This window comes from Musa acuminata, unplaced genomic scaffold (assembly GCF_036884655.1).
Source record: "Musa acuminata AAA Group cultivar baxijiao unplaced genomic scaffold, Cavendish_Baxijiao_AAA HiC_scaffold_1144, whole genome shotgun sequence".
Taxonomy (NCBI): domain Eukaryota; kingdom Viridiplantae; phylum Streptophyta; class Magnoliopsida; order Zingiberales; family Musaceae; genus Musa; species Musa acuminata.
In genome coordinates, this window is record NW_027021356.1 from 251,900 (window position 1) to 320,455 (window position 68,556).

At 36.9% G+C, this 68,556-nt stretch overlaps 7 protein-coding genes across 26 annotated transcripts; 4 read left to right on the plus strand and 3 right to left on the minus strand.

Moving 5' to 3' along the window:
• The first annotated feature begins 1,930 nt into the window (after positions 1-1,930).
• Positions 1,931-3,468, plus strand: LOC135671613 (protein G1-like7). The gene has a single exon (XM_065179816.1). The coding sequence runs from the start codon at positions 2,147-2,149 to the stop codon at positions 2,732-2,734; it is 588 nt and encodes a 195-aa protein (XP_065035888.1). The 5' UTR covers positions 1,931-2,146; the 3' UTR covers positions 2,735-3,468.
• Positions 3,469-20,938: 17,470 nt separating this feature from the next.
• On the plus strand, positions 20,939-29,959 carry LOC135671636 (transcription initiation factor TFIID subunit 15b-like). 10 transcript variants are annotated; one of them, XR_010512777.1, is made up of 9 exons: positions 20,940-21,160; positions 21,256-21,391; positions 21,492-22,245; positions 24,791-24,841; positions 26,300-26,450; positions 26,534-26,611; positions 28,358-28,552; positions 28,659-28,707; positions 29,853-29,959. XR_010512777.1 is itself a non-coding variant. In XM_065179860.1 (8 exons), exons 1-7 carry the CDS (start codon positions 21,052-21,054, stop codon positions 28,525-28,527), a joined length of 1,449 nt encoding a protein of 482 aa, XP_065035932.1. In that variant the 5' UTR covers positions 20,940-21,051; the 3' UTR covers positions 28,528-28,552; positions 28,659-29,266. The 10 variants fall into 10 exon arrangements, 6 of the variants coding, with proteins under 6 accessions (XP_065035938.1, XP_065035937.1, XP_065035932.1 ...); XR_010512776.1 differs by lacking the exon at positions 29,853-29,959 and adding an exon at positions 28,805-29,266; XR_010512778.1 differs by lacking the exon at positions 29,853-29,959 and having other exon boundaries at positions 26,534-26,615; positions 28,659-29,266.
• LOC135671635 (protein DETOXIFICATION 44, chloroplastic-like) lies at positions 29,877-41,350 on the plus strand. Of its 7 annotated transcripts, none has more exons than XM_065179858.1 (18): positions 29,966-30,931; positions 31,093-31,202; positions 31,447-31,605; positions 31,672-31,856; positions 32,431-32,566; positions 34,793-34,889; positions 35,006-35,103; positions 35,876-36,039; positions 36,156-36,227; positions 36,385-36,501; positions 36,580-36,675; positions 36,751-36,872; positions 36,937-37,196; positions 37,272-37,329; positions 37,693-37,765; positions 38,946-39,922; positions 40,022-40,465; positions 40,553-41,350. In XM_065179858.1, the coding sequence occupies exons 1-13, from the start codon at positions 30,714-30,716 to the stop codon at positions 37,007-37,009; spliced, it is 1,647 nt and encodes a 548-aa protein (XP_065035930.1). In that variant the 5' UTR covers positions 29,966-30,713; the 3' UTR covers positions 37,010-37,196; positions 37,272-37,329; positions 37,693-37,765; positions 38,946-39,922; positions 40,022-40,465; positions 40,553-41,350. The 7 variants fall into 7 exon arrangements, with proteins under 7 accessions (XP_065035927.1, XP_065035930.1, XP_065035926.1 ...); XM_065179854.1 differs by having other exon boundaries at positions 40,556-41,350; XM_065179856.1 differs by having other exon boundaries at positions 37,706-37,765; positions 40,556-41,350.
• On the minus strand, positions 38,792-40,941 carry LOC135671634 (probable WRKY transcription factor 26). 2 transcript variants are annotated; one of them, XM_065179852.1, is made up of 5 exons: positions 40,582-40,941; positions 40,277-40,411; positions 39,651-40,162; positions 39,404-39,556; positions 38,792-39,317 (listed from the first exon to the last, which is right to left on the minus strand). In XM_065179852.1, exons 1-5 carry the CDS (start codon positions 40,939-40,941, stop codon positions 38,900-38,902), a joined length of 1,578 nt encoding a protein of 525 aa, XP_065035924.1. In that variant the 3' UTR covers positions 38,792-38,899. The 2 variants fall into 2 exon arrangements, with proteins under 2 accessions (XP_065035924.1, XP_065035923.1); XM_065179851.1 differs by having other exon boundaries at positions 39,651-40,411.
• A 3,439-nt stretch (positions 41,351-44,789) lies between the features above and the next one.
• Positions 44,790-47,116, minus strand: LOC135671615 (uncharacterized). Its single transcript, XM_065179818.1, has 2 exons — positions 47,036-47,116; positions 44,790-46,736 (listed from the first exon to the last, which is right to left on the minus strand). The coding sequence occupies exon 2, from the start codon at positions 46,702-46,704 to the stop codon at positions 45,055-45,057; it is 1,650 nt and encodes a 549-aa protein (XP_065035890.1). The 5' UTR covers positions 46,705-46,736; positions 47,036-47,116; the 3' UTR covers positions 44,790-45,054.
• Positions 47,117-47,915: 799 nt separating this feature from the next.
• Positions 47,916-50,182, minus strand: LOC135671614 (uncharacterized). The gene is made up of 2 exons (XM_065179817.1): positions 50,062-50,182; positions 47,916-49,943 (listed from the first exon to the last, which is right to left on the minus strand). The coding sequence occupies exon 2, from the start codon at positions 49,797-49,799 to the stop codon at positions 48,210-48,212; it is 1,590 nt and encodes a 529-aa protein (XP_065035889.1). The 5' UTR covers positions 49,800-49,943; positions 50,062-50,182; the 3' UTR covers positions 47,916-48,209.
• A 957-nt stretch (positions 50,183-51,139) lies between these two features.
• LOC135671640 (uncharacterized) lies at positions 51,140-57,052 on the plus strand. Of its 4 annotated transcripts, none has more exons than XM_065179871.1 (6): positions 51,140-51,311; positions 53,661-53,756; positions 55,339-55,535; positions 55,674-55,871; positions 56,456-56,515; positions 56,731-57,052. In XM_065179871.1, the coding sequence occupies exons 2-6, from the start codon at positions 53,666-53,668 to the stop codon at positions 56,875-56,877; spliced, it is 693 nt and encodes a 230-aa protein (XP_065035943.1). In that variant the 5' UTR covers positions 51,140-51,311; positions 53,661-53,665; the 3' UTR covers positions 56,878-57,052. The 4 variants fall into 4 exon arrangements, with proteins under 4 accessions (XP_065035943.1, XP_065035944.1, XP_065035941.1 ...); XM_065179872.1 differs by having other exon boundaries at positions 51,150-51,311; positions 55,345-55,535; XM_065179869.1 differs by lacking the exon at positions 51,140-51,311 and adding an exon at positions 52,188-52,212.
• The last annotated feature ends 11,504 nt before the right edge of the window (positions 57,053-68,556 follow it).

Here is a 68,556-nt window from a genome sequence, read left to right on the forward strand (position 1 = left end):
AATTAAACTTCAGTTTTGTTAATTAGTTGTCTTAGTTTTACATCACATTTTAATCATGTCATAACATTAGTTTCTATCGATAAGCATAGAATGTGATGAAGTTGATGATACGACTCGATTAAAATATTAATTGGAATTTAGAAAGTCAATAAGCAAAACCAAAGATCAAAATTTGGAACATAATTGAGCTTTGCTTTTTGTTCATTACGTTCAACCCATTTCTTCTCCCTCACAATGGAATACATTGAAAGATAATTAGAGAATAATATCATACTGTGAGCATGGGATGAGTCGGATGATATAGCTCGTTCATCCAGTGTTATATCATATGTTGTATACCATTTAAGTTTGTCGTGCATAATCGACACAAACATTCACTTATCCTACCTACGTAAATTATTGTGTCATTGCTAATCTTCTTGAATGTTGATGTATTCTCGTGGAAAGAAGGAACAAAACATCACTGTTGATCGGTCCTTTTTCACGTACCATAGATTTGTACTACTATGAGTAAACAGTAACCTCATTTTACTACGCCACAAAAGCATGGTAGGAGTGGTAGAGAGAGATGGAAGGAAAGAGCTTCTTTGGTGGGCACAATTATGCTTATGTTTCTTCGTGACAAAACTTAATTTGAGAGATATTTTGTTCCTTAAATTAATGTAATGTTATCATTTTATATCATTAAAATTGAAGATAATTGTCACTGGCATATAGGTAAAACATATTTAGTATCTCGGTCTTTATACTTAAAAAATTTATATTGAAATCTCTATGATCATGAAAGCGAAGCATTTAATCTCATTTATTCTAATGTCATCGGCCTTATTGACGAAAGATATAGTACGTGACAATACATAGATGAATGACATAAAAATAATAGGTAAAACAATAATTTTAACGATAGTGACGGGTGATAACACCGTACTATTATGATGGTGGTCGACGAGAATAACGTGATGGTCGACCTTATCAATATCAAGAACTCGATCTATATCTTCCGTCGTTAAAACCGATGATGTTATGGTAAATTGGGTTAAATATTTTAATTTCATAACTATAGAAAGTTTAATATAAATTTTTTAAGCCTATAGAATGTGATGTTAAAAAAGTTTGACTATAAAAATTTTAATATAAATTTGTTAAGCGTAAGGATCCATATGCTAAAGAGATCTAATTATAAGAAATAATTTATAATTAATCCGCATGAAATAAAAATTTTAACTCGTTATAATTACCACATCTCATCGTAAAAATGCAAAGAATTGCACACCAACACAACACAACAGAACATGTAAAAGGAAGATTTTTACAATCATATTCAAGAATATATATTTTGTCTGAGAAATAAATGGAGGAAAAAACCCTATCCCTCGTACAAAGTTTATGAGACATCATATTCATTCACGACGTACATACAGGACCGGCAATTGATAAGTCCGAAGCACTGCATCACGAGGCTACGGATTTGCCACATGATTGATTGTACATCTTCGAGTCATTGGACAGCAACATATCAGTCACACTTCCCTCTGCAACTATTGTGGATGCCACACCTGATGACCTCATGAACAGTTCTTGCATCAACTTTAGCTTTGCACTGTGAAAGATAAAAGACTACTTCTTACCCAAGTCAAAAGCATACTTATCCTGATTCCAGTTGCTCACAACAAATAGATCCAATTCAAGGTAAGTTTGGGAACATATTTATGAATATGTAATATCCTTTTCATATTTTTAGTATTTATTTAAGAATAAATACATATTTTTTTTATTTAAATTAATAGATAATTAAATAAAATAAAGAAATAAATGAAGGTATGCAATTTTATATATATATAAAAATTTATATGATTCAGATATATAATAAATAAAAACTATAAAAAACTATAATTAGCGTGAGGCACATATATATTTTGGCCTGAAAGATTTGCCACGGCCAACTTTCCAGTGTGACCGGACTCCACCAACATCTCCTCCTTTCTTCCCACAGTAGGCTACCGACTCCAGCCGCAGGGCCACCGTGTGTCGGTTCTCTTTCTAATGCCTTCTTTTCTTAACCGTGATTAGAGAGAGAAGAGAAGAAGCGACGTGAAAGGGGTAGAACAGTGCGAGTGGGCGAAGAGAAGGCAGGGGGAGGCGGTGCATGGAGTCGGCGGAGCCGTGGAGGGGTGAGGCAAGACCGCCTCAGGCGGAACCGAGTAGGTACGAGTCGCAGAAGCGGCGAGACTGGAATACCTTCGTGCAATACCTGCGGAACCATAAGCCGCCGCTGGTGCTGTCGCGGTGCAGCGGTGCCCACGTGATCGAGTTCCTGCGGTACCTGGACCAGTTCGGGAAGACCAAGGTGCACGTCCCCAGGTGCGCCTTCTACGGTCACCCGAGCCCGCCGGGGCCCTGCGCCTGCCCCCTGCGCCAGGCCTGGGGCTCCCTCGACGCCCTCGTCGGCCGTCTCCGCGCCGCCTACGAGGAGTCCGGCGGCTCCCCCGACACCAACCCCTTCGCCGCCCGCGCCATCCGCATCTTCCTCCACGACGTCCGCGAGAGCCAGGCCAAGTCCCGCGGCATCCCTTACGATAAGAAGAAGCGGAAGCGCGCCGCCGCCGCGGCCGGCCAAGGCCACGCTGGAGGTAAGCCTTCCTCCTCCTCCTCCACTGCCCTCAGTGGCGACAGTTCTGATTCCGGCACAGGCGAGGGTCCCGGTGCCTCCCTATTAGGCTCCTTTACTTCCTGATCACTTCTCCAGACTCTCTCTCTCCTCTTCTCCGTTGTTTGTGGCTAAGGAACGATAAAGGAAAGAAGGCCCGAGAGATTGCAAATCGTTTCCTCTCTCAAAGTTCTTTGAATTGAACGCGATGACTGTGTTTGTCTACTTCAATTTATCTTTCAATGACATTCCATTTGATCCGACAAAAAGAATGTTCTCAGTACATTCAATGTGCTTCTATTCCTCTACACCCTATTCTTCCAACATCTTCGTACCACGTGTTGTAGCGATGAAGAGAAAATTACCGGTCTTCCAAAGAATCTACAAAGCAATGCAGACCTTTTGACACCCCAGTCGTCTTCCTGTGTTGGGCAAAAAGAGGTCTTGCTGCAACTAGGTCGAACTCGAGAGGTCTTCAATGGTCCTCTTCTGGTTCAAGCCCCAGGCCTCCCCACACCTGCGTCTCCTATTTCTCTCTTCAGTTTGCCGGTGATAACAGTTTGGTCTTCTCTAGCAGTAGTCTTCGCGCTCTCTCTCTCTCTCTCTAGATTTCAGCAACAACTATTTCTCTTTTGGAGTTCTCACTGTATCTTCTTTGACCTTTTCTACGTTTCTAACATATTATATTTGCAAGTTACTATGGCATTATTAGTGGTATCTGTTATGATTAAGGTTTTGGTACGTTTGGTGTGTTGATAATACATGGAATGTAATATGGTATTTTATAAAATAATTATATTGGTTGAGTTGTTATGAGATAATGGATGAAAATAAAGGATTATTCTGTAAGAATAAATCTCCATGCAAGCATTATTTTCTTCCTTTTCTCCCTCTATAATTCAATATACATAAAATCCATAAAACAAAACTTTCATCATAAGCCATCTCTCTCTTGATTATTTTTGGTAATTCAAGTTGCAAGAAAAAGATGTTTTTGAAGTAAACATTGCAATAAATAATTCAAATATAAATTACCATATGAAAACTATAGTTTTGAATTTATGAAGATTAAAATTGTTTGAAAATGATAATGAAAAATATGAGAATCAAACATGATAGCATATCAAAAACAATAGATGTGATGAATCTTGGGGTTAATTACAGACTATCACTTAATTATTTATATTTAATATTATAATTTTTATATTTTTAAAAATTGTATTATGATTTCTATATTTATGAAAGTGAAACATCGAGCGGTATAAAAAGATAATTTTATAAGTTTAAAAATTAAGAGAGAAAGGGTTTTGTCGGCGCAACGGTTCAAATATTTTACCTTCGTAAATATAGAGATCTCAATATAATTTTTGAAAGTAAAAGAACCGAAATACTAAAAGTAATTAATTACAAAAAATACTTAATTAGTTTTAAATCTTGAAAAATATTAAATAAAGAGTCTCAATATAATATTTTCAAAATGATGAGCAGCATAAAAATATGAAATTAGAGGAGAGTGAATAATTTCCATACAACACTTGTGCTTCCAAAGTTGGTCAACCAAACTATGGATGATGATCAAGTTGTATATAAAGTTGATTCTAATGTGATGATCATTGAAGAAGACCGAAAACTTCTCTTATTTTGAAAAATTATGATGAAGATCGATCGATCTTCAAATTAAAATATGGAAATGCTTTTCAACCTGATCTTATTATTAGCTTCAAGAACATTAAATAATAGAAATTAAACCAGAAATCATAAAGAACGGAGGAACCATACACTACCGCATTTGCATTATTCAGCCCCTTATGACTTCGTCCACTGCTCACCACCGTGTACACGAGTCTCTCTTTTCGGTGCTGATTTTGATGTAACAGCGATGCTTCTCGCTCCTTCCGGTGATGGGTCGTCGGTGGAGCAGACCTTGTCGAAAGGGCAACAGCTCTCTCTCTCTCTCTCTAGTGGGACAAATCTTTCAGAATAGTATGTCGTGCATGCAAGCCACTGCTCTCTCTCTCTCTCTCTGCAGTGGAACATATCTTTTAGAATAGTATTGTCTTGCAAATGGTGTCTTCTAAAGCTGAATAAACCTCTCCTTCTACTACCTATTCTTATTCTTCAATGATAAAGTGGAGTGAGAAAGCAAAGCAACTTCTCGTCCAGTCATTGTCCGGACTCAGAGCATGGGCTCGAAAGGAATATATAGCTTAAATATTACTGATCCATTTGCTTCTACGTTTGTGACATCACTCTTGCTAAAGATATTTGAGTAAAAATATTACAGATGGAATTAATAACTAAAAAAATAGTATTAGGGTTTACTTCCATGGATTTCTTTCTTTCTTTTAGCACACTGCAATGAATGCTCTTTACAGTTAGGGTTTACTTCCATGGTGATTGTTATCAGGATGGTTCAGAAAGCTGATAGTTAGTATATATGGCAGATATCTTGGAGTAGAATGTACCATTAACTTTGTGGGACATGATCTATGAGTAAGCTACTTGGAAGAACTGTTGCAGGAGCAGCTGATATGTTTGCTAGCCCTGCAATACCATGTTCTGATGCTTCTGAAATAAATATTAATAGATCAAAGATGTCTGTTGTTGCTGAGACAAGAAGATTTATGACTACATTTTGTATTAGCAAATTAATTTCCTTTGGATAAATAACAGGTTTTAGTTTCTTTTCTAATTTCCAAGGTATACCATATGCTTCATTCTCTTCTTTCCAAGGTTTATAATATTGATATGGCTCTTATATATATATATATATATATATATATATATAAGAAAATGTTGCTGTCCTTTTTCTCCTCTTTTATGTGAACTTCCATGAAATCAAAAGCATAGATTAAAAAAATCATAGTAATCATGTAAAATAATTTGAACGTGATTGAACACAATACACAGTTTAAAAGTCAGTATTTTATACGAGCAACTTGTTTTTGATACCACTGTTGAGAAATCTGAGGTGATATCGCATGTATAGTAGAAGAATAGAAAACACAATTCCAGAATTCCCGCAGAAAAATGTTTCTTATCGTCATGCAAAAGTCGGCGCGTAAAAACCCGCGAAACCGAAAAACTATGCATAAGAGAATTACCTACATAGATCGTATATTATTAAATTCCTACAGATCTATGAGATTAGATAAAGAAGTTCAAATGCCCTCATCTCTGATGGTGATCCACATGATAGGGGCTGCGAAGATGCTTCTCAAATCACTGCCCAAAACTCTTTCTTGTGCGCACCACATAATCAAGAGGGGCTACCCCTTCTTGCTGTCTACACGCCCCAAATAGGGGCTGCAATATAAGGAGGAGAGGGAGAGAGGAAAATAGGAGGTGGTAGTAAAAAAGAACTTAGATCATGACCCTTTAGTTCCTTCCTATTTATAGAGGACCCTTATTAACTTAACTCGAATGAATGTTGCCATACTGGGTACTAGATCTCCATTCAACTACTAAGCCTATTAGATTAGTGGGTCTTTACCCGATAATCTCTGATTGACTCTTATTGGATCTCATTTATAGGATCCAATAATTCAGAGGGTTATTGAATATCCAATAAGATAGGGGTTCCAACGGATATCTCACATCCGAACCTTTACTCGTCGTAGCACATACCATATATGTGTGACCCTCTAGGCCCAATATCAAGCTGGCTATGAGTTATACCTATCAGAACTCTTTCTAACTTAGTGAATTATTATCTTTATAATAATTCACTCGATTCATCGACTACGGACGTCTAGGCCACTACACCGCAATCCTCATACGATACAGGGGAATCCAGTCCATTGGACTTATCTATTCTCAATTACTGTATATCTATAGTCTCTCATCAATATAATATCTTAGAGACCATGTACTGAACATGGTGCTATTGGGCTCATTCTACTCGAGTCTCGCTCTAATCGGATTCTCCCGGAGAACTCTTTCTCTCTCAATCTAAATGATCCTGGCTAGAGAGTTGTTTGAGCAAGAACACATGTGATATTTCTCTCATTACTCCTGATGACTGACTATGCTGGATCTAAGACTTTCAGGCCTATAAGTCTAGTATTAAAGAGTGGAATACTCATACAAGACATTCTTGGTGTCTCAAGTCTAAGGACTAGATACACCACTGGGACTATGGAATCGTTGTCTGATAATAAGGTATCATCAACCATCCAATATTCTATGAGTGAATCAATCAGTGAACTCATTCTCTAATGAGCACTTGCACTATATCCCTATTGTCCCCACACGAGCAGTTATGAGACAAGTTGCCTCTATCATATGGACGGGTATATAGTACATCAATTTGTCCAGTTATCTCGATGTCTCTCTCGAGTAACCTATGATCATGATTATTTAGGGTCTGTGTTTAAAGACGAATCAGGTTAATTATCGTGATCTTATCACGATCTGATTCTCATTGCACATATCCATGGACATCATAATATATATTCATACAATAAGAAATATAAAGTGATAAAACATCAAATAATATAATAAATAAAAAGAGTGTATGTCATATCATATATATATATATATATATTATCACTCATATGATTGATTTGTAGGACACGTATAATTAGAAAAAAAAAGTGATGACATATCAGTAACACTTCTTCTGACATTATTGTTTATCACTAATAAGGCACTAGAAGTTATATTGCACTACAGCAACATCCAGTAGAGTGGCAAATCCAGTTATAACCAAGACCTCTCTATGTGCATGGTAGGTAACAATCACTATTATTTGTGCACGGAGTCCCAATATCTACACATCTTGTAGCTTATTCTTTTACTGAATTCTCTGTAAGTGAATAAATTCACATAGTAATAGAAGCTAGAGAATCATCATCAGTTAAATAATGATGTGACACAAAATAAATTTAAATTGAAGATGATAATAGTATATACCAACTGATGTTATAAATATGATAAGACAAAGAACAAGGAGACCAATAGTATAGATAGAGAATTTGGAAGTCATTTCCTAATGAGTATGATGAAAAGGGTTTCTATGTTATAAGTTTAGCAAATAGAACACCACTATATATATTTGCAAAGAACACCGATCTACAAATTCTCAAAGTTTTCTACCAAGATTGATTATTTCAAACAAAAGATTCTTAAATATAATTCTCATGATCTTGTGAGATTTGCTTTACACAAGAGTTGGGTCTAGTATTATGCGATGGTATCTAAAAAATATTTATTGAACATATGTAAAAGATGAATTATAAGATATGATTCATGAAATTTTAATTAACAAAATAAGGTATATTTTTTAGATTTACCATTCATGAAGTATATCAAAGACAAATGAAACAGTATATCATATTTCCATTGAATGGTGAGTTGTTTCATTGGTCTAAATTATATAATATTAAGAGGTTTATTTCATAGTTCTTGAATTTATCTTACTATAGTGTATCAATTTTCCAATGAGTAGAGGTCAGTATATAATTTATGATTTAAAAAATACTTAACCAAAACTTCAAAACAAGGTCTCTATATCAAAAACAAATGGACTGATAAGTTTCATCCAATGGATCACACATTTATCTCAGAAGAAGTTGATATTGTTCGTAAAAATACTAATAGCATGTCATTACATACTTTATCAAAATAGTATCAAAATACATATCATACATTAAGGATTGGGTATCAGTAGAATAATAGTATTGAGATGTATTACATATAGATTATAATATATCATACCACCAATAACAAACTAAAATTTTTTCTAATTTATTTATTGGTCCTACTATTTTTGAGAAAAATAATTTTTTCGATATTCTATATTCAATTAGATGGTTAAAATATAAATATATATATTTAAACTAGCTCTTTTATGTTTATAAACATATAGATTATTGATTTCCTGATAGCATCTTGAGCAAGTCACCCACTTGGATTTCAAAGTTTTTGGTTAAAATATAAATAGGTGATATATAATTAGTGGAGGTTGACCAACTTCTTATTTAACCTTATCCCCTTATGATGATTTCTAATAATCACAATATATTTATATAATCTTAATATTTCTTGAAATAGGAATTGCGTAAGGGATCTTGACATTGATTTATCTTCTAACTATCTAAGATTCATGCACTTGAGAGTCACAAATCTCAAGTGCTTGGATAATATATATTTTATAAATATTTTTTTTATATTTATGGAAAGCACTTTGGCTGAGCAACGTTATATTAGAAGATGGCCACCAATTTAGGAGGTTATGGAAATCTTTGCTATCTTATCATATACTACTGCATGATGATTTTTTTAATCATATATTAATAAAATATAACTATTTTCATTGCTGAACATGATCTTCTGGATATTGGTTATGTTTAAAAATTAAATAAAAGGTTTAAAAAAATAAAAATATACTCTAACTTGTTTGGAAGATATTGTATGTTTTTGGAATTTTTATTTTAATTATTAATTATAAACAATAATGAACCAAGAAAAATTAAGACACACACAATAATAGAGATTATGTTGCATTATCAATAAAACCTTACACTATCAAAAGAAAAGATGTAATAGTAAAACTATATAACAATAACAATAATAAAATGGTATGTTCCAACTATTTGAGATTGGATCTTTTATTAATATTAATTTTTTTTTAAAACTAAATAAGTTAAGATCCATATTCATAAGATATGAGATCTGACATAATTTTACATTTGTTGTTAATCACATAAAACAGCCCTCCATGCTTTTTAATCAAACTTAGGACCAACATCGACGATATTAAGTAGTAGCGAAACTATCATATAAATAATTGTGTTTCAAATCTTTAGTTGAAAGACATGAATAGACCAATAGAACTATATGGTTGAAATAAAATAAAAAAATAATATTTTCAACAGCTTTCATATATAATAAGAACTCTTTTACTCATATAACATTATATTTTCTAAAGTTTTCACTCTGTCTATAGTCATATACCAACTTGCTCTATGCAGATATCTTTAATAAAAATATTATACTATTTGAATTTTTAAGAGAGTAACGTAAAGGCTATTGATGAAATAATCAAAGAATTTTCCTTAGGATAAAAATAATATGTAGATTTCAAGTAGATTCATTATTTTTATTTTTGTAATTTGAATTCATTTACTATAAATACTTGCTTCGACTCTCCAATGCACATTGGATCGATGACCACTAGTGTAGTTGATAATTAAAGTCCTAGTGGTCGTTTGCATCAAACATGAGATATTTCATCATGAGACATTGACAACCTTTTAAAAAAAATCAAATATCAAGCCGAACAATAGGTTAATATATCGGAGTCGATCGAGGAGATAAAAGATATGATCATGTTGCTAGATTGTTGCTACACCATTCGAGAGATTAATCAATGGCCCAAATGAGTGATCGATGAGGAGCCTTGGTTAAAATTAATTTAGTAACAACTCAATTATGGCGATATACTCCAATTATTATTAATGATTTTATTCACCAACCTATTTGTCTTGTGTCAATAGTTGATTTAGTGAGCACAACATTTAAGTATTTTTCTCTTGGGTGGTTACGATATCATGATTTATGGAGGATTATATATGATCAAGGTTGTGCTCAAACATTATACATGACTACAAAATGTTTTGAATAAATATTTTATCATTTAGAAAGCAATTATCTTGATCACAACATCATCTAAGATAGGGTTTGGTTTTTAATGATAATGATGTTCAAATCTTCTTAGTTATTTCCTTTAAAAATATTTATTAATAGAAGGCTATATCACCTTCAAATAGTTAGGGAATAACCCATTCCTAAGAACAAAAGAACATGTTAAGAAAAATATAAAGAAGAATTTTATTCGAGACTTGATCTCTTATTAATTTAACATGTCAAAGGAAACAAAGTGATGACATATTTGCAACACTTCTCCTGACATTATTGTTTACCATTAATAAGGCTCTAGAAGTTATATTGCACTGCAACAACATCCAGTAGAGCGGCAAATCCAGTTATAACCCAAACCTCTCTGCGTGCATGGCAGGTAACAATCACTATTATCAGCGCACTGAGTCCCAATATCTACACATCTTGCTACTGACTCTTTCACTGAATTCTCTGCAACTAAATAAATTCACATAGTAATAAGAAGCTAGAGAATCATCATCAATTAAATAATGATGTGACACAAAATAAATTTAGATCGAAGATGATAGTAATATATACCAACTGATGTCGTAAATATGATGAGGCAGAGAATAAGGAGGCCAACCATGTGGATAGAGAATTTGGAAGCCATTTCCCAATGAATCTGATAAAAAGAGTTTGAGTTTAGCAAATAGAATACCACTATATATATTTGAAAAGAATATTGACCTACAAATTCTTTGATTGTTTTTGATAGAAATGAAATATAAAGAAGAAGATTGTATTGATTGAAACAATACACAATACTCCATAATTATACTTAAAGGGAGACAAAAGATTCTTAAATAAAATTCTCATGATCTTTTGAGATTTACTTTACACAAGTGGTAGGTCTAGTATTATGCGATGGAAACTAGAAAATATTTATTGAACATATTTGAAAGATGAATTTTAAGATATGATCCATGAAATCTTAATTTACAAAATAAGGCATATTTTTTAGATTTACCTTTCATGAAGTATATCGAAGATAAATGAAGCAATATATTATATTTCCACCAAACGATGAGTTGTTTCATTAGTGTAAATTATATAATATCAAGAAATTTATTTCATAGTTCTTGAATTTATCTTACTATAATATATCTATTTTCCAATGAGTAGAGGTCAGTATATAATTTATGATTGAAGAAATACTTAACCAAAACTTCGATAGATAATCTCTTATCTACATTTACTCTCCATAATCTATATAAAAAACAAATGGACTAATAAGTTTCATTGAATGGATCACACATTTATCTCAGAAAAAGTTGATATTGTTCCTAAAAATACTAATAGCATGTCACTACATACTTAATCAAAATAGTGTCAAAATACATATCATACATTAAGGATTGGGTATCAGAATAGTATTGAGATGTATTTCATATAGGTTATAATATATCATACCACCAATAACACTAAATTTTTTTCTAATTTATTTCTTGGTCCTACTAGTTTATGAGAAAAATAATTTTTTTTGATAATCTATATTCAATTACATGGTACAAATATAAATATATGTTCAAACTAGCTCCTTTAAGTTTATATTCATGCATAAGGAAGGACCAATAGATGATCAATGTTATAGCTAAAATACAAAGTTTGAAATTATTGATTTTCGATAGCATCTTGAGCAAGTCACCCACTTGGATTTCAAAATTTTTGGTTGAAATATAAAGAGGTGAGATATAATTAGTCGAGGTTGACCTACCTCTTATTCAATCTTATCGCCTTATGATGATTTCTAATAATCGCAAGATGTTTATATAATCGTAATATTTCTTCAAATAGGAATTGCCTAGGGGATCTTTAAAATGATTTGTCTTCAACCTATGTAACATTCATGCTTTTGAGAGTCTAAAATCTCAAGTGCATTGGATGAGGTAGATTTTATAAATATTTTTTTATATTTATAGAAAGTACTTTGGCTTGTCATGAGCAACTTTATATTAGAAGATGACTACCTATTGAAGAGGTTATGGAAATCTTAACTATCAACTTTCAATATAATGATTATATATATATATATATATATATATATATATACAACATGATTATTTTCATTGTTGAACATGATCTTATGGATACAGGTTATGTTTAAATATTACTTAAAAAATTTTAAAAATAAAAATTATTCTCTAACTTGCTTGGAAGATATTGTATGCTCTTGAAACTTCTATTTTAATTATTTATTAAAAATAAAATTGAGCCAAGCAAAATTAAAATACACACATCAATAGATATTATGTTGCACTATCAATAAAACCTTACACTATCAAAAGAAAAGATGTTATAGTAAAACTATACGATAACAACAACAATAAAATGATAAATTCTAACTATTTAAGGTTGATTATATAGATCTTTTATCAATATAAAGATCTATAAAAAGCTAAATCAGTTAAGATCCATGAGATTTGACATAGTTTTACATTGATTGCCAATGACTTAACACAGACAATTGATGTATTTACAATGTTAAATAATAGTGAAACTATCTCATACACAATTGATGTATTTCCTACCCTTAGTGGAAAGACAAAAATAGATCAATAGAACTACATTGTTGAAATAAAATAAAAAAATAACATCTTTAACTACTTTCATCTATGAAAAGAATTTTTTTACTCGATATAATATTAAATTATCTAAAGCTTTCACTCTCGTCTATTGTCATATACCATCTTACTCCAGATATCTTTAATAAAAATAATATACTATTTGAATTTTTAAGAGAGTAATGTAAAGGCAAATGATGAAATAATCAAAGAATTTTCCTTAGATAAAAATAATATATAGAATTCAAGTAGATTCATTGTTCTTATGTTATTTTTGTAATTTGAATTCATTTACTATAAATGCTTGCTTCTTATGCATGACTCTCCAATGCCTGCACATTGGATCGATGACCACTAGTGTAGTTGATGTTTGAAGCCCTAGTGGTGGTTTGCATCAAACATCAAACTTGTCAAAGAGATTTATTTCATAGTTTTTGAATTTGTCTTACCACGGTGTAACTATTTTCCAATGAATAGAGATGGATATATAATTTATGATTTGAGAAATATTTAACCAAAACTTGGAAACAAAGTCTTTTATCCACATTCACTCTCCATAATCTATATCAAACACAAATGTACTAATAAGTTTCATCAAATGGATTATACATTTATCTCAACTGAAGTTGATGTTGTTCATAAAAATACTAATAACATGTCATTACATACTGAATCAGAATAGTGCCAAAATAAATATCATACATTAAGAAGTAGGTTTCAGTAGAATAATAGTTTTGAGATGTATTACATATATGTTATAATATATCATACCTCCAATAACAAACTGAATTTTTTTTCTAATTTATTTCTTGGCCCTACTAGTTTTTGAAGAAAAAAAATAAGTTTTTTGATAATCTATATTAAATTAGATGGTACAAATATAAATATATATTTAAACTAGCTCCTTTGGGTTTATATTCAAGCATAAAGAAGAATTCATAGATATCAATGTTATAGCTAAAATGCAAAGTTTGAAATTATTGATTTCTCGATCGCATCTTGAGCAAGTCACCCACTTGGATATTAAAGTTTTTGATTGAAACATGAAGAGGTTGTAAGCATAAAAATTTGTAATATGCTATATTAAATATGAAAATAATTTTTATGTCAAATCAAATACTTAGATCACTTAGATTTAATTTAAAGATACATACTTTTTGATGCCATATGTTCAGATATCTCTGTTTGATCTACAAGACACCATCTTTAATCCAAGATTGCTGTCAATCTACCAAGAGGAACTAGATCCTACCTAGATTGATGGTTTAGGGAGAGAGTTAAGGGGAAAACTATAATCTCTCGTCGACTATGTTCGCTGTGAGACGTGCGAGACGTGCGAGACGTGCATTGTGCATGTCCTCAGTCCCTAGAGACCCTGTCTATTTATAGGTGAGAGCAGAGGGTCTACGATAAGATATTAGGAGATTTTCTCCCATCAATGTTATCTCATAGCGAATCGTACTTTAAGTTTACTTCTATTCTATTGGCTAAAATATTTCAATAGAATCCAATTAGTTATATTATATACCTTATCCAATTATAAAGGGCCACAAAATCTAACGATGATATGCAATTAGGTGAGGTTGATCTATTTCTTATTCAGTCGTATCTTCTCATGGTGCAATCATAAGTTGTTTATGTAATCTTAATATTTTTTTGAAATAGAAATTGTATAGGCGATCTTGAAATTGATTTGTCTTCTATATTAAAAGATAGCCACTCGTCGAAGTGGTTATGGAAATCATAGCTATTCTATCATATGCTTTTACAAACTCAATTTTCACTATGATGATTTTTTTTATGATTATATGTTTATATAATATGATTGTTTACATTGCTGAACATGATTTTGGGGATACTGATTATGTTCAAATATTACTTAAAAGGTTTAAAAAATATTCTCTAAATTGTTTGGAAGATATTGTATGTTTTTGAAACTTTTATTTTAATTTTTCATTATAAACAAAAATGAGCCAAGCAAAATTTAAATAGTTTATGCGGCATTATTAATAAAACCTTACACTATCAAAAGAAGAAAAGATGTAATAGTAAAAGTATACACCAACAACAAACAATAAAATGATAAATTCTAACTATTTAAGATCGATTATATAGATCTTTTATCAATATTAAGATCTATAAAAAGTTAAATCAGTTAAGATTCATATTCATAAAATCTTATATAGTTTTATATTGGTTATCAATGATTTAACATAGTCCTCTACGTTTTTCATCTGAACTTGAGCATGATATTGACAGTGTTAAATAATAGTGAAACTATCTTATACACAATTAATGTGTTTCTCATCTTTACTTAAAATACATGAATAAACCAATAGAAGTACATAATTGAAATAAAATAAAAAAATAGCTTTCATATATGATAAGAATTTTTTTACTCGATGTAACATTAAATTCTCTAAAGCTTTCACTCTAGTCTATTGTCATACACCAACATACTATATATAGATATCTTTTATAAAAATAATATACTATTTGAAATTTTAAGAGAGTAACATAAAGCCAAATGATGAAATAATAAAAAAAAAGGATAAAAATAATATATAGATTTCGAATAGATTCATTGTTCTTATGTCATGTTTGTAATTTGAATTCATTTATTATAAATGCTTGCTTCTTATGCATAACTTTCCGATGACCGCTAATGTAGTTGATAATTTGAATTCATTTTTCTTTTTGTGCTTGGCATCAAACATGAGATACTTTATCATGAGGCATCGAAAACCTTCTTAAAAAATCAAACATCAAGCTAAATAATCGATCAATATATGGGAGTCAATCGAGGAGCTAAAAGATTCAATCGAGTTGATAGATGGTTGGTACACCACCATTCGAGAGATTGATCAATAGCCCAAAAGAATGATTGATGAGGAGCCTCTGTCAAAGTTAATTCAGTTACAACTCAATTAGACTTGATAGATTGGCAAAGATTTGAATTACAAATAGTTTCATGCATTGTGGTGATACACTCCAATTATTATTAATGGGTTTATTCACTAGTTTTCATAGTTGATTATAACACTTGAATTTGTGAAACTCCTTATGTTATATACATATTTATTTTATCATTAAGTATTTTACTTTTGGTGGTTTCCACATCTCGATTTATCTAGGATTATATATGATCAAGGTTCTGAATAAATATTTTTTAATTTAGAAAACAATTATATTAGTCACAACATCATTTGAGATAGGGTTTGGTTTTCAATGATAATGGTGTTCAAATCTTCTTAGTTATTTCCTTTAAAAATTCTTATAAATAGAAGGCTATATTCAAATAGTTAGGGAATAACCCATTCCTATGAACAAATGAACATGTTAAGAAAAACATAAAAGAATAACTTTATTCAAGGCTTAATTTTTTATTAGTTTAGCAAGCCAAAGGAAACAAAGTGATGACATATCTGTAACACTTCCCTCGACATTATTATTTAGTACTAATAAGGCACTAGAAGTTATATTGCACTGCAGCAGCATCCACCAGAGCGACAAATCCAGTTATAACCAAGACCTCTTTGTGTGCATGGCTCATAACAGTCACCATCTCTAGAGCATGGGTTCCCAATATCTACACATCTTGTTGATGACTCTTTCACCGAACTCTCTGCAACTAAACACAAAATTCATATAGAAATAAGAAGCTAGAGAATCATCATCAGATAAACAATAATGTGGCACAAAATAAATTTAGATTGAAGATGATAGTAATATATACCAATGGACGTCGCAAACATGACAAGACAGAGAACAAGAAAGCCAACGGTGACGACAGAGAGTTTGGAAGCCATTTCCTAATGAATATGATGAAAAGAGAGTCTATATTACAAGTTTAGTAAGTATAATACCAATATATATATATATATATATATATATATATATATATATATACATACATACATGTATATATATACATATGTATATGTATACATATGTATATATATGTATATATATACATGTTAGTGGAGAAAGCACTAACCTACAAATTCTCAAAGTCTTCCACCACAAATGATTATTTCAGACAAAAGACTCTTAAATAGAATTCTCATGATCTTGTGAGATTTGCTTTACATTAATGTTGGGCTTAGTATTATGCCATAGAAACCAGCAAATATTTATTGAACATATTTGAAAGACGAATTGTAAGATATGATTCATGGAATCTTAATTTACAAAGGAAGGCATATTTTCTAGATTTACTTTTTATGAAGTATATCAAAGATAAATAAAACAATATATTATCTTTCTACCGAATGATAAATTGTTTGATCGATCTAAATTTTACAATATCATGAGGTTGATTTCATAGTGTTTGAATTTGCCTTACTAGAGTGTATTTATCTTCCAATGAGCATATGTCGATATATAATTTATGATTTAAAAAATATTTAATGAAAACTTCGAAAGAAAGTCTCGTATCCACATTTACTCTCCATAGTCTATATCAAACACAAATGAACTAATAAGTTTCAATGGATCACACATTTATCTCAAAAGAAGTTGATATTATTCCTTAAAACTACTAATAGCATGTCATTACATAATCAGAATAGTATCAAAATACATATCATACATTAAGGATTAGGTATCAGTAAATAATAGTATTGAGATGTATTACATATAGGTTATAATATATAATACCACCAATAACAAACTGAATTTTTTTCTAATTTATTTCTTGGTCCTACTAGTATGTTCAATTAGATAGTACAAATATAAATATATGTTTAAACTAGCTCCTTTAGGTTTATATTCAAGCATAAGGAAGAATTCATAGATGATCAATGAGATAGTTAAAATGCAAAATTTGAAATTATTGATTTCTCAAGAGCATCTTGAGCAAGTCACCCACTTGGATTTGAAAGTTTTTGATTGAAATATGAAGAGGCAAAATATAATTAGTTGAGGTTGATCTACTTCTTATTCAACCTTATCATCTCATTGTGATTTCTAACAATCATAAGATGTTTATGTAATCTTAATATTTCTTGAAATAGGAATTGCATAGGGGATCTTGAAATTAATTTGTCTTCTACCTATCTGAGATTTATGTACTTAGAGAGTGGAAAATCAAGTCCATTGGATGATGTGGATTTTACAAATATCTTTTTTTTTTTATATTTATAGAAAGTACTTTGGCTTGTTTTATTAGAAGATGGCAACATATTGAAGAGGTTTTAGAAATCTTAGCTATCTTGTCATATGTTTTGCAAAATCAGCTTTCACTATGATGATTTTAGTTTTTTTTATAATTATTTATTTACATAATATGATCAATTTTGTTATCGAGCATGATCTTGCCGATATCGATTATATTCAAATGTTACTTAAAAATTTTAAAAATTAAAAAAATTCTCTTTAGCTTGTTTGGAAAATATTATATATGTTTTAATTTTTTTATTTTATATTCATTATAAATAAAAATGAGCCATGCAAAATTGAAATACACACATCAATAAATATTATGTTGCATTATCAAGAAAACCTTATACTATCAAAAGAAAAAAAAAAAGATAACAGTCAAACTACACATTACACAACAACAATAAATTGATATAAGTTTCAACTATTTAAGATCGACTACATATAAATTTTAACTTTGATCAATATTAAGAACTATAAATAGTCAAGTCGATTAAAATACATAGTAATAAGATATCACATTTGATTGTATTTTTCATTCAAACTTTGGATCGACATAATTGTGAAACTATCTTATACACAATTGATGTGTTTCTATAAAGATATTACTAGACTAACAAACCTATATTGTTGATATAAAATAAAAAAAAGTAATATCTTCAACAGCTTTGAATCGTTAAATTCTCTAAAGCTTTCACTCTAATCTATTGTAATACACCAACATACAATATATAGATATCTTTTAAAAAATTAATATACTATTTGAACTTTTGGTAGAGTAACATAGACATAAATGATAAAATAATCAAAGAATTTTTCTTAGGATAAAAATATTGTTACTATCCGATGGAGAGTATTCAGTTGCTCCGTTGGTATAAATTTGTAATATCAGGAGGTTTACCTCATAGTAGCACTCTCTTGTATTTGTCTTACATAAGAAAGCCTAGCTAGATTTTGATGTATAATTTATGAGGTCAGATATATTTAACCAAAACATGAAAATAAAGTCTCTTATCCAGATTCACCATTCATGATCCATATCAAAGACAATGAAGCACAAATTTATTATCCATCCCTAAAAATACTAATAGTATATCATTACATATATAATCTGGACACTGTCAAAATGACATTAGAATTTTTGACCACCAGTGGAATAATAATAATAGTATTGAGATGCGTTAGTAGTATATTACTGTGCCAAATTTTCTCTAATTTTTTCTTGGGTTAAGGTCTATTGTAACCCTATAATATTGGTCATAAACTTTTTAAACTCTTATAATTTACTCGTATTTAGAATAACCCATACATTTTTAAAAATATAACATATAAACCTCTCCCGCCAAATCTGAGTTAATAGATATTAGAGTCTGCTTACATGATACGTGGCATGTTGACTCAAAATAAATCATTAATATAATGACACATGTAATTTAAGTTAAAAAAATGATAATATATTGATTTGAAAACATAGATCAGCTGCCTAATCAACCCTGTGAAGGCGAGCTAGGAGACGCCAATCTTTATGGTGGAGTGCTCCTATGACTTCCACTTTTTCTGTATTATCGCCAACGTCAAGAGCCATGCTACCCTCGCTTGCCCATCTACTCCACCTCTTAGTACCACGCACCCTTTCTTTCTATGTTTTGCTGTCGAGAAGACAATGCACTCACTGTCAAGCAAGGGACGGTAGGAGAGACGAAGAACCAGAACTTGAATAAGAGGACTACTAATGGCGACAACTGAAACATCAACAAAGGTGGGGAATGATAGCTAGGGGAGAACAGAGTAGCTGCAGCCACCGTTGTTGTTGTTGCTGCTAAGGTCTATGATAATGACATGCCATTGTTGTTTGTGTCGAAGTCCAACCAGGGAGGGGGCATGTGGTTCAGTCCTATATGAGAAGCAACCAACAAGAATAAGGATGAGAAAGCTTACGATGATGATAATGAGGAGATAGAGAACGTGAAACGAGAGGATAAGTTCCATGGGCTCCTTATGGCCTCTCGCGCTTGATTTGCTAGTTGCATTTACGGAGGAGTCCTTCGTCGGCCGACACTGAAGTTCAAGGCTGGTGGCATCCTTGTGACAGTGATGTCATAAGCAGCCCTGTTCTCGAAAGAGTGGAGTTACTGAAGCTATGTGGTGGCTCTCAAGTTGAAAGCACCATCGATAGGATTCTTCGCCCCTCTTCGCGCCTCGATTGATTTGGTGACTGTGCTAGATGTGAGCCAAGGCATGATAGGGGAGAAGCTCCGGATGCTAAAGCACGCAATGCGGCTAGTGGTCTCCTCTTTGGGTCCGAGGGATCGGATCGTGGCCTTCTCGATCGTTGCAGGTGCTAAGAGGCTCTTTCCTATATGACAGATGTCGAGGCAAGGCTAGTGCGCCACTCGCCAGATCGTGAAAATGCTCGTTTTAAAAAAAATTGATTAGGTAGCCGATCTACGTTTTTAAAACCATTTATTATTATTTTTTAAAACTTAAATTATATATATCATTATATTAATGATTTATTACGAGACAACATACCACGTAAGCTGATTCTAACGTCTATTAACTCAAACTTGACTAGAGGAGCTTATATGTTATGTTTTTAAAAATATAGGGATTATTTTAGACACGAGTAGACTATAAGGACTTAAGAGATTTATAGCCAAAACTACATGAGCTAAAATTGACCTTAACCCTTTATTATGAGTTAGCATACAACTTAAGGTTTATACGACGGAAATCACATGCGTTAAAATTAACCTAACCCTTCCTTCTTAGTTTTACTAGATCTATAACAAGAACAAATTTTCAAATATCTATATTGTAAATTGTTGTGATTCAAGGGGGCGTTAATCAACGACAGGAAAAAAAGTATTCTTTGTCGGGCTATTTAAGCCATTTTCTAACTCAGATGCCCGGACACTTGCATGCCCTAATTATCGTCTCCGCGCCCTCGATTTCTCTCGCAGTCTATCTTTCCCTTCTTTTTTTTTCTCTGAGCAGCGGAAACAAAAGCCCTGATTAATGTCAGGTTCCTACGGCTACGGCGGACCCGACGATCGCGCGCCGCCTCCCCGCGGCGGCGGATATGGCCGAGGCCGCGGCGGCTACTGTGGAAACCCCGGGAATCGAGGTTTCCGATTCTTCCTCTTTTTGTCCCTTCGAAGTTGTCGTTGATTTTTCGTCTCCTTGCTCTAGGTTTAGGCTTTAACCTGTCGTTTCTTGTAGGTGGCGGCGGTGGGTACGGGGATGGTGGGCACCAAGGTGGCGATCGTGGTAACCGTGGAGGTGGCGGAGGGCGCCGAGGTGGTGGCCGCGGCGGCGGTTTTGGACGGGAGGGGGATTGGCGATGCCCCAACCCCAGGTCCTCTTATTACCCCTCCAGGGTTTTACTCTTCCACCTGGATTATGATTATAGTCTGTCTATATTCTTTCCGGGCAATCAAGTAGTGTTATTGGTGCAGTTGTGGAAACCTGAACTTTGCAAGAAGAACCGAGTGTAACAAGTGTGGTGCTCCATGCCCTGGTGGTGCTGCTGGTGGTGGGGGAGACTCCAGTGACAATAACAGAGGTGGTGGTGATTATAATGGTGGTCGTGGTGGTTATAATATCGGTGGAGGGGGATATGGTGGCAACCGAGCCGGATATGGTGGGAATCTTGGTGGAAGGAGTAGTGGTTATGGGGGAAGAGGTGGTGATTATGGTGGAAGAGGTGGATCTTACAATATCAATAATCACGAAAGAGAGGATGGTGGTTATGGTCAAGTTTCTCCAACGCCTCCATCTGCATATGGTGGTCCTATTGGAAATTATCCTCCTGCTCCAGGGACCTATGGTTCAAATGATGCTTATGGTGTTGATTCTATTCCACGTCCTAGTACCTATGGTGATCCCAATTCTTACCCTCCTTCATATGGTGCTCCCCCTCCAAATACATATGGCAGTGAAGGTCATGTGGCTCGCAGTGGTCCACCATCTGGCTATAGTGCTCCACCGTCTGGATATGGTGGTGGATATGGTGACCGCACGAACCCTGTCCACGACATTGGTGTTCCACCTCGCCATAGTGGTGGTGCCTTTGGTGCTCCTCCTGTTGCAGTTAAACAGTGTGATGAGAATTGTGGAGAATCCTGTGATAACACGAGGATTTACATCTCAAACTTGCCTCCTGATGTGACGACTGAAGATCTGCATGACCTTTTTGGAGGGATTGGACAGGTATCCATCTCTTTCTTCTCTTCAGAGTAATTAATTGTAGCATGTAAGAGGAGAATGTTGCTTCCTTTGGGAATAAAATATTGTTGCACTTGTAGTAGTAAACTTTTTAGGATTATATATTCATCATGGATGGGTGAAAAAGAGAACAGAAAAAAGAACAGTGCCTTTTCTTTGACATGGTGTTTGTCATGGTTATAGACAAATAGGATCGATGAAGCATTGTCATCTGGTTGAAGTATAGATGATATTTGGTGATTAATTACATGCATGATGTGTTTTGGCAATAGAAAAACTATATGTGGTAATATTTGATTTTTTTTCTTTTTGAAAATATCCGATCTTCTTATTAAGTCTTAAACAACATCCTATCTAGCTGAATTGGAAGATGCATCGTTTTGTAGCATTCTACTTTATGCATAGAACTAATGTTATGATCATTGAGAACTTTAAGCGTTCATCCTAGAACTTGTTGAATTAGTATGATTGTCAGCAAAATTATCTTAAAAAGGAGCTTTTCAATTTTCTGAGAACTCAAGGCCAAGAATCAATCAATTGTTTTTATTATGGTTCCATAATATCCTTCATATTTATGTGACCCTGGGTCTTAGTGTGATGCTTCATCATGCCATATGCTGGTAGTTGCACTCTTTTTAATGTCTCTCTTGTTGGGAAGATCGCTATTGTCAATCACGATGAGAATCTTTATTTCATATCAAACTGAAATACATAAACAGCATAGTAATTTGGTATGCATGTGAGAATAGGCAAAGAGAAAGATAGTAAACTTGCCAAAATGACTAGAAAGTTAAAATTACATTTCATACAAACTCATTTTCCTACTTGACTTTTTACAATGGAGGATTGAAAGATAAAGTTTATACCAATGCTGATTTAATTCTAAAGGCCAAACAGCCATGAACTACATCTGTTTTGTTAAATTGAATGATTTAAGTACCATTGCCTTTTACAAGCTCATCTATTGTAATATGGGCTTATGCTTGTTTCCATAATGTTCGCATATATCTTGGTCCATTATCATAATTCATAAGAACAGTGTCAGGCCTAGGATCAGTTATGAATGCTACAGTTAGGTTGGCTGGATCAGTTTAATCGGATAGCAGGATCGCTTGGTAAAAACATATTTAAACTAGAAAAATACTAAATGTAAAATAGCATACTGTCAGTGAAGTATACAATAAAATTTAAGTACATAAAAAATATATTGAAAGTTTCTTATACCTTTATATTTTTGAGGTTATCTAACATTGCAAAAGAAACTTATGAAATTGAAATATAAAATTGAAAAATGGAAAAAAAATGATGAATAATTCATTAAAAGAATACCTATTCTATGCTTATCAATATAAAAACATATTTCGTAAAAAAAAATTTATTACTGTAGTAAATAACTATTATGTATATGTTTTATAAAAGAACAAAAACTTATCTGCTTGCAATTTTATAGATAGTGATTGACCCTATTGTAACTCCAATTATTCTCTAACTCATGCTGGTTAAGTGTGGGTAACGCAAAGACCAATATAAGAAGTTTCTTGAAGATGGCACTTACTAGAATTTAGATTGATTTTGAATTCCTTGATATCTCTTTCTTTGTGAAAGGATTCTTTTTCCTAGTGTTGTCAAAGGTGCTAGGCACTTAAAGGCATCAATGTTCTAAAATATATGAGGCGCTAGGTGCTCTACGTCGTCATAAAGAAACAATCTAGAAAGCAAAGGGGCTGAGGGGTTGCACTATCGTCATAGGGAAGACGGAGGAATGGGGGGCTACTCATCATCGAGAAGAGGGAGAGAGAAAGTGATCAGATGGAGGGGATGTGCCTTCGGGTGAGGAGAGAGAGAGCAATTGATGGGAGGATCTAGAAGAGCTAAGAGAGAGGGAGGGTTGTGTTATCATTCGCGAGAGGGGAGACACCATTGTGTTGGTGGTCGACTACCTTGCCAATCATCAATTGCTTGTTGACACCGTCACACTCTATCGTTCATTGTGGCTTGGGCCTCTGCGCATGCCTAGGCGATGATTGAGTGAAATTGCTCACATAGGATGTAACAGTGGTGCTCGAGCCTTAGCTCGCGTTGCCTGGGTGCCTAGGTGAGCGCTTAGTGATAACACTACTTTTTCTTAAGGGACATATTTCATTCATTTGTTTTCTTTTCCTATATTTTCTCGGTCGTACATGGTGGTGGATAATAAACTCTACAACAATAATGAAAAATAACAAATATGATAGTTGCAACAAGCAAATGTAATAATAATATTATCTCATATTCTGTTTGATTGTCATATTTGAATGTCTTTTTACCCCTCTTTTTGCCTTCCCATCTTTACTTCTCATTGTCCTGCTTCTCATTCTGTCTTCTTCTTCTTCTTCTAAAACTGTCAATTTGGTTATAATTGGTGAAGTTTGGCCAACTTTAGAGTTCGGTTGATTCTGACGAATCGTGTTGATTTTTTGTTATGAGTTTGAGAAATTGGTTCAAATTAAATTGATATTGGTTAATACTAATATGGATTAGATGTATGTAGGAATTGGCTTCTACCACTAAATATGGCATTATTTCTTGCTCGGATCAAGAGGTATAACTACTAAACCCATCATGGGGTTAAAATGGGTTCACTTATGGCTTTTTCTGAAAAGTCTTGTTAATTGTCATTTTGCATTGATCAATGCATTTTTTTTTCTGCAGAAGCTACTAAAATATGAAGGATGAAATCATAGATTATTCTTGAATGTGTTATTGCAATTCTCCCCCCAGTAGCATGGATTTGATTAATATGTTATATTTCATTGGTGTTTGCAGATTTGGGTTCTTAGTTTGCACTATTCTTGATGAAATTGTAGATTGTATATTTATATGGTCTTGTTTAGCATTTTGGAGCATGTCATGTTTGAAAACGTTTGGATCCTATTTTATTTTTTAGTGCTGCATTTTGTTCAAGAAAGTTAACACTTTTACTACTGCTTTACAATGAGCATAATATTGCTCCGTTTCTCACTGTCAGTAAATAATCTTATATGATGGTTATATCCTCACTGTAAATCTGTCATTAGTAAGCATGTTTGTTCCAGCCTGCCTGCTAGTTGTCAATTCTTGAATATAGGTTATTTATTGTAAGCCTTTTTCTTCTTGTGTAAGCAAACATGAGTTAGAATGTTAAATTTTATAGTATCTTACAAATTAAATTCTGTTGGTCCTTTAGAATGCAATATGATTATGATATGTCAAATGCTTGAATGACATTGTTCTGTTTCGTGGTTGTGATCTTTTTCCTCCCTGTAAAGAAGTGGCTTGGTGACTTAGTCATTTACAGGAAGGAAAAATTCTGAATTCTGTATTCTGATTGTTGAAAGATTGTCATTAATTTATCTTAAATCACAAGAAAATTTGTGTTCTTGGTGCTCTATGTTTCAATTGTGTCATTCACCTTGAGGTTAAGTAACTAGGAATTTGACAAGCCTTTGCTTGTAGTCTGCTTTTTTTCATGCATTTATATGTTTAAATTTGTAATGCTGTCTGTGACACTCAGAATTTGCTTTGCTTTGAAAGGTATATTCATGCTTTGCTCCCTTATCACCACCACTTCAATTTGCAATTTTCTTAAAACAAAATGTAGAATAACCTTCATATATGCATTACTCTCTTTATTGTGGTATTGCCCTTGTTTTTTGTTGGGTTTTAATCCCATGGAATCTTCAGAATGCTTTTAGTTTATTGCAGAGACTGCATTATCTTTATCTATTTATCAAAAACTCACATGTCAAGTACCTGAAAGTTTGACAAATCACATATTTACACTTTGAGATAAATTTATTTGGATTTTGAGATATTTGGTGTGGAACATATTATCATTATGATGCTTGTAGATGTTGGGATGGGAAACACAATAGTGCAGTATTAAAACTGAGTGCAACTCACTATCTCTCTCTCTCTCTCTCTCTCCATATATATATATATATATATATATATATATATATATATATATATATATATATATCTTGCGTGTACGCACGTGTAATATTATTATATTTTTTAGGTTGGCAGAATCAAACAAAAACGTGGTTACAAGGACCAATGGCCGTGGAATATCAAGATATACACTGATGAATATGGGAACAATAAAGGGGATGCTGTACTGTCATATGAAGACCCTGCTGCTGCACATTCTGCCGGGGGCTTCTACAACAGTAAGTTCTGTGGTGTTCTAATTATCTTGTTTGTGCGTCCCCTTGAATTTCAAGTATACATTTATGTCAAACTTTTGTTTTAGAGTACGACATGAGGGGATACAAGATCAATGTTGCAATGGCAGAGAAGACTGCACTTAAACCTCCACCTGCATTTGGTCGTGGGTATCATATTTCTTTGACTTAAAATTGCTAGAAATCCTTTCATGTTTGTTATATTGCCTTTGTATTTTCGTCTTATTTACTCAATGTGTCCTCTTGTTTGTTTTTCTTTATGTTTGACTCTTCTGTCATATCTGCTATATCTCAGCAGTTTAATTTAGTGACCATGTCTATATATTTCAATGGCCCTTGTTTTGGTCATGTAAATATTACATTTAGCCCTTGTTTTGATCATGTAAATACTATGTTTAACATGAGTGCCTGAAATTGTTCTTGGTCTCAGGCAGATCTAGTGGATAGCCATATTGGATTTTCATCTTCATGTGAAAGTGTCAAAGGTCTTATTTTCATATTGAGATTTTTTTAATGTGATAGCAGATTGTTGTGTTAGGAAGCAGATACCCGTAGATTGTGAAGAAACCTTGTAGTGCTAGCAAAGACTAATGTGCTGCTATGGAGCAATGTTGTCAAAGGTGTTGGGGATTCCAAGGCACCAAGGTTATCCTGAGTTAAACCAGGCTCTCACCAATGTAAAAATTACAAAATATAAAATTAAGGAATGAAACTGGTGTTCCAGCAGTTTGTGTTTGGGTGTTTATGTATCATAAATTGTGGGGTTTTTATGCCAAAAACCACTGTTTGTATTTTGTAAATGATGCTTGCTAATATCAACTCTTGTCCAGTATTCGCATTGTTAAAATTCGGAATAGTATTTGCATTAACCAGTTGCAAAGACTCGGTATTGGCCATATCAACTGGATGGACCAAAAAATAATTTGAATTCCTATGAAAAGCAAAAAAGAAAAGTAGAAAGTGTTTATGATTGAGTTTATTTTTTGTGTAATATGTAACATGTAAGTTTAAATCAAGCATATACACATTTAATCTACATCAAATTATAATTATGAATTGAAATTAACTTATGTATTAAACTATTTACTATTTGATGTAATTATGGCTTCTTGTTGTTGTGTCATATAGAATATACAAGTTCAATTTGAAAGTGCAAGTTATAGTTTTTAAGTTATAATTTAGAATTTCTAATATATATATATATATATATATATATATATATATATATATATATATATATATATATATATATATATATATATATATGTGATAATGTTAAGTAAGAAAAAATCGTAACTATATACATATACATTCAATTGCTTAATATAATTTACATAATGTCTTTTAAGTTATATTATACCCTTTAAAGTATATAATTTGACATAGTCACATGAAGACAATTATGCAAAAAAAAAAAAAAGGGTTAAGCGAAACGCTCAAGTAGTATTTCTATTTATTTGCTAAAATTTTAAGTGTTTTTGTTGTAAAATATTTTTTACATGCTAGATCAGATGTACGTTTTGTATATTGTATGAGAAGCTGCTAAATATATAAGAGATTTTTCAGCCATCACAAAGTTTTGTTTATTTTACTAAGTATGTCCTTGATACCACCTTATTTCAGCAATCACAAAGTTATATTTGTTTTGAAATAATCTGAGTTGAATACTTGTATGTCCATAACCCCACCTTAATTTACATTCATGCTTTATGGTATTATGTTTTCTGCATATTTTTTACCTTGCCTGCAGCTATTGTATTGCAAAGTCTTTCTAAATGTATATTGTTAGGTTTCTTCATAAATTTTTACATGTAATATCTTTTCCTCTAAATGCCTGACATATATGTAGCTCTAAGTGTGTCTTTTCTTTTTTTCTACTTTTATGCAAGCAGTGGTGGAAGAGGGGGCTATGGTGGTGGAGAGCGACGAAGAGATAATTATCACTATGGTGGGGCATCGGGACCAGATAGGCATCATTATGGTGGTCATCGATCACAACCATACTGAAGGCTTGTGTGTTGAGAATGTCATTTTAGAGTTATTTGTAGTTATTGTCACCTAAGTTGTACTCGAAAATGAAGCATAAGGTAGGTCATTCTAATCCTCTTAATAGGGAACTTCATTTCAAGAATTGGATGGGCTTTAAAATTGTTGATCCTAAAGTTTATTTGTACTGTGTTAATCTTTTTATAGAGGCATGTGGAACTAATCTCCAAACTGCTGCTAGATTTGAAAATTACAGGTGAGTGCTGCTGCTTCATTAAAATGCTACATTCTGTTTATGTCTCTTATGATGATGTACTGATACATTTCTGTGTTGATGAATGGGCTCACATCAGCATGGCAGCAATGTGACCCAAGCTCATTTGCATATGAAATATAGGTCACAGATTTTGATCACTCGAGGATTTCAGATCAGCACACAACACTTGGGTTTCAAACCTTCCTCATCTGGCAATTTTTAGATTTTGTTTCTTGCATCAGATGGCACGTTTTGAAATTGTCTTCGTTTTGCATTCGTAACCTTGTTGGTAGTTCCTTTAATCCTTTTTCCCTTCCATTTCTTGACAATCTCATTACCAGCCATAAGTCTGTAGCTTCATAAACAAACTTTAACACAGAAAATTGCATTGTTTGTAGTTACCATGTCAGAATATGTAGCAGTAGCTCTTGGTGTGAAGGGAACTTTCCATCTTCTAGTCAGCACTGTTGTACTCTAGTTTGCTATCGGCTTCTTGGGCCTCTCTATGATATTTAGTATAAAATGTCTTCTGAGCCTTGATAATAATAGCATTTTCTGACCCCAGTCTTCCTTGATATTAAGTTTAAAATGACATGCAACCACTAGGGGATCATGTACATGGTTCTGAATGCAGATCGTTGTGCATTTATTTACATTTAGCATTCTGAATCTATTATTTATGTGTGATAAATCATGCTATCTATGATATGTTTTAATACATATTTGGGCTCATGTCTGAGGTGAGAGGAAACAGAAGACCATATTTTTTTTATTGTACATGTTCCTGAATTATGGTTTAGATTTGGTTAGAGAACCCTGACTCAATCCTTTTTGAGTGGCACACAATCAGCTGGAAATGTAGTGAACTGGAAAGTAATAGACAGACTGCTGGTATTATTGTCTCAAGTGTCGTGAACTTAGCATTATTTTAGGTCCAGCTTGCTTGACTTGCATCTATGCTAGAAAAAAGTTCTATTAAGAGCATCCGATGTACCTACAAGAGGTGAGTTTTAGCGTTTTTTCATGGTTGTCATGTCTTTTATTATTACTTGTGCATTTAATTATATTTATATATATATATATATATAGTTGTTAGCATACTTGATAGCATTGTTGTATCTGAACTAACGTTCTCTGTTATTTAGAACTTCATTGACCATTCCAGGTTCAGATTTGCAATTGTACGGAGTCATTTTTCAGTATTCAAACTAAAAATGAAAAAAAAAGGTTTTCGGCTCTAAATCATTAACAGGTAGGTATGTCTTAAGCTTTGTCAATAATTTATTGATGACAGTTGTGCACGCAAGAATCATTTAAACATTCGGGTGATTTATGTTATATTATCATGAATTGTTATACCAAAATGGAAGCTGCGGTAGGTAAGCGAGAGGAACCATACTTTTTCATCCCCATGTGAATTGTCTATTTGATATCGACACTTCATTGCCCGATTCTTGGAAACCTGTACATTAGTTCGTTTCACTTTGTTTAAAATAACCGGATATAAATTTCGCAAATTTTATATGCCACCAGAATTCCATATTGTATTTATCTTGTAAAGTCTTTGTGTCTACAAAGACATTGTCGTATCACTTTGGACATCTTAGCGTACTACACTTTGTACCAGACGTGTGCATGTCAGCATCCTAATGTCCGCTTCCCCTATCTTGCATGTACAAATGTTGGGCTCAATGTCTCGGCCGAGTCATATAACAGAAAGAAGACTCATACCATTGGCGGGTACTCTTAGAACTTCAAGGGCCCACGGTGGCCCTACCGAGATAGGCGAACCGTAGCGGCCGTGCAGTACAAATGGAGGATACGAATTCTATGGGCCACAATAAACATAAATATTATCGTTTTACTTCTCTTTCTTCCATAAAAATTGTATTAGATATATTTCCCTTTTTTTCCCTCTTGACTGGTATCGAGTGTGGCCGCGAATCCGTTGCGCCAAGCCACACTAACGGAGACAACGCTAGCTCGATTCCCGTTCTCCCGCAGCCATGGCGATCGCCTCCTTCCACCCGCCGATCCGAATCCTCTCGCCGGCTCCCTCGTTCCCTCGGCCTCCGTCGAAGAGGCTTCGGCCTCTACTCCCCCGTTCCCCAACCCGCCCAAAATCCCAACAGCGGCGGGTATCCCGGAGGCAAGCCAAGCCCCAGCCCTCCGACACCGACCGGTCCCTACTCACCCGGGCCTCGGGCCTCCTCAATCGAATTAGGTACCCGAGTTTGTGGAACGCCTTGCGAACGCTTCGATTCGTGGGTTTCCTCTTTGTTTCTTGGTTCGTCGTGTCGTGAGTTCTGCTTTCTTGGATTAGTAGAACGTATCGAATCGATAGCGTCATTCGTGTAGCTGAGAAATTTTTGATTTGTTCCCCAGAGGCGATGAGATCAGCTTAGAGATACTGAGCATTGCCCTGCCGGCTGTCTTGGCCCTTGCTGCGGACCCCCTCGCTTCGATTGTGGACACCGCCTTCGTGGGACACTTGGGTACTGGATAACTTACCTTCTATGTTTTTTATGTTTTGGGAATGTTAAAAAGAGTTCATCGTTTGATTCTCTGTTAGAAAGCTAGGAACTTTGATGCTGTTGACTTATTAGCTCTTTGGTTTATGTAAGAAGTACTACCAATACGATCTTTAGGGGAACTTCGATGTGGTGTTGCAAATTTACATGTTCGCTACGCCTTGTGTTTCCTCCTCCGGCCATGTAATATTGTATGAAACCTTAACAGGTTCTGTTGAGCTAGCAGCAGTTGGTGTCTCGGTCTCAATATTCAATCTGGTTTCGAAGCTGTTCAATGTTCCTTTGCTCAATGTGACTACATCCTTTGTTGCTGAACAACAGGCACTAGAGTGTAGTCCTGAGAGCAATGATCATGCGATTGAAGCAGGTAGGAATTCTGTTCTTTCAGTTAATCAGCATGTTGATTTCAAGCTTAGGTAAAGTTTATTTACAGGGGGCAAAGTTCCCACTGGAAGATATTTGCAACAAGAGCCGATCAATTATGCTGATGGAGAAAGCAGGAAGTTTCTTCCAGCAGTATCAACATCTCTGGCTTTTGCTGCTGTAGTTGGGATTGCGGAATCAATGGCTTTGATCTTTGGCTTGGGACTGCTAATGGATTTCATGGGTATATCTGTTGTATGTCAAATCATGCTATCATTCATCATAAGTTTCAATAGACATATGATATTCATCACATAGTTGAATTCAACTATCTCATGCATGAACTGAATTGAAACCTTTGGTCATGTTTTCAACTAATGCGTAGCTATGGTCAAGATGGATCATGCATACTAAGTGAAACAAAGCTTATGTTCATTGTCCAGTCTTCTGTTGCAATATAAATTAAATGCCGATATTTGATAACTAGGCTTTTGCCAGACCATACAACATAAACTAATCTGTTGATGCAATTTGACAGTGATTTTTAGACCGTAAAATCTCTTCCAAGTGTGCCAATTTTAGGCTTGCTTGCTCCAGCATAAGATTTTAGGTTCATAAGAGAATTTTGAAATATTGCCTATTACCAAATTTCTAGCGTTCGGAGATTGTCGAAAATTTGAAGCCAAATCCTAAACAGTTATAAAAAGCTAATTATGTTGACAATTATGATTTTATGTACTTGTTGTTCTGTGCTGCAATGTATGTAATAGTTGAATGCTTTCTGGTAGGCTATTGCAGAAAGTAATGCCCATCTTTATGATCAATACAGGATTCACCTATGCGCTTACCAGCTGAGCAATTTCTTACTCTACGTGCATATGGTGCTCCAGCAATTGTACTAGCACTTGCTGCACAAGGCACATTTCGTGGCTTTATGGATACAAAGACACCGCTATATGCTATCGGTAAGTATTTGATTGTATCTTTTCCATTGCAGACTTTTGGCAAGTTGTAATCCTAGTTATTATGAAGTTCAGGAATTTTATATGGTATTTCTATATCTCCTTAGTATACTCCCTTGATTTTTTTTTGGACTTCCTTTAATTATTTTCTAGAGAAAATGTTTTCTTTTATATGAGCCTTGCACTTTTAATTGAAGAAAAATAAAATATAATCAAGTTTGATGCATCAAAGCCGTGAAAAAATGCCTCAAACATTACAAATGTTTTCCAAATTTTGGACATAATGTTTAATGCTAATTGTGGTTGGTGTTCTTATCCAACTGATTAGGTCCTAGTAAGTGCCTGAAAACTCATCTTGAATTGCAAAAAGCAAACAATGCTACATTCGTATGTGTTTGTTTGGTATTAGGAATCTGCTTGTCACAAGCTAATATTCTTTTTATCAAGAAAGCTTAGCTGAATAACCTAACACAGTCTGATCGAAACAATTGACAGTCATATTTTGTCTGTAACTGGTGGGGAACTACAGATAATATTTTTCAAGTTGATCAGTTTTCCTCCATTATTCGTTATTCTTTCATCTGGATTATTTGTGGGTCTGTTGAAAGATCCTAATAATCCTTTAATGTTCATCCTCCAATTTCTATCTGCTGATTACTTTTGTTACAACAAGAAAACAATCAGCCATAGTGACCCAACGACTTGTGATTTTATATATGGATATTTTCTCAATAATGAATCTTTATTTTGGGCAATGCCACTAATGAAACTAAGAGCAGTCAGTTCTCTATTTATTATTTTTAAAAAAATATTCTTAGATTTCCCTCTACCTCTTGTAACACCATACCTCTATAAATATATTAGTATCATAAAAGGAAAAAAGATAAATCATGTATTTGGTATTTTGATGCTAGTTGTTAGAAATTTCCATATGTTGATCCCAAGGATTCGTTATAGCATCACGGAGTAAGTGATTGGATGATGGTTAACATCCATTGTTTCTGTTTGTCTATTGACAAAACAAAATTGACTTGCACTGATTAATTTTCACATCCTAGTCACTATTTAGAGTTAGTAAATAATATCAACATGATCTAAGCAGTGCATGTATCTTATAACCTCTAACCTTCATTATCCCTTGGGAGTGATACAACTAAAATTATCAATTAATACCGCAATACACTTGGGATCTGAGTGGCTAGATTCTTCATTATAATACATATATGATATTATATATTTACACATATTGTCTCTGTCAGGCTCTCACTTAAGATGTGTGTTTTTCTGTAGAAAATTTTTCAAGAAAGTAGATAATTGCAGTCTGCAAGAGTTATGCTTACTAACAATGAATGTAAAACTTCTCTTTGTAATATTAAATTCTGTATAGACTTTGGAAAACTACAAAAATAGCTTTTCAAAATCTCTGAAGCTTATTTTGTTAGGTTATGCCTATCATTGTTGACACTGTCTTCACTACTATTTGCACCACCACCATGACGCCACACCTCCATCTCTCAAGGACATAGTAGAGTGAATTGAGGTGTTGAGCATATGCTAGTTCCTTGAACATGATGCTTATATCTTTCTAATAGTTGTTGGACATGATTTTCTGTCAATATACGTCGTAAATGTTCAATAAATCCATTTTCTCTGCAACTATCTGTATTTTGAAGAAGTTTGGAAGAATCCTAAAATCTTCAATTCAATCTGCTAGCAGATCCAACAAAAGGCTTTCTGTGAATTGATCAATTTCATGAAGTGGTCTTATTAAACTAAGTATGCATTTCAATGTCCATTATCAGAAGAATTCTTTACACATCAGGACACCAGTAGCAGGTGCCTGGAAGCTTAAGAAAAGAGACCTGTTTCAGCTATCATAGTGTTTGCTTAAGAAACTACTTCATTTGAATAAAATTCTGTGCTCTGTTTACAAGGTTGTTGCTTTTCAGAAAGGTTAGTTTCACATATACTGGCACAAAACTAGTCCTCAAGGAATATTGTTGCATTGTGAAACAACATGGAATGAATCATAAGCTATCTAAATTTTTGTGCTAAAATTTTTGTCCTCAAGTAATATAACAGAAAACTTAGTAGTAACTACCAATTTTTGCTTCCATTGTCATGCATCACATTTGATATTCTCTAAAATGGTCACTGTTTCCATTTCATGTTGATAAAAAAAATGCTAAATTTTATGATCAAGCAAAATTTAACTCTCCTCCATTTCAGGTGCTGGAAGCTTACTAAATGCGATATTGGATCCCATTTTAATATTTCTATTTGGTCTAGGTGTAGGCGGTGCTGCAATATCTACCGTAATTTCTGAGTATGTCCTTGCAACCATGTGATTGTTGTAAAAGCAATGTTGTTTACTTAGTTGGACCTTCTGTTTCTTTTCCTGCCTTAATTCAAGTCTAATGTTACAACTCGACTCACTTTTAGGTATATGATTGCTGGTATCCTCCTCTGGAAGCTGAATGAGAAAATAATACTGTCTCCAAATATTAACGGGGAAGGAATGAGTCTATATCTAAAATCTGGTAGGTCATCTTGATGCTTATAAATCTACAGCAAATATGACCATCTAAGATGGACTTTTCTAAGGCTTGTTTGTTTGACAGAAATTATGGATTTGAGAAATTTTGCACAATTCGTAGATGAGAACCTTGTTAGGTGAGAGAATGAGACCTTTCAGAGCCTGCTTGCATAGAATTCATAAACACAATAGGCATCATCTGACTCAAAAACTCAAGCCATTGGTCATGGCTTCATTATTCTTCTCTTCCTTTCTGTCCCTTCATTCCTTCACACTTCAGCAGTTATCTTCCATTTCCTCTTTCTATCTGTTCCAGCATTCCTTGTCTTCCTCCTGCTTTCTTTTCTCCTTTCCTATTCTTTGCAGTCATTTTTCTTCTCTTCTTCCTTGTCAGCACATGCCTAAGGAGGGGCATTGGGAGTGAAGCATCATATGGGGATAATGTAGGCAATAGACCAGAAATTGGACAAGATCTACCCGATCTGGTTTTGATAGAATTCACTGGATCAATATAGTTCATGAAGAACCGGTCGGGTCATCTGTTTTTTCTTTTTTTTTTAATTCCATGTTTGATCTTTAGAAAAATTGGACTTGACGAGTGCCTGGTTCAAAGTTTTGTAGGTCCAAACAGCTGGTTCAGTCTGGAGATGGCAACTATGGTTTAGGTCCTATGAATCATATCATATACATATAATCTGCATCTGCATTAATTTACAATTTCAATTGCTTATAGATGAAAAATATGCAAATAATGTTGTTCTTGACTTCTTGTGCAGTTGGCCTCTTGGTTGGTAGAACTATAGCTGTGCTCATTACAATGACAATATCAACTTCCATGGCAGCACGGGAAGGCCCAGTTGCCATGGCAGGTCACCAGATATGCTTACAAGTTTGGTTGGCGGTCTCTTTGCTCAATGATGCCTTGGCACTTGCTGGTCAGGTTGGATAATATAATCAGTCTGTTCACTGTTAAACATAATTTAAATCATATCACGAATTTTAAACATTATTTCTTGGCCTCTACAGTTTAACTAATTGTGCAAAACCTTTTTACAGGCTTTACTTGCAAGTGAATATACTCGGAAGAACTATGTACAAGCCCGTCTTGTAATATACAGGGTTATACAGGTTGGTTTCATGCTTTGCGCTCGTCACATTTTTGTATAGACACGTGATTACTATGTTTAAAGGTAGCTTTGGGAAACTAAAATGAATTTCTTAGGGTCTTTTATGCTTCTTTTGACTTGCCTATGATCTTTTCACTGTCTGTTAAATCTTTTGCCAGATTGGAGCAGCAACTGGAATTGCATTGGGTGTGTTGTTGTTCTTTGGATTTGAGCCTTTCTCAACTTTATTCACCACTGATTTTGCTGTTCTCCAAATTGCTCAATCTGGCATTCTGGCAAGAATTTTCTTTTCCGTACCCATTGAGTTCAAGACACTGTACTTGTCCTCTGTACTAACTGTTTGAAATTTGCAGTTTGTCACCGTTTCTCAACCGATCAATGCGCTTGCTTTTGTAATCGATGGCCTCTATTATGGTGTCTCCGACTTTTCGTATGCTGCATATTCTATGGTCTGTTCTGTTTCTCATTGAACACGAGTTTGGCTTTCCCTAATATGATAATAACCTATAATGTATACACCACAGATACTCGTGGGGGTAATCTCATCACTGTTCCTACTAATAGCTGCTCCTGTATTTGGACTTGCTGGAGTATGGGCTGGTTTGGTTTTTTTCATGAGTCTGCGAGCAGTTGCTGGGATTTGGAGGTACAACCACCACCCTACTCACTCTCTTCCAAGGTTTTACGTTGCTTATATATTCTCTTTCCAGGTTACAAACCAAAGGTGGACCATGGAAGATACTATTGTCTGATATGGAGATAGGAACCACAAAAGAATGTTGATGGCCATTGATTTAACTGGATGCCGATGTTGGTGATGGAATATACTGCCCTCACAGTTCTACACTTGTACTGCAGCTGTTGTCTTTCAGTAGGCAAGATATTGGATGATCTTAGACATGACTTAGTCAGTAAACAGATACGAGATACAGCATAAGAGAACAAGGAAGAAGATTGGCAAAGACTCAAGGTTAGATTCTAGATGATAATTCATTTCTGAAGATGAACTACTGACACAAAAACTGTCATTCTTCCAAATATGCAGTTGCAAGAACAATAAATTATCCTGCAAAGCATGGAAGAGCTATTAATCCAAAGAACAGGTAGCTACACCATGAATACACCTTCAGACCTGGTTCAAAATTATTCTTTTTTTAAGCTTCTGATTGCATCACATGATTTCCAGTCTAAGTCTAGTATCAGCATAGACATTTGGAGATTAGCCCTTCTCTATGACACATCGGTAAGAGCTAACATGTGAAGGCCTATCTAATGGCATAATGTTGTTGAAATGCAACACCATCCTGGAGGAGCTAATATGTAGGGTGGAAATCTTGCTGATGATAACAAATGATAAACCTTTATGTTTTTAGATTGTTGCTTTTCCAACAGCTTTGATCTTATAGAATAGATTCTAAGGACAGTGTAGTGATTATTGTACTAGCAAGTAGTTTATCCACTTGCAGTATTCTTTTGCAGAGCACAATAGTACCAGTTGTTTCGTAGCACTAAATGGTTGTTGGAAGATGCATATCAGAGGTAAGTCAGATTTCCCTGCATAAATGAAACAAAATGCCTTCCATATTTACATTTATGTTTATAGTATGAGAGCAGGCAGATAAGAATTTAAGGCCAAATGGGTAAGAGAATGTATGGCAAATAATTTGCAATAGCGAAAACCAGCAAGAATTTTTTTTTTTTTTGGTCCTTGAAATCAAAGTTTTATGTATACTCATAGAAATTGCATTGTTGTCCCAATGTTACCTGTCATGGACTTAATTATATTGACTTATTTTTAGAAGTTAGGAGGAATTTGCTTTGCTTATGCAAAATTGTCATTGTGCTATGGTGGGTTAATTACAAATCATTCTTTACGGTTAGCTATCATTAGTATTCCGATCCATATATTTTAAAAAATTATAATGACATCTTTATAGTTGTGAAAGTGAAACATCTAAGTCTATTTACCCTCACGTCGTTGGTTTTATTAATGGAATCACGAAAATAAAAGGTAAAAAAATAATTTTAATATTTTAGTTGGTGGTGCGGATAGTGTCGGTGGTGGAGGATGACGACGTCTTAGGATGGCCACAAGTGATTGTTGTGGATGAGAATAGCATCGACGAGAGATGAGGGTAGATGTAGAGCAAAGAAAGGATCGTTCTGCATTTTCGTCGACACAATTGTCAAGCAACCATTTTGTTGCTCTTCATTTGTATCGACATCGATGTAGTTGTCAAGTGATCTTTTCGTCGCTCTGCACCGACGTCAACATAGTTGTCGAGCGATCCTCACCTGTCGCTTCTATTCTTCTCATCTACAATAGTTATCCGTGATCCCAAGCAGTATCATCATCAATTGAAATTTTAAAATTATCTTTTTTTTTCTTTGTTTTCGTTGATAAAATCTATGATATTATAATAAATGGACTTAAATATTTTATTTTTATAATTATAAAAATATTAATATAATTTTTAAAGTATAAAGATCAAAATATTAAAAGAAACTAACCGGTGGTGGGTAATATGTAGTTAGCTTGCTATGGCCCAACCTCAAACAAAGGAATGAAACAAACTAATCTACTGTATAATATGATTAACCCCTGCAACACTATACAACTACAATAGCTATTTTGCCGTGCTTACTTGACAAACAGTTTCAGAACAGCAGAGACTAGAAAAATATCTCATCTCCTTCTCCCTTTACCTCTGCTTTGCAGAACACGCTCTGTATCTGCCCCTGCTGCTGGGGATCCGTGTAAGAAGTGCTTATTGAACTATCATATCCAGAGCTGAACTCATAGTTTCTTGGGTTCGATGGATTGAAAGGAGACGGGTTTGCCGACCCAGCGGATTTGCCGCTGAAGCTGGAGTTGGTGATGAGCATCTGATTCTGATGGCTGCTCGTCGTCGCCGTCGGTCTTATCGCCATGGCGAAGCTACTGCTGCCTTGTCCACCACTTCCACGGGCCGCGGGGACATCATGGTTGTGCTTGCCCTCGTACGTGGTGATCACCGCCCTGAGATCATGACAAGCCCTCTCCACATGCTTCCTCACCGAGCAACCCACGGTGGTGCACTTGTAGTAGCTCCTGCAGTTCGACGATGACAACAGGTGACATGAGATATATGCATACTCTTCAGGTCATCGATGCATTTGCAGAAGCAATTTGCTCGCCTTGGATTGGGATTCCCCTTCACCACCTTCTGCCCGTACTTCCTCCAGCGATATCCATCGTCGAGGATGTCAATGTCACTCGTGGTCTGAACCACCACCCTGGGCTCCCTCACCGTCCTGCTACCAGCACCTTCTCCTTCTTGCTTCCCCTTCCTGCAAAAACATGGACGGCAGACATGAGTCCATCTCATCCCTCAACTATGGCAGCCAATCGCTTGTTCTTCGACCAACTCCGATAACATCTTACCATCGCTTAGCATCAGGTTCCTCCTCCTCGAATTCATCGACTCCTGACTTGCTCACCTGAGACCCCAAATCGAGATCATCATCGCCGAAGGAGACGGAGGAATTGTCAGGTGTGGCAACCGACTCCAACATCAAAGATCGAGTTGCTTTCGCGCAAGCTAAGTTCCTCGTGGTGAACTGAGGCTTGGGATGGTTGTGCGTGCCTTTGTATACGATTTCGGTAATCTGTCCATCTAAAGATCTCTCGATCTTCTTCTTCGTGGGGCAACTCGGGTACGTGCACTTGTAGTAGCTGCGCGGGTTCTCGCTTCCTTTCACTTGCTTTTGCCCGTACTTCCTCCAGTTGTATCCGTCATCTGACCTCCTCTGCAGAGTCTGAACAGCTTGAGCATGGTGAGCTGAACCAGATGGGTGGCGGCTGTTGCTATCTCTGGGGGCTGTGGATTCAGATTTCGTAGTGGGAGTGGTGGTGCTGTAATGTTGTTGGTGCATCCATGATGGTTGGTGTTCGTCCTGTATGACCACATTAAAGGATTCGTCATCGGGAAGAAATGGCATCAAGACACGAAGGTCTTCTGAACTGCAACCTGTAGGAAAGGAAGAAGAGCAGGAAGGAGCAATTGGTACCGATGGAATTGAGGCGGAAGAAGGGTGAAAACAAGATGCTTGCTTGGTTCCATTTTGGAAAGAGAATTCACCCAAGCACTCGTCTCCATCCCTGATGCCTTGCTGATAACCGAAAGCTTGAGGAGATCGAAACATCTGTCCAAGGGGATGCTTCATATAAGCTTATCATGATTTGGATGGCAATCACAAGTGAGTAACATATGCATAGAATCGCACTAGAATATACTAAATCACAGAAACAGAGAAGACAAATGCTGCTTTTCTCATGTTGTATAGCAGATTCACAGCTGACTCCATGCACTTACACCAGAAGAGAGGAGAACGGGCGAGTCGAGGAGCGCAGCTGGGCTGAACCCCGCCGGAATGGCAAAGTAGGAGGAGGAAGGAGAGATGGGCAGTGACGGCGGAGCGATGAACTTGAACTCGGGAAGGTCAGTTCCATCACCCGCGACACCGTCCGAGAACTCTCGGGCGTCGGCCGCGGCTCCGGAGAGCAGCTCAGTGAAGGAACCGGTCGAGAAGGCGAACGCGTCGGCGTGCCAGGAGCTCGCGGCGGAGGACGCCATGCAGGAGGAAAGAGGAAGGGAGGAGGAATCGGACGGCAGATCGAGGAGAGGTTGTTCGTGTCTCGTTGCTGGTCTAAGAGATTGGGATCGGTTGATCATTGGTGAGTGTGATGATTAAGAAGAATAGGAGACAGGGAGAAGGCTCGAGCACCATAGCACGCGAATGCGGAGGCTTCTTCTGAGAAGAAGAGGGCAGGGGGTGGGAATTTTGACCGTTGACTGGTCAAACTTCGTGGGTTTGACTGGAGGCCAAGTCTGGCCTCACCGTTTCCACTGCTACCCGCCTTGCTTACCCGACCGAAGGTGAAGGGCCCCACATCATGTTTTTGTGGTCTCCAGTTAGTATTCACCAATCAAATTGTTGGGTGGTCAAGGACGGGTATGAACGAATCGCCCCCTTTTTCTCGTTGCATGGCTCTCTGACTTCATTTGTGCTTGTGATGCTATTGCTACATTAAGACCCTCCTCTAGAATCATAACTTGGTGTTGCAAGCTTAAGTTCCTATTATATGATTACTGTATGTTGTTTCTGGCATGTTTAGTTAGAATGGCAGATATGGAGAAATAAAGTTCAATGCCAAAACAGCAGTAAACAGAATCAGAAGTAGAAGATTGTTACTGTTTTTATACTTTCGTCTTACGTCACATCCTGGATTATATATATATATATATATATATATATATATATATATATATATATATATATATATATATATATATATATATATATATATATATATATATATATATCTTTCCACACAAGCCAAATAGATAAACATCACTTTATTCATCATCTATAACCATTTATTACAATTCATTTATTCATCAAATTACAAATAGAAAAGTAAACATAGTAATGTTAACTTCAAGAGTCATCCAAGTGGCTCTACCTAGCGGTAGAGGAAGGTCCGCTCTCCACTGGAATCCAATTTAGTACTAGAGGGAGGCTGCTCTGAAAATAAAAAACAAAGAAAATTCAGCAACGCTGAGTAGGAACCCCAAAAGTCAAATCAAGATGAATACATGATCAAAATTCAATCAATCATCCTATTGGCGTATATCAAGTACCCGAAGGAGCACTCCCCCAACAACGGATGGAGATGCTTTATCTTACGGGATGAGTTTGTGTTCTCCCAACAGCGGATGGAGGCAAACTCATATCATACTCCCAACAGCGGATGGAGTGGTGTCCCACACCCGCCAAAGTGGGGACACGTTCCTCCCAATAGCGGATGGAGGAACCGTCCAGCCGCCACGTCTGACGGCCAGCTAATCCCCGAAGGGAATCGCCCTACCTGCCCTTGGCAGGGAAATAACATAATCTCACACTAGTCATGTCCATATAGGGATGAAATAACACATTTAAACATTTCTTTCAAATATCATCAATACCAAATAATACAAATTAGCCCTCAATTGACTTGAACTCTAGTTCAATTGATCCAATTGAACTCAATTTACTAGGACCTAACTGAACCGATCTCTAATCCTTATTTAACTGGTCTGGAACCACCCTAGACTAGTATAATTTGGATTAGATTATGTTCAATTTAGGTTAAACTAACTTGAATAAGTAAATCAATTTGGAATCACCCTGAATTGATTTAGACTAATCAAGCCTAGTTTAGTTCAATCAATACTTGGGCTCAAATCCAACAATAATATTGAGCTAGATTAAGCCAGCTCATCTACTAGTCATTTGCATTATATATGACTGGGCATGCATCACACAAAGCTAGCCCAGCCTTGGCCCATGGACTGGTCATGTGCATCGCATGTGACCGCCCATGATGGTTAGGCTGGGTTAGCCTACGGGCCAAGGCCTGATCCGTGGGTTGGGCCTGGCCTACGGGCTGGGCCTGGTCTACTGATTAGGCCTAGCCAATAGGCTGTGGCCTGACCTATGGGTTGGGCCTGGCCTGTGAGCAATTTCAATCCAAATAATATATAATTTTATACCGCAACATATATTCATTAGCAATATAAACAAAAAACATAATAACATATTGAATGATAGACAAGGAGATAAGCTTTAAAACAAGGAAATAACATTCTAATTTAAATGGAAATCATAATACATTAAAAGACATAAACTTTAATATAATGAAATAACCTTCTAAATTCACATAAAAATCATGCTTTCAATACATATAAAATTTCAACATATTCTAGTCAAATTCTAAATCATTCAGAATAGCATATTTTAAATTTCAAATTAATGAATATCACAAAAGATTTTAGATAATATATTTTAATCTAATAATATTTTAATCCAGATAAGATTAAAGATAAACATTAATATCAGGAAATATCAGATAAAACATATAAATTTTTAACATCTTTAAATCTATAATAAAAACTTAATCATGGGTCAACATTATACAAGTGATTACTTTAATGTTAATAATAAAAAAATTAACATTTAAAGAATTGATAAACATTTTTTCAAAGTACAAGCTTTCAACATTCAAAGAATAATAAAATAAAACTAAAACTTTAAAATTTAAGAAAGGCAGGGAAACCTACCTCTTGTCAACAGGGTGTAACTCCTCGTTCTCTTGTTAACAGGGTATAACTCCTCGTTCCTCCCGCTGCCAGGCTCGACTAGGTGAGGAACGAAAGAGAGAAATCCCTCCCTTTAAATAGGAGGAGGTGAGCCTCTATTAAGGGAAATAAATTTTAATTTCCGTATTTATTTAATATAAATTATTTTCATTTAATATACTAACAAATATGATATCATCATATTTGGAATACTTACTAGTTATTTCCTTAATTCATATCAACAAACAAGGAAGTAGATTAAGATTTCCTTAAATTATAATAACAAGTAAGGAAAGAAAATCAATTCCTAACTTAAATATTTGATGTGATTAATCTTATGTGTAAGTATGTTGCTAAAATGAAATCTATAAAATCTGGAGTAATTTTTAGGACTTCACCATTTACTCAAATATATTACATTATCTTATATCTTCGTAATATGTTCCATTGAGTATTTTAATTTTTTACTTTATTGACGCTCATAACATCTATCGTCAAATTATTATTCGGATTCAATAGACTGATCCGCCTATAATCAAGTTAATTGAAATATATTTTTTTCCAAAAGAAACACAAGTTGAATAAATATCAATTATTCAGGAAAAATACATCAATCAAAATGTTGATACCAAACAAATATATTTTATTTTTTTTATTTATCGTAATTAGTTTAAGGTTTCAAGTTGCAAATGATATTCTTATGAAGATAATAAATTATTGAATATCAAAATATTTTTTACTTTATTAAAATAGTTTTTTCTTCATATACTGTTAATCGGGCTAATTACAAATTCTCCACTATAGTATTCCCCACTATAGTTAGAGTATTTTGATTTATGAACTTAAAAAATTATATTTAAATCTCTATTTTTATAAAAGTAAAACATCTTATTTCATTTATCTTCACGTCGTTAGTTTTATCGACAAAAATACGAAAACAATCGGTAAAAAATTATTTTTAACGTTGTCGTTGGAAGCCATAGGTGACTTAAAAAGAGTGACGGTGAGAGATAAGAGATGCTCGATAATTGTATCAGCATCAACATAGTCACCTCTCGTCGTCACTCTTCTCATCCACAATAGTCGCCCATGAACTCTCAACAGCATCATCGTCCACTGAAATGTTAAAAATACCTTTTTACTAAAGAACCCCTAATGCATGAGTAGGTGATTGACCGATGGCTTGCAATGGTGGCATTTGATGACCGGAAGAAAAATGCTTATAAAAGATTTGGATAAAGATAATAAATTCAAGGTGAAAATGAATTTTGGTTCCTAAATATTCCATCTCGTCCAACAATAGCTTTGAGTTTTTTAGATTAATGATCCCTCAGTTAAAAAAGAAATCATAATAAATCATATAATATATGCAAATCTTATATTCTAACAATGTGATATCAGAATAAAAGGAAAGGAAAACTTGAAGTATTTCTTCCTCATATTTTAACAATAACAAAATGAATGGACTAATATAACATTTCTGAGGTAAGCATCCGATAACATATTCACAACGTTTCTAATGCATGTAGAAATCACCTTATGGTTTCCTAATAATAGTTTTCTCTACATCAGTAGTGCAATGAATGAATTCTACAGACTTGGAATCCCTATGAGAAACCTGAAGAGGAACAGAGCATGACCATGGCCATTCATGATCTTCTTCTTGCCTTACGGTGTTCTTAGCTGAACCAGTGGCTGAAGTGGTGGTGTCATGGAATCGTCTTTCTCACCTCCACATGCTGCCTCATCTATGTTGATTCTGACACAATTCGTTGCTGTTCCATTAGAATGAGGTTTACTGTTTGATTTGCCTGTGTGTGGGTTGGAGTGGCTGTGTGCCAAAGAGCTGGATTCCATTAATGGCCCCATTCCACCTTCTCGCGGCAGAGGGTGCACCTTTGAGCTCTCGTCTTCTCCTCCTTTCTGATGGAAGCTGTCCTCCTCGATGTCGTACAAGTTCCCGGTGCGCACCTCCTGCGCCAACGAGCACGACCAGCAAAACAGCCACTGCATGAAGTCCGTCATGGCCGGATAGCCACAGCAGAAAGGATTCGCCGGAAGCTTGAATCTTTTCCTCATCTGAATCCGCCAAAAGCCTCCATAAAGCAGTCCGCAGAAGCAGAGCAGGATGCCGGTGATCCCCGTCATGTATCTGGCAATATCGTCGTCGATGTTGATCGCCGTCACGCTGAACACCAGTAGAGGCGCAACGCAGAGGAGCAGGAACGTGACGATGTGCACGTACATGTTGCCGAATCCGAGCCTCTCCATGTTCCACCCAAACACGCACAACGTGCAGAAGACTGAGAGAGAGGCCACCGTGAGGTCGTCCCAGCAGTCGAAGAGTCCGCCGACCCATTCGGGCTTCGTGATCACCACCCTTTTGTTGCATGTCTTCAGCAGATCGGTGTCCGGTGCAGCAGCCACGGCCATTTGACGCGATTCTACGTCGGTTTCGGACTCCTGCTTCTTTCCCAAGGGACCGTAAACGACGTAGATGCCGGCGGCAACTGGCGCTGCGATTCCAAGGACGATGAAGAGGATCTGCGGCCATGTCGGTCGACTGTCGCTCGAGTAACCCCAGTAGAGTCCGCACAAACCATACTGAGAGAAGCAGGTGGTGTGGAGGAGGAGCACCACGAGCATCATGTGAGCCCACTCGTTGGGCCGCGGGGCTCCGTTCTTGGAGTACACCTTCCGCAGCTCGGCGACGTCGGTCGATGTCCACCTACATAGGAGCACCAAGTGGTGGAACAGCTTGGGGTGTTGGTAGATGCACATGATGGTGAAGAGCGCGTTCACGATCTGGTTGGTGATCTCAGTCCATCGCTTCCTCTGCGAACTCTTGGGTATGGTGTGGTCCAGGAGTCCGGTCATGAAGAGGAAGAGGACGAAGAGGCCTACGGCGACGAAGAAGAGCCAGACCAGCAGAGCCATGTTCATGGGGTGTTTTACCCAGTTCTTGCAGTACATGATCAGGCCTTCCCAGTTGATCCTTCTTACAAATGGCACGCGAAGAGGTCGGCAGCCATGAACAGGAGCACAGTCCGGTGGCGAAGAGCCGCCTCTTTGGCTTCCGATTCTCTTCACGAAGGTGAAAGGAGATGATCTGCCGACAGAGCCGAATCTGAGGAACCAATCTTTGGACGGTTGAGCCTTCAAGAAATCTAGGAACCTTCTCACATGTCGTGTCCGATCGAAGAATTGTTCTTCCTTTTTTCGGATGCAGCAGGAGAGCTTCGTTGTCATACTTCTTTCACTCTTCTCGATTGCTGCTTCGGTGTCCTCTGTACTCTGACGGCTTCCATTCGATTCCATTCCTCAAGCTTTGCAGAGTAATAAGCTATTATCTGTGTGTCAAAGGAATCAAGATATATAAACACCTCAAAAGCTAATAAATGAACTGCGTACAGATCTCTAATATAATTTACCCAACAAAAAAAAGAAAAGGAACTTCTTTAAGTTCAAAGCCGATCATCATTTTGCATAACTCGATATCACTTATGACAATAAGAGTATAAACACTTGAGAGGAAAATATGAGTAAGAATGGATATGCTTAAATAACATTAAAGATGATGAATTTGTCATCTACTCAAGATGGAAGGGAGAGAAATAAGACAACAGAGATAAAGGCTGCTGCCTGCTACCTTCTTGTTTTATGGAGGAGAAGATTCAGCGTTCCCAAGCTCTAATCTCACTCTCTCCCTTGCTCGGCTGGGACACGAAACAAGCAGCTCTTGGAGAAGCAAATAACTGCTGCTCACCTCTTATATATAGATAGATAGATCGAGAGAGGGAGCGAGAGAGAGAGAGTAAACGAAGAGGATGGGAGGGAAAGAGTCAGAGAGGGTCGGCAAGAAGGAGTAGCAGCGTGGACTGCAGTGGGAGAGCGTTGATGCCGGTGCATTAATCCTTTGGTTTACTTGACCGAGGCAAACCTGTCAACGCTGACCTTATCGTATTACTTACTACAAGCTTATTTCTTCGGCCGTGCATGTTGGTGCACGACCGTTGAATCAGGGAGTGTGAGTTGGTGTTGCTGTGCCTTATGATGGTCAAGTTATTGACTTTGAAGCTTTTTTATTTTATTTATTTATTTTTCAGTCATCCAAAGAGGGCTGATTCTTAAAAAAATCCTCCCTTTTTAGATTTTTTTTTAAAAATACCCTTTGTCTTTTTTTTCATAATACATGAAATATTTTTGACTTGACACCCATTCATTTTTTTTCTTTTTTTCTCTCTATTTATTATGAATTAGTCTATAAGGTGAATCGATCCGATTATAGTATTTTTACATTTGTGTTATAGCATTTTTAGTAATATAAAAAATATATTGCTTTTATATAAATTTTATAAACATATTATGTTTATGATATTTTAAATAATATAAAAATATTAGAGTATTTCTAAAAATATTTTAATGTGTATATAAAAATATTGTAACTAATGAAAGAAGATAGGTAGTTTGGAGGTATTAGGTAAAAAAAAAATTATTATTAGATAATTCTGAAAATTAAGACATTTCTTGAAGAAAAAAAAATAAAAAATAATTATTTTTTCCGGAAATTTACCCAGAATAATATCTTGTATTGGCTAGCCTCTCATTTCTTCGCAGGAACCATGACTTTCTAAATGAAACCTGACAAGGATATCTCGCTTTCTTCAACCTCTTCAATGATCTCTTAAGAGATTCATGAAAGATTAATCTTCCACCGGCACACATAGCTGATCGCAGACGTCCCACAACACATTACACAGCTTTATGATCGATGTGATGCTGCCAAATTCTAATAAAACAAGAAAAATCTCAAGTTGCACAGTTCAAGTCGAAGGTGGTGGATGAATAGAGTCATCGTCGCAGACCACCTCTCTTAACTGTATCAATGGTGGAATTGGTGGATTCATCACATCACTGAGAACCAATGCGGCATCTTCTGCAGCTGCGCCATCATTTTCCCCTTCCCTATGCTGCGTCTCAGATGTGGTCATTGCTGTTCCGGAATCATCTTGACAGGGTCGAGGATCCACAGCACTCTCCCCCTCTCCATCCCCACTTTGCATTACCCTCCTCGAGAGGCTGTCATCTTCCACATCGTAGAGGTTCCCGGTGCGCACCTCCTGTGCCAGAGAACACGCCCAGCAGAACAACCACTTGCCGTAGTCCGTAAGCGACGCCGAGCCCAAACAGCATGTGTCGCCGGGGAGTTTGAATCTTTTCCGCATTTGGATCCTCCAAAACCCCCCGTACAGCAGCCCGAACGCGCACAGGACTACTCCGGCGATCCCGATGACATCTCCGATGACGTAGTTGTGGATGTTGAGAGCCGAGATGTTGAAGATCCAGAACGGCGCGACGCAGAGCAGGAGGAAGGTGAAGATGTGGACGTACATGTTACCGAACCCGAGTCTCTCCATGTTCCAACCGAAGACGCAGCAGGTGCAGAAGAAGGAGAGGTAACAGACGGTAATGTCGTCCCTGACGTCGAGAAGTCCTCCAGCCCACTCGGGTTTGCTCGCTGCAGCTCTCGGGCCGTGCTTCCTGCGTTGCTCATCGCAAGCTTTGGGTATCTGAGATTGTGATTCTTCATCCGAATTGGAGCTATATTCCCTTCCAAGAGGACTATACAGTGTGTACAGAGCAGCCAAGACCGGCGCTGCAAGCCCCAAGGCGAAGAAGAAGTCCTCGAGGAACTCCGGTCGGTTCTTCCTGGCGTAGCCCCAGTAGAGACCACACAAGGTGTACTGCGCAAAGCAAGTGATGTGAAGGAGGAGCAGGGCGACCATCATGTGAGCCCACTCGTGAGGTCGATAGGCTCCGTTCTTGCAGTATATCTTTCTGAGCTCGACGATGTCCTCTGAGTTCCACCGGCATAGCATGACGAGGTGGTGAAAGAGCCTGGGGTGCTGGTAGATGCTCATGAGCGTAAAGAGCGCATTGAGGACCTGGTTGTTGATCTCGATCCAGTGGTTTCTCGAGGATTTTGTGGGGAATGCGTTGTTCAGCAATCCGAGGAGGAGGAGGCCCAGCATGGTGGCGGAGACTGCAACGCAGATTAGCCAGATGAGAAGGGCAATGTTCATGGGATTTTTCAGCCAAGCTCTGAAGGTGCCGAAGAAAGAAGACCAGTTGATTCTCCCGAAGAACTGAACATGGAAGCGCCGTTGGATGCCGACGGGAGAAGGGACGGAAAGCGAGATCTCCTCTCTTTGGTTCAGAGTTCGACGGAGAATTCTGAGCGGGGAAGAGAAATTAAGCTTCTTCAACCAATCCAAGAGCCTGCTCCTACCGCTTCTTGGCTCCAGCAGTGTTTCCTGAAGCGATGGGATTTGGATACGGTAGTCCCTGAGCTCAGGAGCATTTGGATCCGAGTTGGATTCTTGTTCACCATCACTGGTACTACAGGAAACCATCCTCCTCTCGGTAACCTACACAAAGAAATCTAAACAAAACCAGTTCTTGCACAATCTCGTCTCGCTGGGGTGAGACTTATCTTTGCACGGAGGAATCCACAATCAATCTTTTCGAGGTTCAACAGAGTTCTTGCAACTCCAGTTCTGATAGAATAAGAATGAAAACTATTACTACTGCAAGATTTTTTGGTCATAAATTTCGGATCAGAGCATCCAGAATAACAAGCTTCATCTATTTCATATCACCAAGTTTATGATTTACCTTTGGAATGGGAGTCGATCGAAGAGAAGTAAAGAATTCAGCTATTTAGCTCATGCAAAGAGGAATGAAGCAGATATATCTTGTGCAAGGAGCCAAAAAAGCAAGACGATCTTCCTGTCGCAGACGGTCGAAGAGCAGAACAAAATAAAGATGAACGAAAGATCGTAGTCTGCCACCTGACGGTCAAACTGCAAAGGGTTCTGCTTTCAGACAGAGGGAAAGTCAAAGTCAACGTGCCTACGGGAGTTACCAAATTGGCCCCACCAGAGGACCAACCTGGAATTGCGGTCCAAACAGGTCTCGCTTGAGAAGAACATCCAACCGTCCAATGACCGCTGCAATCATGAAGCTGTCACCATGTTATTGACTTGGAAACAATCTTACGACTATGACCGATACTAACACATAGTAATAATAATTAGACATAGTAATATTGCATTGCATGCAAGTGCTTATATGCATGAATAGCACTTTGGACATTATATGTTGGGTTAATGGAGTTGTCTTACGCGGATCAGTTTGGAATTTGCATTAGATCTTTTACCGGATATACTACTATTAATAAATTACTTAATTAATCCCCAATGGGACCACCATGGGACCCACGGTGAATGTATGATTCAAATATAAGACCTTCCAATAAATGTAAGAATTCTTATATTTATAATTAATATTTCTTATATATTAGATGATTTTTTTAAACTCTTAAATTTTAATAAATAGATTATTACATTAAAAAAATATTAGATAAGTTTCGTTCCTCAAACGTTGTATCTATACACCACCACCGTGGATGGATTCACCCGACTGAGGAGACGGAGGCACCGAACAGATTTTGGGAACGCTTCTTATTGGTCGATTCCCGCGGTCCCCTGCATAGTGGCTGTCGTGGCACAGGCCGAGTGGATGACAGAATTCTGCGGGGGTTCAAGACATCAGGGCATTCAAGCGGGCCGCCGTTCCCTGCTTGGTGCCTTGTCCCGAACACGGGAATCGCACCCCCGTGGTTGGAATACTTGTATTCACGTTGGATCACCGACAGTGGCAAGTAGCTCTCGGCCGCTCGCCGCCCAACCAAACACAGCTTCGATTTCTGTTTGTCGCATTTCTCGCATTCATTCGCTGGGTCCCCCTCGTCCTTGGATCTCCTCCCACCCAGTCCTTATCAAGAACCCGACCCGGAGAAGCAAGAATTGGTCGGTGGAGCGCCGAGATTGTAATCCCCTTGAAGAAGCTTGTTCTTTCAACTGGTATTTCCCCGATCTGTTTCCTTCTCTTTGATGTTCCACGGAGGGAGATCAACTCTTTTTTTTTTCTTCTTGTCGAATAAGAAATCGATCGAACTTGTACCATCATTTCTTTAGATGCCAGATAAAAATTCGGTCTTGTTGAGTAATTTGCGAAAACAAAAAAGAAAGTAAGTCGCTCGATTCAGTTCGAGATCTTGCTTCCGGTTCCCTTTGATATGGGCGCCTACATAAAACCAAGGGCATCACTAGGTGCTGCGCTTGAATTATGGTATATGAAGTTGTGTTACGCGGATCTTTGCTTTCGGTTGGTTGTTTTGGGGTTTAGTGATGCTTTCGTCGCTGTAATCGAATTCTAAGTGCATTTCAATTGAAATGACTAATTTTGATCCAATCGTTCCAAGTTTTCTCCTTTTCATCACTGGAAAAAGTCGATTAGTTTTGTGTTGTCTAGTAGCCTTAGGGAAATGGAGATTATGTGGTAAAACCATACAGCATAGGATGGCACCTTGTTGCATCTATCCGTTGGTGGCAGATATTTGGAGACCTGAATAACTAAGAACTGGAAGCTAGTTGAAGTTCAGAATAATAGATTAGAAGATTAAAGGGAAAGAAAAACTAAACTAGCAAATATGCGTGGAGATCCCAGATTTAGTTGACTTTTGGATCTAGATAAAGTAAGGAGATGAGTTGTGGCATGTGACTGAACTATCACTTCTTCCAGCTTTAAGGTAGTTTCCGATTCATTTCCTACATATATTTTATGCTACGCTGTCATAAATTAAAGGAAGGGATTTCTTGCTAATTGGAACAAGGCTAAGAGCCTAGGAGTTATAGAAGTACTTCAAGATGTTGCATCTTTCCTTGTATTGTCACCAGTCTACAGGAAATTAAATGTTTCTTGGTAAGGTTTCTGCTTAATTTCCCAAAAAAATTTCTGCTTGTTAGTATTTATATGCCTTCTCTAAGCTTTTTCTATCTTATTTTTATTCAAACCTTAAGATTGTTTATTCAACAAAGGCATCTAGCAATGCTAATCATTAGTCTGTTTGAAATATATCATATTAAATGAGTGTGGATCTTGTGCATGCAGTATCTTAAGCTGAGCCAAGGTGGATCAAGTTCCATAGTTGGGTTTATGTGGCAAGAATTTGCAGAAATTTCTTTATGCAACTTATTTCTCATCAATTAATTAAATCCATTATATGTGGCTTCCTTTTCTCATTTACTTTACCTTTCCTTGGTAGTAACTAACTAGCTCATTCAATTCTTTCTCAAAATGTAGTTTCAATCAGAGACACTTTTTCATGATGTTAAGAGGAGCTCTTCACCTCAAAATTAATGACTAATTACACAAGCATGTGCTAGTACTTGTTGTTTAAGCTGCAACACCATCATTTTTGTCTTTGTACTGCCCAGGCCACTGTAAAGCCTTACACTTCCATGCCTCTCTTGGTTGGCTAATGAACATTTTGACATCTTATTCCATCATACTCATAGTACTTGTGCTTTCATGACTGGAATAATACCTCTTAACTTTCTTAACTTACTATCTTTATTTTCCTTTTTCATAGTCACCACCATTAGTGAGGGGTAGAGGTATAAAGAGGAATTAGGAAGAGGCAAGCATGCATTTGTTAGGATGAAGAGATATATTAGGGCTAGCAAGGAGGGAAACTATGTAGAGGTATAAAGAGGAATTAAGAAGAGACAAGCATGTATTTGTTAGGATGGAGAGATATATGAGGGCTAGCAAGGAGGGAAACTATCTTCTTGTTGGGGATTTTGACCAATCAAGATTGAAAGTATTTTCTGTTAGTCAACACAAGAAATATAGTCAAATAGCCACTTGGTTAAGCTCATGTATCATGTTAGAACATGAGATGAGAACAAATGGTAGTTTCATTTTGTAATTAGATACCACTTTTTGGGTCAAAGATGACTCTAAATATTGCTAGGGGGTTCTATATAGCACAAGTGTTGTACAAATTTTTTGTAGAACACAAATGATGAGAAGAGGGGGCAGCTCAATGCACAAGATTCCTGCTAATGCAAAGTCTAGGATGACTATTTTCACAACCTACCCCTGTAGGCCAAGTTGTTGTGTTTATGACCTGAACTTTGGTCATTCATGGTCTAAAGGACCAAAATTGCTGTGGCAGTAAGGCTCACTTGCTTTTCTTTTCTAGTACTAAATTTGTTCTCTATTTTTAATTAATTAATTGGATGACATTTGTGTGATTTGGCTTATTATGAAGTTAATGTATCGGGTACATTTTTCTATGGAAAAAATATCCTGTTATGATGGTTGCCTTTGTCCTGATCTGTAATTAAATCATTTGAAATTGACAGGGCCGATGGCTTTGAGAGAGGGGTTCTTCCTTCTTATGCTTATTATTACCTGGGCAAGTACTGATGCTAGAAGCTCAGTGAACTTTGATATTATGGGTATGTCATGTACATACATTCCTTTGCTTTTAGTTAACGTTTGCCTTCTTTTTTTCTTTTTATTTCTGCTCTTGATAATTGTTGCTCCATGTGAACAACTTATGTTTATTTTCTTTTAACATGTTATTAATTTTGTCAATGAAGTCAATGAATTAGCATAATTGTTGCATATGCTTAATGTAAAATTAATAATAGTCATCAAGTCATGCCACTCCTGATACTTGTGGAAAGTGGTGGATTTTCTCGGCAGAATCTTTTAATACGGCTTGTTAAATTGCCTTAACCAGAGAACATATGCTAACTTGTCCTGAAGCATTGTAATTAAGAAACCTTATTGCCTCAGTTCTGAATTTATTGTTGTCTTCAAAGTTCAAACAAAACAATTTTTTTGACAGTGTGTCGTATTGATTTTTACAAGAATTGTGACCTAATATTTTTACTCAATCAACTATCCATGGCATCTTCATTCAACAAGCATTTTTTGCAATTGATGTTTTAGGTAATACAAAGACATAATGAACAACTTTTGCAGAGAGTATGCCCATAGAATTTTAGGTTATTAATTAGTTCCATACTGTTTTCCATTTTAAATATGGTAACTATATATTTCCTTAACATTACTCTTGTGTTCCCCTTTTCACTCTTGATTTTATTTTCCTCTACTTTTTACTGGCAGTGGGCAATTGATGAAAAAATTAGTGCAACAATACTTGCAAACGACAACTTCAATGGTGAAAACAAATAACAAATAAAATGCTAGTATCATCTCTTCTGTTTTACTGTTACAATCATTAGCATCGTTTTCATATTTCTTCTGTCTAGGCTTGCCTCTTCTTCTCATCCTCTACTTCCACCTGATTTTCTCTTATTCTTCCTTGAAGGGTTTCAACTGACTAGAATTGGCCAAATCGTCCAAATCAGGTTGAATTTGATCAATTCTACCTTATGGCATTCAATTTCTGACTATAAGGCTGTGAAGTTGGTTAAAATCAGATTTGTATTGGATGTTACCAATATGGATCAGGCATATCATTTTGGAACTGGCCAATACTGCAAACTACAGCTTCCGTGCAAATAATATAGAAGTGTTCTTAATTTGTTGTCATCACTCGTTCTAACTTTTCTAGTGAAGTTGTCTTAACAGTGAATATTTGATCGCATAGCACATATTAGAATTGCACTTAAGCAGACAGGTGGTTATAAATGACAGATTAATAGGTTCACTATGCAGCCTAAGTGATCATGCATAAAGTTCTTCCCAGACAGAATTATAGCCTGAGTGAGGTACCATTGTCTTTCTTGTAGTCTCTGGATGCTTATATACATTGAATTTTATAGTTTATACCACCTAAGGTTTTGGTGTACAATTATTTTATCACATGTTATGTACAGCTTTTACTGAATAAAATTAGGAATAAATTCTTGTATTCAGGAACCTTGTTGAACTGTTTGATTATAAACCTCAGCATACTTCTGCATTCTGGTAGCTACCTACTTCTATAAGCTTATGACTTGTATAGAAGTTATATGGATTATATCTTTAAAACGGAATCATATGTAACAATTATCTTGATGGTTCCAACAACAGAAATTGGCACTGGAACACCTCAAAGCCGAAGTAAAATATCAAAGGCAGTCAAAGGAAATGATCAATTGTGCACATTATGTGAGAACTTTACTGCACAGGCTACACAATATATTGGTGAAAACAAGACTCAAACTGAGTTACTTGAAACCCTTCATCAAGCATGTTCTGAGATGAAGCCTTTCGAGGAGCAGGTAATCCTTTATGTCACGAGTAGAAATAATTTGCTTGTAAGCCTTTCAATGAGCAGTTAGAGTTTTCGATGCATATATGATCCTGACAGTTGATTCCGTTTGAGCTTTCATCTAATCCTCATACAAATTTTGTGGCAGTGCATTCTGTTAGTGGACTTCTATGCATCTCTTTTCTTTGCCGAGATCTCTAAGATACACCCAGAAGAGTTCTGCAAAAAATTTGATCTTTGTGAGGAGATGGATTCTATTAATCTGCGAACAAGTGATGATTCCTGCTCCCTTTGTCATGATGTTGTTGCTAAAGTATTTATCAAACTCAAAGATCCTGACACTCAGGTAACTGTTGTTTCTCTGTACCAATTTTATTCCAACTTCATTTGTTTCTTCATTTCAAGCTATCCTGTGTCTGTAATATTAGAATAGGAGCTTTTGTTGTTAAATAGTCATTTTTTAGGGCATTTTGCTAGCATCTACTCCAGAAGGATTTTCCATTAATAAATGCATAATCTTCCTTCAAAAACCAATATTGTGTCACCTTATCAAAAGGACTTGGTCATGGATTTGTCATTTATCTTTTAATGGATAACTGAATCTATTTAATAAGGATGCAAAAATGCATCATTCTGCCCTGATAACAATTTTCTTTGTTCAAATTTATGCAACCTGCTGGTACTGATGAGTTCTTTGTCATTTCAATTTTTTACATGTTTTCACCAAAGCCCTCACATACGATGGCACAATCTTATCTAGACTAATAAGCATCTAGACTATGGCTAGATTTTCTTTTTCATTTTTTGCTTGCTTTAGGCCGATACTATTGGCAGGTTCAGTTCTGTGCTATGCTTGACTAACCAATTAACAAGTTGCTTTCTGTTGTCTCCAAATGCTGACCCACTCTTTATACTTCATGAAATTGACAGTTTGAGGTAATTAAGATGCTTCTTAAGGAATGCAATGAGGTGGAGAATTATGTCAAAGAGGTAAGCTCTGAAGCACTAATATTTGCAAGAGAGGTAGATCAATGTACCTGTAGTATAAACCAGCATGTACATTCTCTTGAAATATTAGGTAGAATAGCATGTGTCTCTCATGTTTCTTCACCAGATCATCTTGATGTAGCACTTAAATGTGGTTTTTTCTAGTCATTGGTTGCTGCTTCTGTGTGCATCTTTTTATTTTTTTCCTCTCTGATCAGTGCAAGAAGCTGGTCCTCCAGTATGGCCCTCTGATCCTGGTCAATGGTGAAAAATTCCTGGAGAACACAGATGTTTGTACTGCCATCCATGCATGCAAGACCAGCAAAGTGGAACTCATCAGCACTGTTTTGGTGGCAGAATATTAGTTCATATAATATAAGAAATGATGTATTGCATTAACTCCTATTAACTGACACTGGATGATGATGTGTTGGTAGCATTCACAGGCAGTCTTTATATGCTGTAGCTCATTGCTTGATGAATCATGAACCATGTTGGTTGTTGTCTATTCTATGGAGATATCTATTATCTGTTATGCCAGTATCTTCTCTTCAATTTCTTTGTATTTTACTTAGCCAAAACAAGAAGTGATGTTAATATTTCTGTTGTTCAAGCTGTTATGTAGAAAGAACAAGGCAATTCATATTCCATGCTATTATTTCTTTGGATATGAAACATGCATGATTCAATGGGGGATTTAACTGTGCATATAAATCACGCTAATTTTGTACAATTCTACAAAAATTTTATGATATTATTATTGATAAATATTTTTGCTACATATAAATGCAAAATTATTGTTTTGGTAGAGAAATTTTGTTGACTCACGATGGAAGTCAACGTGCATAGTATATATTCTTCCAAAGTCAATATTGTTTGTATTTATGTAAGTGTAGCATATTTACATCTGTATATATATCCAAAACTGAAAACCTTTGCATTTGCTATCATAATTAATTTTTGTTAGCTGAAACTTTAATATAAATCTCTCCTTTAGAAATTCATGATAACAATAAAAATTTCTCTCTCTCTCTCTCTCTCTCTCTCTATATATATATATATATATATATATATATAGAGAGAGAGAGAGAGAGAGAGAGAGAGAGAGAGAGATCTCACAAATTTTTTCTGGAGGCCGTAATACTGCCAACTCACCCACTCTTCCATAGTACAGTGGACCCCAGTTTGGTGAAGATAGCGCGTGCTGTGGACCACACATCCCATCGTCTCCTCATTAATCCATCTTCTTTTCCTTTTCCATCTCAGTGAAGAGATCTCTGAAGAAAGAAGAGAGTGAGAGAGAGAGAGAAAGAGATGTGTCCTCTGAGAGTGGTGTTGATCTTTCTGTCAGCTACCTTGGCTGGTTTCTTTGTGTTGAGAAACCTTAGGGCCGAGCCAGAGCTCAATGAAGAGCAGCAGGAAGAAGAGTCTCCAAAACCACAGCTTCCCTTCTCCACCAAGGTAACGAATCTCTTCTTCATTCCTTTGTGCCACTTTCTCAAGGCAGTGATCAATTACTGTTGCTGACGGTGTTCTTCCGGTTGGAATCAGGTCGGATCAGCTCTGGGCACCGTGTTCTGGTCTTGCCTCGATATGGCCAGCGGGAGGTACCTGTGGAGTGTTGGGCTGATGGCCCATATTCAGCCCATGTGGGCTTTATCAGCCCACAGCTCACACCCCCTCTTAACCTAACCCTAATTAAGATTAGGGGGTGTGGTGGCTGCGTTTTAGAGGCAGACAAAAGCTATAAAAAGGCAGCAACGAGGCAGATCTTTGTAGCGACGAGATTCCAAAGAGAAGAAGGAGAACAAGGCAGAAGAGGAAGAGAAAGAAAGGGAAGAAGACAAGGACAACGCAGAGAGACTGTTCACAATCATCTAGCAGTGTTCTCATCTCAGGTTAGATCAAATCTACAGTAGGCTCTTGCTGTGATTACTTGGGAGGTTTTAGATATTGTGGGCAGTAACGTGATCCTTGTATCCCAGTTATTCTCTTGTGGTTGTTGCTTGGGTTTTGGGCAAGAGATTGAGATTTGTATATTCATTATTCTCATAGTGGATTATCTCTAGTTTGCCCCGTGGTTTTTACCCTTCACATTGAAGGGGTTTTCCACGTATATCTTGGTGTTCTGTTTGATTGTGTTTCCATTTTATTCCGCTGCGTATTTTGGTCTTCTAGTATTTGTTCCTATACAAAGGTTATTCCTGTTTATATCCCCATCAACTGGTATCAGAGCGGGGTTTTGGTGATTTAATTTTTGTATTTGAACATGGAGGCCAGTAATATTTCTCGCATGATTAGTTTGAATGGAAATAATTGGATGATATGGAAACCAAGAATGGAAGATCTCTTGTATTGCAAAGATTTGTATGGACCTTTGCAAGGGGATAGTGCAAAACCTACAACTATGATAGATGATGAGTGGAAGAGGTTAGATCGAAAAACAATTGGATTTATTAGACAGTGGCTTGATGATAGTGTATTTCACCATGTTTCTACTGAAATTTCTGCATATTCTCTTTGGAAAAAATTGGAAAGTCTCTATGAAAGAAAAACAGCTGGCAACAAAGCTTTTTTGATCAGAAAACTTGTGAACCTAAAATATAGAGAGGGTGCTTCTATTGCTGAGCATTTGAATGAAATGCAGAGTATTACTAACCAGTTATCCTCTATGAGAATGTCTCTTGATGATGAGTTGCAGGCATTGTTACTTCTCAGTTCATTACCAGAAAGTTGGGAGACACTGGTGGTTTCCCTTAGTAATTCTGCGCCAGATGGTATTGTCACTATGAGTCAAGTAACAAGCAGTTTGTTGAATGAGGAGTTGAGAAGAAAGAGTTCGGCAACATCTCAGAATGATTCACAGGCACTTATCTCAGAGAACAGAGGAAGGTCAAAGTCTAGAAGCAGTTCACGTATGGGTAGGAGCAAGTCAAGATCAAGAAAAGATATTGTTTGCTATAACTGTGGTGAGAAAGGACATTACAAGAACCAATGTAAGCAACCTAAGAAGAACAAGAAAAAGGGAAAAGAAGTGGAGTCTACAGAGTCAAAGGATAATACTACAGCTATAGTGCAGGGTGGTGATTATTTGATTTTGTCTCCTTCTGATGATATTTTTTCTTGTGTGTGTCAGGATCTTGAGTGGGTGATTGACACAGGTGCTTCTTATCATGCTACACCACGGAGGGAGTTTTTTGCTACATACAGGTCTGGAAACTTTGGTGTTGTCAAGATGGGCAACTATGGCACAGCAGACATCATTGGCATGGGTGATATCCATTTAAAGACCAACCTTGGCTGTAAGTTGGTACTTAAGGATGTGAGACATATGGTTGACTTGAGGCTAAATTTAATTTCAGTTGGAAGACTAGATGATGAAGAGTATGAAAGCAGATTTCACAGAGGGCAATGGAAGCTCAGTAAGGGTTCTCTTGTTATAGTTAATGGAAAGAAATGTCATACTTTGTACAGGTTGCAGGCTAAAGCTTATGGTGAGCAGTTAAATGCTACAGAGAAAGACTTCAGTATAGAGTTATGGCATAGGCGATTGGGACACATGAGCGAGAAGGGGCTGCAAGCTCTTTCCAAGAGAGAGGTATTACCAGATCTCAAAGGTATACATCTGAACCCTTGTATTGATTGTTTGGCTGGTAAACAACATAGAGTTTCATTTGCTAGTGCTGCTTTGTCTAGAAAAATGCATGCCTTAGACCGTGTTTATACAGATGTATGTGGTCCTTTGAGGACAAAAACTCCTGGTGGATCTGTTGATGTTCTTGGTATAAGTGGTGCACTTTATTTTGTCACTTTTATAGATGATTTTTCCAGGAAAGTTTGGGCTTATGCTTTGAAAACCAAAGATCAGGTTATTAATGTCTTCAAAGAGTTTCATGCTAGGGTTGAAAGGGAGACAGAAAGGAAATTGAAATGCATAAGATCAGATAATGGTGGTGAGTATATGGGATTGTTTAATGACTATTGCAGGTCGCATGAGATCCAACATGAGATGACAGTTCCTGGTACACCTCAGCATAATGCAATTGCAGAGAGGATGAACCGCACCATCATGGAAAAGATCATATGTATGCTTTCACAGGCCAAGCTACCCAAAAGGTTTTGGGATGAGGCTTTGAGGACTGCAGTTGATGTGATCAACTTATCACCATGTACAGCCCTAGATGGTGATGTTGCAGAGCATGTATGGTCAGGGAAAGATGTTTCCTACAGGCATTTGAGAGTGTTTGGTTGTCGTGCATTTGCACATGTTCCAGATAATGAGAGGTCCAAGCTAGATGGTAAGTCTAAAGAATGTATTTTTCTTGGTTACTCACATGATCAGTTTGGTTACATGCTTTGGGATCCAGAAAAGCAGAAGGTGTTCAGGAGTAGAGATGTGGTCTTCTTTGAGTATCAAACCTTTGAGGATCAAACCTTTGAGGATTTGAAGAAGAAGGCACCAGCCAAGACTTCTGTAGAAGGATTAGCAGATTGTGACCCAGTTATTCCTCCAGTATATCAGGGTGATGGGGGAGATGTGCAGGAAAATAGTGTAGAGCCTGATATTGATTTACCTGCAGGACATGTTGAGCAAGAAGAAGTAGGAGAGCAAGTTCCCGCAGAACCTCAATTGAGAAGATCTTCTAGACAACGTCAACCTTCCAGAAGATACTCTACAGATGAGTATGTGATGCTTACTGATGCAGGTGAACCAGAGAGTTACCAGGAAGCAGTTGAGAGTGAGCAGAAAGAGAAGTGGTTAGTTGCTATGTAGGAAGAGATGGATGCTCTTCAGAAGAACCACACTTATGATTTGGTGCTGCTACCAAATGGAATGAAGGCCTTGAAGAACAAGTGGGTTTTTAGGTTGAAGACTCAAGAATATTGTTCTCAACCAAAGTACAAAGCTAGATTGGTTGTGAAAGGCTTTGGTCAAAAGAAAGGTATTGACTTTGAAGAGATATTTTCTCCTGTTGTTAAAATGTCTTCTATTCGTGTTGCTCTTGGTATTGCTGCTAGCCAGGACTTGGAGGTTGAGCAGTTAGATGTGAAGACAGCTTTCCTTCATGGTGATTTGGAGGAGGAAATTTATATGGAGCAACCAGAAGGCTTCAAAGTCAAAGGTAAAGATAATTTTGTCTGCAAGTTGAAGAAGAGCTTGTATGGGCTAAAGCAAGCTCCAAGACAGTGGTACAGAAAGTTTGATTCATTTATAACAGAAAATGGATACAAAAGAACGGCTTCAGATCATTGTGTGTACATCAAATGGTTTGGTGAGAATTTTATTATTCTCTTACTTTATGTTGATGACATACTTATTCTTGGAAAAGATATGTCTAAAATTGACAGGTTGAAGAAGGAACTGAGTGAGTCTTTTGCAATGAAGGACATGGGGCCAGCAAAGCAAATACTAGGCATGCAGATTTCTCGTGACAGGAAAAACAAGAAGATTTGGTTGTCACAGGAGAAATACATCGAGAAGGTATTGGAAAGATTTAGTATGAGCAATGCTAAGCCAGTTGGTTCTCCTCTTGCAGGTCACTTCAAGTTGTGCTCAGAACAGAGTTCGTCAAGTGATGAGGAGAAGGAGAAAATGCAAAAGGTTCCTTATGCTTCAGCAGTTGGAAGTTTAATGTATGCAATGGTATGTACGAGGCCGGACATCGCATATGCAGTGGGTGTTACTAGCAGATTTCTTGCAAATCCAGGCAAAGAGCACTGGGCAGCAGTGAAGTGGATTTTTAGATATCTCAGAGGGAGCTCTAAGGTTTGTTTAAGCTTTGGAGGTGGACCACCTGCGTTAACAGGTTACACAGATGCAGATATGGCAAGAGATATAGATACGAGGAAGTCTACTTCAGGTTATGTACTTACTTTTGCAGGGGGAGCTGTGTCATGGCAATCCAGGTTACAAAGGTGTATTGCTCTCTCCACCACAGAAGCAGAATATATTGCTGCTACAGAGGTATGCAAAGAAATGTTATGGATGAAAGAATTCTTACAAGAATTGGGGCTGAAACAGGAAAATTATGTGATGCATTGTGACAGCCAGAGTGCTATCCATTTGTGTAAGAACCCAATGTTTCATTCCAAGTCAAAGCATATAGATGTCAGATACCACTGGATTCGAAATGTATTTGAAGAGAAGCAGTTGCAGCTTCAGAAAATTCATACAGATGACAACGGAGCAGACATGTTGACGAAGACCTTAACAAAAGAAAGACAGGAGATATGCCGACAGTTGGTCGGTATGGCTTCACATTGAGGAGTCATGGGACAGCCTCCCTTATGGGCTGAAGGAGGAGGTTGTTGGGCTGATGGCCCATATTCAGCCCATGTGGGCTTTATCAGCCCACAGCTCACACCCCCTCTTAACCTAACCCTAATTAAGATTAGGGGGGTGTGGTGGCTGCGTTTTAGAGGCAGACAAAAGCTATAAAAAGGCAGCAACGAGGCAGATCTTTGTAGCGACGAGATTCCAAAGAGAAGAAGGAGAACAAGGCAGAAGAGGAAGAGAAAGAAAGGGAAGAAGACAAGGACAACGCAGAGAGACTGTTCACAATCATCTAGCAGTGTTCTCATCTCAGGTTAGATCAAATCTACAGTAGGCTCTTGCTGTGATTACTTGGGAGGTTTTAGATATTGTGGGCAGTAACGTGATCCTTGTATCCCAGTTATTCTCTTGTGGTTGTTGCTTGGGTTTTGGGCAAGAGATTGAGATTTGTATATTCATTATTCTCATAGTGGATTATCTCTAGTTTGCCCCGTGGTTTTTACCCTTCACATTGAAGGGGTTTTCCACGTATATCTTGGTGTTCTGTTTGATTGTGTTTCCATTTTATTCCGCTGCGTATTTTGGTCTTCTAGTATTTGTTCCTATACAAAGGTTATTCCTGTTTATATCCCCATTATGGAGGACTCTTATGGCTCCTCCCGCCACCGGAGAGAAGAAGATTTGTTGACGAAATCTGGATAAGAGGAACTCTCTTAATCATTTATCATAAATTATCGGATTTCTTACGTACGATACGATCGATATTATTGATCCATTCTCATCTTCCTTTCTGCTAACAGTGATCTTATGAAAAATAGAAAGAGAATAAAAGATGAATTTATTTCTCTTTGCAAATCGAATGAAAATATTCTGAATGACATCAGAAAAAAATATATTGATAATTGTTAGTGTTCACGTACAGAGATTATATCTGCAGAAAGAAGCACAACTGCAAATTGTGGATTAACTCTGACAATGGATGCATTCTTGTTGTTCTATGCACGATGAAGAACTGTGAGGAATGGCATGTTTACATTAGAATAGCAACACAAGAGAAATACTACATTTGGGTCAGTAATCTTCAAATATCATTAAACAATTTATGTGTTTGCCGGAAAAATAAACATAAATATCGAAACGTGGGAGTATCATTTCTCAAAAGCAAAGGAGGAGAGCTCGTCACAAATGACGAGATGATTTCTTTGCAGAGTTTTCCTAAAGCTTGTCACAAGGAGATCCGATATATACCATTGAGGCACAAAGAACTCATTAGAAGAAAAGATAGAGTTTTTTCTTTTTCTTTTTGAAATCATCCATTTATTTTTGTATATAAAAAGAAAGCTGACTTGTTCTTAGAATTCAGAATGTGACCTCGATGTGGGCCTTTAAGATCGACGCATCGACCCGATGAGTGGCTCGGATTGAGGGAAGACCTTGAGCGCAGGAGTCAAACCGAACCGACGACCTCTTGGTATCAGCGGTAGACCAGCTGGCCTCCCTGGGATTCAACTTCTGGACAAAGCAATCCAATTCAGCGCAATGCCAACACTGTTCTTTTGCCTTTCTGGCAGGGAAGGTGGAGCAATTAAAGCACCGAGCCAACCAAACGCGGCTCACAAGATGAGAGATCACCCCACCAAATTAGGTATTACTTTTATGACGGATTTCGCTTCCTAGTTTCCCATCTCAAGTCAAAGCTTCGCAGCCGCTTAAGTTGTGTCCGACACGCCTTTTGAAGCCTACGCGTCAAGTAGCCAATAGAGCAGATGGTATTGAAAGTCTCCAATGATCCGCTCTCACACTTCTTCTGCTTCCTTTTTCCGAGCGTGGAAAACTTCTCGATGCATATATTTCAACGCATGACGTGCTCGTCGACCTCCACGCCATTATAACTCCTCTCACTTTGCTTCTCTTCCCATAACTAAATCTTGGCACGCATCGTTCCCCTTTTCTCCTCCTCTCCCGCCTCGGAATCCTCAAGCAAATAACTCATCTCATCAATGGCGGCCTCATTCCAAATCCGCTCGCACTTCCTTCTCCTCCTCCTCCTCCTCTTCGTCTTCATCGTCACGCCACAGCTGTCCTCTTGCAGGCCCATAAAAGCCGTGGATCCAAGTAACGACGGTCGAGTACTCGTTCCGTCGCCGGAGTCTCACCCCGGCCGTGCTCCTTGCTCCAACTCGAGAAAGGAGCAACTCGCGGAGAAGTACAAGCCGCTTCTGCTCAACCTCCTCCCCAGGGGGCCTTCGACGCCCTCGGGACCGAGCCCAGGAATCAACAGCAACCACAAGAACTAGCGGGTGATAGAGTTGATGGAGGATAATTATTTTCTCCTTTTTAGGAAATTTTGAAGCTATATACATATATATATATAATTAGATTAGCATCATACTATACTTTTTTTCATTTGATTTGTTGTTGTAGCAGATTGATACTATTCGATCAATATGTAAACTTTTCGTAGGATAATATCAAATGCTTTCTTTCTTTTTCTTCTATGTTAATTCAGCTGTGGTATTTTTCTTTGGAACAATCAGAGACGACACTGTGCACGCCTTCACGGGAAAGGCGATCGATTTGGTCAAACTTTGACTCTTTGACTTCTCCAAGCGCCGGCTTTTCCGAACACGCTCGTGAACCATCCGTCCCTCTTTTCTTATTGATCTCAACCGTCCGTCTATTAAATATCAAGAGATAGATTTGACTTAGTCAGATGGGCGATTGTGATTGGATGAGAAAGCGAAAGACTTCAACAATTATATGCCACGTTGGGTCACTTATTTGGTGTACAAAGGCGAGCTTCTCGTGTCGGGACTTGGCGGTGTGTGTGTGTATGTGTGTGTGTGCACACATGAATTGCATGGAGTGATATGATTAGATCAGGATTTGCGTGGACTGAGACTTCCACGTGAAGTATACATACAATGAATGGATGCCGGAAGGTGTGAAGGACATTTAGGTTCTTTGCATGTGATTCTAATGCTATATTTATTTAAAATTATTTTTAATAATATAATTATTTCCTAATCTCTAACACATCCCAACAGAACTCTTCCTCTATTTTAATTTTTAAAAAATAGAATGTATGAGTTTCTAGAGTGAGGTTTTATAATAATAAATATATTTTCGAATATTTGATTTTTACAAGTATATCATAACTAAATCAATAGGTATCATATTTTTCGAAAAAATTATATACGTTTTTTATTAATTTAAGAAAATTTTGAAAATAATTAGAGAAAGATAAAATAAAAAAATGCTAAGTTATACAATTTAGTCTTTCCAAGGTAGAATTTTTATTTTGAAACTATAAATCAATTTAATTCTATCTCCATTTTCATAAAACAACAAATGAACAGTTCATGTGATGAGGTTATCGTATACAATTGCATAAAGAAATCGTTCGGTCATTCGTAAATGAGTATAATTCGACGCTATAATGCTTATTATAAGGAATTGTGTCAGAGTAACAGCATTTCTGAGTTACACAGTAAACCAGAGAGATTGAGAACTTGGTAAATCTTTACTAACCTTGGAAAACTTTATTCTTAGATTTTGCGATACAAACACTCGAATAAACTCAAACACAGATGACGAGACGAAGAATTCACAGCGGCAGATCGATGACACTTCGCATCGAACATCAGTCTTGAAGTTACTTGTTGGTGAACATTTACGCTGTGATCGAGATGTCAGCACGGTTCGATCCAATTCCGGATGCACAAGGTTGCTAACGCAGAAGCTCAGGTGGAAGATATGGGTATCGGGTCGGGTTGAGCTATGGGCCTCATCGCCTGCTACTTCGTCATTGAGCTCCTGCACTAAGATCGAGATCGGAAGAGAAATTTTTCGATTCGACCCTTCCAAAGCTTAAGTTAGAGTGGGATAGAATAAGAGAGAGTTTGGTGTTAGAAGTCCTTGGTGAGAGGGTTGGCTTTTATACTTACGACAGGACGATTAGTTGTACGCGGTCCTTTAATGACTGTTGACAAGGAGGATGGCTTGTACCCTACATATGAGCACTGACCGACCCATACGGGTCGGGGCCGTGCGGTATCGCTTAGGTTGGCACCATGCGATGTTGCTCAAGTCGATGTCATGCGGTATCATCTTGAGTTTTGCGGAACAACTCTGGGGTGTCTAGCATTACTCAGGTCAGCCTTGTGCGACACCATCCCAAGTTTTGCAAGACAGCTCTGGGGTGTTCGGCGTCGCTTGGGTCGGCGTCATCCCGAGTTTTGCAGAATGGCTCCGGGGTGTCCTGTGTCGACCTGTACAACCCCGAACAATGCGGAGGTCGTGTGGTCGCTCTGTGTCAATCCGAAGGTCCTTTGTTTGCGGCCGCCTGGATAGTGCCAAAATGTGTCGTATCATTACCCGTTACATAGATACAAGAAAATTCGATGAGAATGTTCCTTTGAAGCCTGTTTTATCTTCTTCCCCTCGCATGACCTTGCTGTTGATGCTTCCTACCATCACCTCGAGACGAGGACGACGACGGAGGCCGACGAGAGCCATCAGACGGCATCTGGAAACCGATATGCTCGACGGCACCCACCGTCTTGAACAAGCGCTTCTTGAGCTGGTCAACCAGATTCCGATGAAGCAGCTGACTCCGCATATCCACCAACGAGAGGTTCCTAGTCAACCGGCGGTTCTCTGCCGGCCTGTCGACCCCTTTAGTTCTGCTTCTAGATTTCCTTGAGGGCTCCGGTGACGATACGTTGCACTTCTTCTCCAACTAGTTTGCTAAGGAGGTGTCTTCTCTGTGTCTTCCATCTGCGCAGAACTTAGTGGCGTTGTGGCTGCTTTCGCTGTGGTGGCAACTCATCTCGCTTTCTTGCTCGTTACCTGAGGTGTAAGTCAGAGCAGAATACTTGCCTGAGTGAGTGGAGCTCATGTCATCGTCATCAGAAAACAGGCCACCTGCATCAATGATGATTCAACACAGGAATGACCACAAAACACCTCAACCATTTTGCAAGTGATAGCATCAATTATGTACTGGCTGTGTTACAGGATGCGCACGTCGAAGCCATCCTTCCTGGTGAGAATGCTGCTGCAGACCCAACACACCCACATACTGCCCTACTCCGAAGGCAGAGCACGGGGAGGAAGCAGGGGAGGAAAGATTATAGAATGGGTGATTGCACCCGTCTCCGGCATCATCCGCATAGTTGTAGACATGATGGAGATCACTGTGTCCACCTCTTGCCTTCCAATCCGGCACCGAAACTGCGATCTCCTGAGCTATCATCCCTGCAAACTCCGATGGCTCTCGATCCATGATCTCAAGCTCCTTCACCATCTCATTTGCCGCGTCCATGGGAGTGTCACTCACCACGTCGAACGGAACGTATATGCTCCTCACTTGTCCTAGCCAGAACGATCACAGACTTATCAAGTTAATTTAGTGTTCTGCTCTTTATATGATTTCGGTCAGAGTTGAGCTCTGTACCTTCTCTGTCAGCAATCTGAACTATGAGGAAGATGGTATGGCCCTCCGGACTCATCTTCCTGTGATACTAATGTCAGTTCTATTTTGGAAAAAGATTAGATAACGTACCTCCATCTAGGATGGAACGAAAGCAACGACGTCAAAAGGTTTGATAAGAGTGCATAATAATAGTTCGTGGTCTGAACAAAACATTAGAATATAGAATCATCTTTTGATCTTTAAAGAAGAAAAAGCAATGCCTTTATTACACGACTCGCATGCAATGAAATTGTTGGTGTTATTTCACCGTTACAACATGAAATCAGTTGCAAG

Bases quoted from the DNA above. Each gene is read 5' to 3' on its own strand.
- LOC135671613 (XM_065179816.1), top strand. From the start codon at position 2,147: ATGGAGTCGGCGGAGCCGTGGAGGGGTGAGGCAAGACCGCCTCAGGCG.
- LOC135671636 (XM_065179860.1), top strand. From the start codon at position 21,052: ATGTCAGGTTCCTACGGCTACGGCGGACCCGACGATCGCGCGCCGCCT. The intron at 22,246-24,790 runs GTATCCATCTCT...AGATGTATGTAG, and splicing joins TTTTTGGAGGGATTGGACAG to GAATTGGCTTCTACCACTAA. The intron at 26,451-26,533 runs GTAAGTTCTGTG...CTTTTGTTTTAG, and splicing joins TGCCGGGGGCTTCTACAACA to AGTACGACATGAGGGGATAC.
- LOC135671635 (XM_065179855.1), top strand. From the start codon at position 30,714: ATGGCGATCGCCTCCTTCCACCCGCCGATCCGAATCCTCTCGCCGGCT. The intron at 36,502-36,579 runs GCAAGAATTTTC...TGAAATTTGCAG, and splicing joins TTGCTCAATCTGGCATTCTG to TTTGTCACCGTTTCTCAACC. The intron at 36,676-36,750 runs GTCTGTTCTGTT...TATACACCACAG, and splicing joins CGTATGCTGCATATTCTATG to ATACTCGTGGGGGTAATCTC.
- LOC135671634 (XM_065179851.1), bottom strand. From the start codon at position 40,941: ATGATCAACCGATCCCAATCTCTTAGACCAGCAACGAGACACGAACAA. The intron at 40,412-40,581 runs GTAAGTGCATGG...CCCCTTGGACAG, and splicing joins CCGTTCTCCTCTCTTCTGGT to ATGTTTCGATCTCCTCAAGC. The intron at 39,318-39,403 runs GCGAGCAAATTG...GTCGAACTGCAG, and splicing joins AAGGGGAATCCCAATCCAAG to GAGCTACTACAAGTGCACCA.
- LOC135671615 (XM_065179818.1), bottom strand. From the start codon at position 46,704: ATGGAATCGAATGGAAGCCGTCAGAGTACAGAGGACACCGAAGCAGCA.
- LOC135671614 (XM_065179817.1), bottom strand. From the start codon at position 49,799: ATGGTTTCCTGTAGTACCAGTGATGGTGAACAAGAATCCAACTCGGAT.
- LOC135671640 (XM_065179869.1), top strand. The intron at 55,536-55,673 runs GTAATCCTTTAT...ATTTTGTGGCAG, and splicing joins TGAAGCCTTTCGAGGAGCAG to TGCATTCTGTTAGTGGACTT. The intron at 55,872-56,455 runs GTAACTGTTGTT...TGAAATTGACAG, and splicing joins TCAAAGATCCTGACACTCAG to TTTGAGGTAATTAAGATGCT.